At 42.8% G+C, this 72,089-nt stretch overlaps 2 protein-coding genes across 3 annotated transcripts; both read right to left on the reverse strand.

The window, feature by feature from the left end:
- Nucleotides 1-23,381: 23,381 nt before the first annotated feature.
- LOC107305361 lies at nucleotides 23,382-27,264 on the reverse strand. The gene is made up of 5 exons (XM_040521767.1): nucleotides 27,256-27,264; nucleotides 25,894-25,991; nucleotides 25,725-25,818; nucleotides 24,821-24,886; nucleotides 23,382-23,612 (listed from the first exon to the last, which is right to left on the reverse strand). Exons 1-5 carry the CDS (start codon nucleotides 27,262-27,264, stop codon nucleotides 23,454-23,456), a joined length of 426 nt encoding a protein of 141 aa, XP_040377701.1. The 3' UTR covers nucleotides 23,382-23,453.
- A 14,318-nt stretch (nucleotides 27,265-41,582) lies between these two features.
- LOC102713728 (LON peptidase N-terminal domain and RING finger protein 1) lies at nucleotides 41,583-51,884 on the reverse strand. Of its 2 annotated transcripts, none has more exons than XM_006651481.3 (18): nucleotides 51,720-51,883; nucleotides 51,510-51,614; nucleotides 49,872-49,954; nucleotides 49,631-49,715; nucleotides 49,438-49,524; nucleotides 47,697-47,758; nucleotides 47,398-47,588; nucleotides 47,257-47,317; nucleotides 46,997-47,174; nucleotides 46,361-46,399; nucleotides 46,216-46,277; nucleotides 46,101-46,137; nucleotides 45,632-45,681; nucleotides 45,449-45,518; nucleotides 44,697-44,772; nucleotides 42,044-42,114; nucleotides 41,902-41,970; nucleotides 41,583-41,826 (listed from the first exon to the last, which is right to left on the reverse strand). In XM_006651481.3, the coding sequence occupies exons 1-18, from the start codon at nucleotides 51,777-51,779 to the stop codon at nucleotides 41,767-41,769; spliced, it is 1,446 nt and encodes a 481-aa protein (XP_006651544.1). In that variant the 5' UTR covers nucleotides 51,780-51,883; the 3' UTR covers nucleotides 41,583-41,766. The 2 variants fall into 2 exon arrangements, 1 of the variants encoding a protein (XP_006651544.1); XR_001549951.1 differs by lacking the exon at nucleotides 41,583-41,826 and adding an exon at nucleotides 42,629-42,706 and having other exon boundaries at nucleotides 41,956-41,970; nucleotides 51,720-51,884.
- Nucleotides 51,885-72,089: the final 20,205 nt, after the last annotated feature.

The raw sequence follows: 72,089 nt of genomic DNA on the forward strand, positions 1-72,089 counted from the left end.
TGGTGGTTCTTTGGCACAACCAATCGCTTTCCAAAGCATAGAACACCATCCAAATCTTGAGTGAAACATTTGGCTTTGCCCTCAGTCATTTTAGCTCGAATTCGAGCCATGCCTTTGTCATTCTTTTGGGCTTCTTTGATCTGCTCATAGAGAGTTGATTTGACTTCTAGGGCAGCAAGAAAACCAGGTGGTACTATTTCTAAACTAAGTTTCTGAATTTCCCAACATAAGGTCTCCAATCGGGGTTTTACCGACAAGCAATTGCATTGCGGTTTTCGGCTCAATGCATCGGCAACAACATTGGCCTTCCCCGGGTGATAATGTAGACCCATGTCATAATCTTTGATGAGTTCTAACCACCTTCTTTGTCTTAGGTTCAGATCTGATTGGGAGAAGATATATTTCAAGCTTTTGTGGTCGGTGTAGATTTCACAACGGTTGCCGATAAGATAGTGTCGCCATATTTTTAGAGCATGGACAACAGCAGCTAATTCAAGGTCATGGGTTGGATAATTCAACTCATGAGGTCTCAGTTGACGAGATGCATAAGCCACAACTCGGCCCTCTTGCATAAGAACACAACCGAGTCCTTGACGGGATGCATCGCAATAGATATCGAAGCTTTTGTGGATATCGGGTAAAACAAGAACGGGTGCTGTGGTTAACTTTTCTTTCAAAGATTGAAAACTTGCTTCACACTCAGCTGACCACACAAACTTCTCATTCTTCTTTAGCAATTGGGTCATGGGTTTAGCAATTTTGGAGAAATTCTCGATAAACCAACGGTAGTAGCCGGCTAGACCAAGAAAACTCCGGATGTCGGACGGATTTTTGGGTTGTCCCCAATCTAACACCTTCTGAACATTAGTTGGATCTACAGAAACTCCACCTTCAGATAATACATGACCAAGAAATCCAACTTCTTTCAACCAAAACTCACATTTGCTAAACTTGGCATATAGACGGTGCTCACGTAATTTTTCCAATACAAGGCGGAGGTGCTTCTCATGTTCTTCTTTGAATTTTGAGTAGATTAGTATGTCATCAATAAAAATGACCACAAACTGATCAAGATACTCCATGAAAATCAAATTCATCAAGCTCATGAAGTATGCCGGTGCATTGGTTAAACCGAAGGACATGACGGTGTACTCATATAGACCGTAACGGGTGGAGAATGCTGTTTTTGGGATATCCTCCGATCTGATTTTTATTTGATGATAACCCAACCTTAAATCAATTTTGGAGAACACATGAGCTCCGGTTAATTGGTCAAAGAGATCATCAATTCGGGGCAGTGGATACTTGTTCTTGACGGTGACTTCATTCAATGGGCGATAATCAACACACATCCGCAAGCTGTGGTCCTTCTTCTTTACAAAGAGAGCCGGACATCCCCATGGTGAGGAGCTTGGCCTAATGAACCCCTTTGCTTGCAGCTCAGTGAGTTGCTTTTTCAACTCTTCTAATTCATTTGGAGGCATCCGATACGGTCTTTTCGATATCAGGGCCGTTCCGGGCAGCAAGTCGATGACGAACTCAACTTCCCGGTCCGGTGGCATGCCCGGTAGTTCCTCTGGGAAAACATCGGGGTACTCACACACCACTGGTACAGCAGCTATATCATTGGTTTTGGCACCCGAAAGAGCGTGGAGTTGTGGAGGATGATCATCAAGTGCAAGAAAGATCGGTTCGCCGGTATTATTTTTGAGTGTAATTAGACGAAGGCCACAATCGATAACCCCATGATTTTTTTGTAGCCAATCCATGCCTAGGATGACATCTAAACCCTTTGTGTGAAGGATGATAAGGTCGGTGGTGAATTCTACCCCTTGTGCAATGATTTTTGTGTCCCGGCTAATAAATTCAGCTCTCATTTCCGAACCAGGTGATGTAATAATTAAAGGTGTGTGCAACCTACTAATGGGGAGTTTATGGTCTGATGCAAAACCTTTGGTGACAAATGAATGTGTAGCTCCAGAATCAAACAACACACTAGCTGGATATGAATGGACAAGTAGCGTACCGACAAGAACATCCGGTGCATTGTTCGCCTCCTCGGCAGTGACGTGATTCACACGGCCCCTCTTCTGATTTTGCTGACCCTGAGGTGCTGCCCTCGGAGACGGATTGGGATGTGGTGCTGCTGCTCTTGGCCCCTGCTCTTGTGCACGACGAGGGTACGGGCATTGGTTGATGTAGTGGCCCGCTTGCCCACAATTGAAGCAGTTGTTGGAGCGAACAGGCGGGCGAACGGCTTGCTGATTTCCGCCAACAGGAAGTGTGACACGCTGCTGAGGTGGGCGTGGCACAAATCCCTGCCGACGAGGAGGTGGTGGAGCTTGATAGCGCGGAGGGGGTTGCTGCCAACCACGTGGTTTTTGCGAACCACCTGCGGCTGAAATCTGCGCAGCCCGCTTGCGCTTGCGCTCATTCTCAAGGTTGTTCATCTTGCTTTCCACGACCACAGACCTGTTGACAAGGTCCTGGAAGTCCAGAAAAGAGTGGGCAGCAAGCTCAAGTTGCATCTCTGCTGATAACCCATTCATAAACCGATTTTGCTTGCGGGCATCGGTATTGACATCGTCCGGAGCGTAGCGAGCCAAGTGGTTGAACTCGCGGAGGTACTCCATGACAGATTTGTTGCCTTGGGTGAGAGATAGGAACTCACGTTGCTTGAGGTCCATAATACCTTTCGGCACATGGGCAGCCCGAAAAGCATTGCGAAATTCCGGCCAAGTGATGGCATGGCCAGCAGGTTGCATGGCGAGAAAGTTCTCCCACCAATCACTAGCTGCGCCTTGGAGTTGCTCGGCTGCTAGGTTGGTCTTCTCAGCGTCGGGGCAGCGAATGAGAGTGAGCTTCCGCTCGATGGTGCGAAGCCAATCATCAGCATCAAGTGGATCATCGGAGCGAGTGAACACCGGAGGTTGAGTACGCTGAAATTCAGCGAGTCCCCCGGCGACTTGGTGTCCACCACCGCCCGCACTTCGGGCAATTTGGGCGGCAGCAGCAGCTGCACTTGCAGCGATTTGCTGAAGGACAGTATTCTGAGCCTCACGGTTGCGCTCCACAGCCATGAGAACTTCAGCCATGGTGGGAGGAGGAGGAGACCCCTCTTGGTTGCGACGAGAACCCTCCGGACTATCCTGATCATGGGAGCGAGTGCGGCGGCGAGACATCCTATGGATCAAGGATAAAAATGATGGTTAGTGATGGAAAAACTAAGGGATAACAATGGTCTAAAAGTTACCACAGATCGCACAAGGCAATCTAAGTCTAAAATTACAAACTTAATATGAATGCCCAATACAAATACACAATCCAATTATACACCAGTATGACATGTTATGTTAGCATGACATGACGCACCAAAGAAGAACCATGAACTACTAAACGAACATATCCTATACTAAAGCCCGAGAAAGGAGCAATAAACCATCATAGTTTTCCAAATGCAATCAAAATAGCGGGCCAAAAGCATAATAATCGCAAGGAACTGAAAATTCAATTAAACCAACAATCAAACATGGCCACTATAGCTATTTGCCTAAACTTTAGCAAGCGTATCTTGGCTGGGAGTACCTTTTACAATTTATTTGGTCAAATTTTGAGTTGGTATATTTTACTTCTTCCAAAACAAGGTTCTGAAATTTCTCAGGTTATCGAACAGCAGCGACTTACAAATTTTTAGAGAGAGCCACAGAAGTAATAAAATTCTGAGAATTTTTGTGTGAGTGCCCGAGCAGTTGCCCAACTCCAGAAAAATTATCAGAGTAAAACAGTGAGTAATTTTTCTTCTAGATTTTTTTTTTAACCACAGAGTGTTCCAAAATTTCCAGATTTTAACCGATCGAAAGTTTGGTTGTCTAAAACAAGTTTATAATTTTTCAAAATTTGTGGGGAGGCTAAGAATAACATAAGTAACAGTAATGCACTATTTTAGACTAAACATTGTACAATTTTTGTTCCATTTGCAAACTGAAAGTTAATTCAACTTACTGGTTACAATATCAGTCTAATATTTGAAAAAGAGGAGTCATAGATTTCTTTTGCAACCAAATTAGATAAGATGAGTGAAAATCTGAGAATGAGGTGAGAAAGATAGAATGAGACGAGTAGTAAAAAGGATTCACACATCCTAAGATTTTTGCAATCGACTCAAGTTGAATATTTTGCAAATCATTTTCAAATTGCCAACTTAGCTCTAGCCTACAGTCGGCATTGCTCTGATACCAATCGCTGTGGACACCCCAAGTATTATAACATCCAATGTCCAACGTGACCATCACATACTATTGGAGGAGTGAGATCCACACACGCATAAATAGCCACCCGTCCTCAATGTGTCCATGATCACGGTTGACAACCTTCTGTTATAATAATCGGAATGCCGAGTAGTGAGCGCAAGACATAACCGTAAGATAGTTTGCCAGTCTACTCCGTCATATGCCCATCAACCACTCGAAGGTAGCGACTAAAAGCATACCCCAGTGACTCGATCCAAACCGCTATCTCCGATTATCTCAAGCGATCAAAACCCGTTACTCATGCTTAGCTAGTCCCCAGGAATGCGACTAGCCTCACATTTTCATCGTAAGCAATTAATAGTCATAACAGTACCATATCATGGATAATAAGTGGCAAGGTACAAGATATAACATAGGGTCCAAGGTCCCAACATACACAGAAGGAGTAGCAGCGGAAGACTCAAATAAAGCTCATAAGCATAAAACGAAAGCCGGCGGTGCCACAACCCCACAAGGGCAAACCAACCGGGCAAGAGCCAAGCTGCAAGAGAAGGGATCACTCACTGCCCTCGCCACCCCCGGCAGAGCAGTGACCACACAAGAAGCACAACTCATACCCGGAATCCTCACCTGAAATTGCAGACACCGGATTATGTACAAGATTGTACTCGCAAGTCTTACCCAAAACTATATATAAAAGGAGAGAGGAGTATGCAAGGTTTACCTTAATCTAAGCCATCTAGGTTGCATAAAGCCAATTTTATTGAGCAAATAACAGTAAAAGTGGTTAAGTAATAGTAAATATAACATCATTTTAACTTATTGACAGCAAGTATACAATTCTGAAATGCATAAGCAAAAGAGTCCAAACGGCGCTCTCACCAACAACAAGGGACTACCCAAGTCCACACCATCATGGCACAGCATGCCAACACCACCATCAAACACAAACTCATCCATATTAATCCACACTTGATGCTAACATAACTGACTAACACATCAAGCAATGTCCATAACCGAGGACGCGGCTATTCGAATAGATTATACTCTGATCAGAGGTGTACAACTGTACCCACATGAAATGAACAAGGATCAAAAGCTACACACCCCGTCGAGTGCGGTACGCGAGTGATACAAGCTCATTACATGTCTTTCCTAATCCCACCCCAACCACCTATACCACGCCGGGGTTCCCGACGACTTAGTCACGTGCCTGTGTGGTGTGACCAAGGCGGGCGCACCACGCGGGAGGCACGCCCGGCCAACATAGGCACCCGAGGCCCTCCAAAGGGCTACCTGCCCTCACGTCTCTCCAACGTGGTATAAATAATCACAGTAGAGCTAGTAAAGAACAAGCCGGTCCCAAATAAGGCATGTGGTAAGTACGAAGGGTGCTTGAATAGATGTCAAAATGTTCGGTCCTTAACGACCCAGACGGGGCTACTTGCATCAGGGGAAACCAACCTTCCTTCATCGCCCTACCACCCGTCCAAGTCCAACATATTTCATCAACCATAATTTAGTGTAAGTGCTCAAGTTTTATGCCCACTAGTACAAGTTGTCTATACACCACAAATGATAGTACTGTCAATCCTTATACTTCTATTAGCATTAAGCATGGCTAAGCATGAATGAAGTAAACAAGCCTAACACTCCTATATGGTGGTGACAAGGGATAAGGTCAACAATATAACAGGGAATAAATGCATAATTAGGATCTACCAATTCACCCAAAACAGACGTTTTAACATCTAGGAAACACATGCATATATAGGTATAGTTTTGCAACCAAAGATATTTATAGAGAAAGCATAGGTTCTATATGCTTAGGTGCTTGCCTTCCTGCTGAGGGTAGTCACTATCCTCCTCTGGATATGGCTCGGTACTCTCCGGATTCTCCAAATCTACCGAAAAGAGGCAATATGCGAATAAGAGCCAAATAAACATGCACATGCGAAATGATCAATAAATCATGAAATAAATACAGTGAGTAGAGCACATGTTAACTTGAATTTAGGTGAAAGAATCACTAGATTATCACTTATTGTTTAGGAGATATGAAAATGACAAGCCTTCAGGTCAGATAATGACAGCTCCAAAAATAATTAAGTCTACTTTAGAGCATTACAAGTAACTTGCAACTCAAACCAAGTTTTTACATGTATAATTATTTTTAGTGGGCAGTACATCATTCACAGGTGCTAAGAAAAATTATTCCACAGCTTTATGTATTGTCATTATTTATTTATGGATCTTAGAAGTTAAAATCATGGGAATGCTAAATACACTCCTAAACATGATTTAAGGGGAGTATTATCAAGCTTATTTTCACAACAGCAAAGAGTAACAAAATATAAGCTCAACAAAATTGGTTTCACAATTTTAGCTTTTACCGATAATTTCTTACGAATCTATGAAGAGCTAGACCACTCAAGGGAGACATATAGCTATTTATATTCCTACAGAGAAAAACAGTAAAAAGTTGGTCATTTTTATTTTACAACAATGAAGAGATCTGTTTTATGAAGCAATAAGAATTTGTTTCACTGAAATCGGAGTTCATATGAATTAGTTATGGATTTTCAAAGTTCACTCATTTTTCAGCCAAAACAGCACGTGTGGATGGCTCGATCTAGTGCATGAATGCCAAGAGCATCACATGCAAGAAAACATACATTAAGGACTTGATTCTACTGCTAAGAAGACACTTTTCAGCTTGAGTTGAAGAAGCTGAAAACTCACCAAAACAGGGAAGCAAAGACACCGAGCTGTTGTCACCGAAGAAGAGAAAACAGCTTGCAGCCTGCTACTAGCCTTCAAATCTTGAACCGGTGACCTATGGAGGAGACTAGGAATGCTCAGCATGATGGGGAAACTAAGAGAGTAGCTATGGATGGGGAAGAAAGCTCACCAAGAGGAGGAAAACAACTGCTGCTGCTGCTGCTCTGCACCAAGCAGCAAGCTCCTGTTTTCTTCTCGATCTCCCTCAGCAACCGATGCATGTGCAGGCTATTTGGATGGATGGAAAGCTTACAACCTTCGGGATCTTGTGGTGTGACATGCAGGGCTGGATCCTTGCATTTTTGTGAAGATTTGGGGAGGAGGAAAATGAGGAGGGAGCTTAGCTCATGGAAGAACAGAACAGCAACAAGAACAGAATGGGAGGGAGATGAAAGGGTTTTCTCTGCCCCTCCCCCTTAAATCCTGAGGTGGGAGCACGCCCAAGAGGGTGTTGTAGGGGCTAAAGAGACACCCAAGGTCAATGACAAGTGGGCCCAAGTCATGGCTGTTTAGGAGGGTGAGAGAGGTGGGTGAAAAATTGAGTACAGATTCACTCTTGCAGTTTTCAGGATTTATTTTATTTCTCTCTCTTGGTAAATTCAATTTGATTAAGCTATAAGATTGTGAAAAATGTGTGTTTTGGTGTTGAGATAGATTGAGTCACCTAGTTTCCATTTTTGAAAGTTTCACACATAAATCCCAAGTATTTTAAATTTGGTGAAAAGATGAATTGGGTTAGGCTGAAACTTGGTTTGAATTTTTAGGAGACCTAAATAGAGAGTTAAAATTCAACAAAATTTATATTTAGTGATGATAAGTAAACTAATATTTGAATAAAATATTAAATATGTATACTTCTGTTCAGGTTATTGCTCAAATAGAAGTGGTTTCAATTTTACCGATTAGAGTTAATTTTGTTATTGCATATGATCAAATTGCAATATAGTAAATATGCAATCTAAAGGACAACAAATGAATTTATAAATACCTGGTTATGAACCTAGGGCTCTTACAGCTCTCCCCCCTTAAAACAATCTCGTCCTCGAGATTGCGATGTGTCGGTGAAGAAGGAAGGATAGCTATTACGGAGGTGACCCTCATGTTCCCATGTGGCTTCATCTTCGGTGTGATTACTCCACTGAACTTTGAGGAGTGGAATAGAGCGATTGCGAGTGACACGCTCCATTTGGTCGAGGATGCGAATTGGATACTCGCTATAAGAAAGGTCGGGTTGCAGGTCAAGATTTTCGACCTTAGTTTCTTCGGTCGGAATCCGGAGGCATTGCTTCAGTTGTGAGACATGGAAAACATCATGAAAAGCTGAGAGTGATGGTGGAAGGTCCAGCTTGTAAGCAACAGCCCCTCGCTTAGCAAGAATGCGAAAAGGACCGATATAACGAGGTGCCAATTTTCCTTTCACCCCAAATCGGTGTGTGGACTTGAATGGAGTGACTTTGAGGTACACATGGTCACCAATATTGAAGGCAAGCTCACGTCGACGACGGTCGGCATAGCTCTTTTGCCTAGATTGGGCGGTTTGCAAGCGCTCCCGAATTAACCGCACTTGCTCTTCGGCTTCCTTGACCAAGTCCGGACCAAAGAACGGTCTCTCTCCAGACTCGGACCAGTTGAGAGGTGTTCTACATCTCTTTCCATACAAGGCTTCAAAAGGAGACATTTGGAGGCTAGCTTGATAGCTATTGTTGTAGGAAAATTCGGCGTACGGGAGAAATTTTTCCCACTTTGCTCCAGAATCAAGGACACAAGCCCTTAACATATCCTCCAAGATTTGATTTACTCTTTCAGTTTGGCCTCCGGTTTGTGGGTGATACGTGGTGCTAAAGGAGAGTTTGGTTCCCATAGCCTTGTGCAGACACTTCCGAAAATGAGAGGTGAATTGAGGTCCACGGTCTGAAATAATTTTTGTGGGCACACCATGAAGACAAACAATGCGAGAAAGGTAGAGCTCAGCCAACTTGCTTACTTTTGATGTGGAATGGACGGGAAGAAAATGAGCTGATTTGGTGAGTCGATCAACAATTACCCATATGCAATCATGGCCATTTTGTGAGGTGGGTAGACCTGTGATAAAGTCCATCCCAATTTCTTCCCACTTCCATATGGGAATGGGGAGAGGTTGGAGAGTGCCCGCTGATCTTAGGTGTTCAGCTTTCACCCTTCGACAAGTGTCACACTCGGCAACATACCGTGCAACTTCCCGCTTCATACGGGTCCACCATAATTTTTGCTTAAGGTCTTGGTACATCTTGGTACTACCTGGGTGGATTGAAAAGGGAGTGTCATGAGCTTCACTAAGGATTAGTTGGCGCAATTGGTGGTTCTTTGGCACAACCAATCGCTTTCCAAAGCATAGAACACCATCCAAATCTTGAGTGAAACATTTGGCTTTGCCCTCAGTCATTTTAGCTCGAATTCGAGCCATGCCTTTGTCATTCTTTTGGGCTTCTTTGATCTGCTCATAGAGAGTTGATTTGACTTCTAGGGCAGCAAGAAAACCAGGTGGTACTATTTCTAAACTAAGTTTCTGAATTTCCCAACATAAGGTCTCCAATCGGGGTTTTACCGACAAGCAATTGCATTGCGGTTTTCGGCTCAATGCATCGGCAACAACATTGGCCTTCCCCGGGTGATAATGTAGACCCATGTCATAATCTTTGATGAGTTCTAACCACCTTCTTTGTCTTAGGTTCAGATCTGATTGGGAGAAGATATATTTCAAGCTTTTGTGGTCGGTGTAGATTTCACAACGGTTGCCGATAAGATAGTGTCGCCATATTTTTAGAGCATGGACAACAGCAGCTAATTCAAGGTCATGGGTTGGATAATTCAACTCATGAGGTCTCAGTTGACGAGATGCATAAGCCACAACTCGGCCCTCTTGCATAAGAACACAACCGAGTCCTTGACGGGATGCATCGCAATAGATATCGAAGCTTTTGTGGATATCGGGTAAAACAAGAACGGGTGCTGTGGTTAACTTTTCTTTCAAAGATTGAAAACTTGCTTCACACTCAGCTGACCACACAAACTTCTCATTCTTCTTTAGCAATTGGGTCATGGGTTTAGCAATTTTGGAGAAATTCTCGATAAACCAACGGTAGTAGCCGGCTAGACCAAGAAAACTCCGGATGTCGGACGGATTTTTGGGTTGTCCCCAATCTAACACCTTCTGAACATTAGTTGGATCTACAGAAACTCCACCTTCAGATAATACATGACCAAGAAATCCAACTTCTTTCAACCAAAACTCACATTTGCTAAACTTGGCATATAGACGGTGCTCACGTAATTTTTCCAATACAAGGCGGAGGTGCTTCTCATGTTCTTCTTTGAATTTTGAGTAGATTAGTATGTCATCAATAAAAATGACCACAAACTGATCAAGATACTCCATGAAAATCAAATTCATCAAGCTCATGAAGTATGCCGGTGCATTGGTTAAACCGAAGGACATGACGGTGTACTCATATAGACCGTAACGGGTGGAGAATGCTGTTTTTGGGATATCCTCCGATCTGATTTTTATTTGATGATAACCCAACCTTAAATCAATTTTGGAGAACACATGAGCTCCGGTTAATTGGTCAAAGAGATCATCAATTCGGGGCAGTGGATACTTGTTCTTGACGGTGACTTCATTCAATGGGCGATAATCAACACACATCCGCAAGCTGTGGTCCTTCTTCTTTACAAAGAGAGCCGGACATCCCCATGGTGAGGAGCTTGGCCTAATGAACCCCTTTGCTTGCAGCTCAGTGAGTTGCTTTTTCAACTCTTCTAATTCATTTGGAGGCATCCGATACGGTCTTTTCGATATCGGGGCCGTTCCGGGCAGCAAGTCGATGACGAACTCAACTTCCCGGTCCGGTGGCATGCCCGGTAGTTCCTCTGGGAAAACATCGGGGTACTCACACACCACTGGTACAGCAGCTATATCATTGGTTTTGGCACCCGAAAGAGCGTGGAGTTGTGGAGGATGATCATCAAGTGCAAGAAAGATCGGTTCGCCGGTATTATTTTTGAGTGTAATTAGACGAAGGCCACAATCGATAACCCCATGATTTTTTTGTAGCCAATCCATGCCTAGGATGACATCTAAACCCTTTGTGTGAAGGATGATAAGGTCGGTGGTGAATTCTACCCCTTGTGCAATGATTTTTGTGTCCCGGCTAATAAATTCAGCTCTCATTTCCGAACCAGGTGATGTAATAATTAAAGGTGTGTGCAACCTACTAATGGGGAGTTTATGGTCTGATGCAAAACCTTTGGTGACAAATGAATGTGTAGCTCCAGAATCAAACAACACACTAGCTGGATATGAATGGACAAGTAGCGTACCGACAAGAACATCCGGTGCATTGTTCGCCTCCTCGGCAGTGACGTGATTCACACGGCCCCTCTTCTGATTTTGCTGACCCTGAGGTGCTGCCCTCGGAGACGGATTGGGATGTGGTGCTGCTGCTCTTGGCCCCTGCTCTTGTGCACGACGAGGGTACGGGCATTGGTTGATGTAGTGGCCCGCTTGCCCACAATTGAAGCAGTTGTTGGAGCGAACAGGCGGGCGAACGGCTTGCTGATTTCCGCCAACAGGAAGTGTGACACGCTGCTGAGGTGGGCGTGGCACAAATCCCTGCCGACGAGGAGGTGGTGGAGCTTGATAGCGCGGAGGGGGTTGCTGCCAACCACGTGGTTTTTGCGAACCACCTGCGGCTGAAATCTGCGCAGCCCGCTTGCGCTTGCGCTCATTCTCAAGGTTGTTCATCTTGCTTTCCACGACCACAGACCTGTTGACAAGGTCCTGGAAGTCCAGAAAAGAGTGGGCAGCAAGCTCAAGTTGCATCTCTGCTGATAACCCATTCATAAACCGATTTTGCTTGCGGGCATCGGTATTGACATCGTCCGGAGCGTAGCGAGCCAAGTGGTTGAACTCGCGGAGGTACTCCATGACAGATTTGTTGCCTTGGGTGAGAGATAGGAACTCACGTTGCTTGAGGTCCATAATACCTTTCGGCACATGGGCAGCCCGAAAAGCATTGCGAAATTCCGGCCAAGTGATGGCATGGCCAGCAGGTTGCATGGCGAGAAAGTTCTCCCACCAATCACTAGCTGCGCCTTGGAGTTGCTCGGCTGCTAGGTTGGTCTTCTCAGCGTCGGGGCAGCGAATGAGAGTGAGCTTCCGCTCGATGGTGCGAAGCCAATCATCAGCATCAAGTGGATCATCGGAGCGAGTGAACACCGGAGGTTGAGTACGCTGAAATTCAGCGAGTCCCCCGGCGACTTGGTGTCCACCACCGCCCGCACTTCGGGCAATTTGGGCGGCAGCAGCAGCTGCACTTGCAGCGATTTGCTGAAGGACAGTATTCTGAGCCTCACGGTTGCGCTCCACAGCCATGAGAACTTCAGCCATGGTGGGAGGAGGAGGAGACCCCTCTTGGTTGCGACGAGAACCCTCCGGACTATCCTGATCATGGGAGCGAGTGCGGCGGCGAGACATCCTATGGATCAAGGATAAAAATGATGGTTAGTGATGGAAAAACTAAGGGATAACAATGGTCTAAAAGTTACCACAGATCGCACAAGGCAATCTAAGTCTAAAATTACAAACTTAATATGAATGCCCAATACAAATACACAATCCAATTATACACCAGTATGACATGTTATGTTAGCATGACATGACGCACCAAAGAAGAACCATGAACTACCAAACGAACATATCCTATACTAAAGCCCGAGAAAGGAGCAATAAACCATCATAGTTTTCCAAATGCAATCAAAATGGCGGGCCAAAAGCATAATAATCGCAAGGAACTGAAAATTCAATTAAACCAACAATCAAACATGGCCACTATAGCTATTTGCCTAAACTTTAGCAAGCGTATCTTGGCTGGGAGTACCTTTTACAATTTATTTGGTCAAATTTTGAGTTGGTATATTTTACTTCTTCCAAAACAAGGTTCTGAAATTTCTCAGGTTATCGAACAGCAGCGACTTACAAATTTTTAGAGAGAGCCACAGAAGTAATAAAATTCTGAGAATTTTTGTGTGAGTGCCCGAGCAGTTGCCCAACTCCAGAAAAATTATCAGAGTAAAACAGTGAGTAATTTTTCTTCTAGATTTTTTTTTTAACCACAGAGTGTTCCAAAATTTCCAGATTTTAACCGATCGAAAGTTTGGTTGTCTAAAACAAGTTTATAATTTTTCAAAATTTGTGGGGAGGCTAAGAATAACATAAGTAACAGTAATGCACTATTTTAGACTAAACATTGTACAATTTTTGTTCCATTTGCAAACTGAAAGTTAATTCAACTTACTGGTTACAATATCAGTCTAATATTTGAAAAAGAGGAGTCATAGATTTCTTTTGCAACCAAATTAGATAAGATGAGTGAAAATCTGAGAATGAGGTGAGAAAGATAGAATGAGACGAGTAGTAAAAAGGATTCACACATCCTAAGATTTTTGCAATCGACTCAAGTTGAATATTTTGCAAATCATTTTCAAATTGCCAACTTAGCTCTAGCCTACAGTCGGCATTGCTCTGATACCAATCGCTGTGGACACCCCAAGTATTATAACATCCAATGTCCAACGTGACCATCACATACTATTGGAGGAGTGAGATCCACACACGCATAAATAGCCACCCGTCCTCAATGTGTCCATGATCACGGTTGACAACCTTCTGTTATAATAATCGGAATGCCGAGTAGTGAGCGCAAGACATAACCGTAAGATAGTTTGCCAGTCTACTCCGTCATATGCCCATCAACCACTCGAAGGTAGCGACTAAAAGCATACCCCAGTGACTCGATCCAAACCGCTATCTCCGATTATCTCAAGCGATCAAAACCCGTTACTCATGCTTAGCTAGTCCCCAGGAATGCGACTAGCCTCACATTTTCATCGTAAGCAATTAATAGTCATAACAGTACCATATCATGGATAATAAGTGGCAAGGTACAAGATATAACATAGGGTCCAAGGTCCCAACATACACAGAAGGAGTAGCAGCGGAAGACTCAAATAAAGCTCATAAGCATAAAACGAAAGCCGGCGGTGCCACAACCCCACAAGGGCAAACCAACCGGGCAAGAGCCAAGCTGCAAGAGAAGGGATCACTCACTGCCCTCGCCACCCCCGGCAGAGCAGTGACCACACAAGAAGCACAACTCATACCCGGAATCCTCACCTGAAATTGCAGACACCGGATTATGTACAAGATTGTACTCGCAAGTCTTACCCAAAACTATATATAAAAGGAGAGAGGAGTATGCAAGGTTTACCTTAACCTAAGCCATCTAGGTTGCATAAAGCCAATTTTATTGAGCAAATAACAGTAAAAGTGGTTAAGTAATAGTAAATATAACATCATTTTAACTTATTGACAGCAAGTATACAATTCTGAAATGCATAAGCAAAAGAGTCCAAACGGCGCTCTCACCAACAACAAGGGACTACCCAAGTCCACACCATCATGGCACAGCATGCCAACACCACCATCAAACACAAACTCATCCATATTAATCCACACTTGATGCTAACATAACTGACTAACACATCAAGCAATGTCCATAACCGAGGACGCGGCTATTCGAATAGATTATACTCTGATCAGAGGTGTACAACTGTACCCACATGAAATGAACAAGGATCAAAAGCTACACACCCCGTCGAGTGCGGTACGCGAGTGATACAAGCTCATTACATGTCTTTCCTAATCCCACCCCAACCACCTATACCACGCCGGGGTTCCCGACGACTTAGTCACGTGCCTGTGTGGTGTGACCAAGGCGGGCGCACCACGCGGGAGGCACGCCCGGCCAACATAGGCACCCGAGGCCCTCCAAAGGGCTACCTGCCCTCACGTCTCTCCAACGTGGTATAAATAATCACAGTAGAGCTAGTAAAGAACAAGCCGGTCCCAAATAAGGCATGTGGTAAGTACGAAGGGTGCTTGAATAGATGTCAAAATGTTCGGTCCTTAACGACCCAGACGGGGCTACTTGCATCAGGGGAAACCAACCTTCCTTCATCGCCCTACCACCCGTCCAAGTCCAACATATTTCATCAACCATAATTTAGTGTAAGTGCTCAAGTTTTATGCCCACTAGTACAAGTTGTCTATACACCACAAATGATAGTACTGTCAATCCTTATACTTCTATTAGCATTAAGCATGGCTAAGCATGAATGAAGTAAACAAGCCTAACACTCCTATATGGTGGTGACAAGGGATAAGGTCAACAATATAACAGGGAATAAATGCATAATTAGGATCTACCAATTCACCCAAAACAGACGTTTTAACATCTAGGAAACACATGCATATATAGGTATAGTTTTGCAACCAAAGATATTTATAGAGAAAGCATAGGTTCTATATGCTTAGGTGCTTGCCTTCCTGCTGAGGGTAGTCACTATCCTCCTCTGGATATGGCTCGGTACTCTCCGGATTCTCCAAATCTACCGAAAAGAGGCAATATGCGAATAAGAGCCAAATAAACATGCACATGCGAAATGATCAATAAATCATGAAATAAATACAGTGAGTAGAGCACATGTTAACTTGAATTTAGGTGAAAGAATCACTAGATTATCACTTATTGTTTAGGAGATATGAAAATGACAAGCCTTCAGGTCAGATAATGACAGCTCCAAAAATAATTAAGTCTACTTTAGAGCATTACAAGTAACTTGCAACTCAAACCAAGTTTTTACATGTATAATTATTTTTAGTGGGCAGTACATCATTCACAGGTGCTAAGAAAAATTATTCCACAGCTTTATGTATTGTCATTATTTATTTATGGATCTTAGAAGTTAAAATCATGGGAATGCTAAATACACTCCTAAACATGATTTAAGGGGAGTATTATCAAGCTTATTTTCACAACAGCAAAGAGTAACAAAATATAAGCTCAACAAAATTGGTTTCACAATTTTAGCTTTTACCGATAATTTCTTACGAATCTATGAAGAGCTAGACCACTCAAGGGAGACATATAGCTATTTATATTCCTACAGAGAAAAACAGTAAAAAGTTGGTCATTTTTATTTTACAACAATGAAGAGATCTGTTTTATGAAGCAATAAGAATTTGTTTCACTGAAATCGGAGTTCATATGAATTAGTTATGGATTTTCAAAGTTCACTCATTTTTCAGCCAAAACAGCACGTGTGGATGGCTCGATCTAGTGCATGAATGCCAAGAGCATCACATGCAAGAAAACATACATTAAGGACTTGATTCTACTGCTAAGAAGACACTTTTCAGCTTGAGTTGAAGAAGCTGAAAACTCACCAAAACAGGGAAGCAAAGACACCGAGCTGTTGTCACCGAAGAAGAGAAAACAGCTTGCAGCCTGCTACTAGCCTTCAAATCTTGAACCGGTGACCTATGGAGGAGACTAGGAATGCTCAGCATGATGGGGAAACTAAGAGAGTAGCTATGGATGGGGAAGAAAGCTCACCAAGAGGAGGAAAACAACTGCTGCTGCTGCTGCTCTGCACCAAGCAGCAAGCTCCTGTTTTCTTCTCGATCTCCCTCAGCAACCGATGCATGTGCAGGCTATTTGGATGGATGGAAAGCTTACAACCTTCGGGATCTTGTGGTGTGACATGCAGGGCTGGATCCTTGCATTTTTGTGAAGATTTGGGGAGGAGGAAAATGAGGAGGGAGCTTAGCTCATGGAAGAACAGAACAGCAACAAGAACAGAATGGGAGGGAGATGAAAGGGTTTTCTCTGCCCCTCCCCCTTAAATCCTGAGGTGGGAGCACGCCCAAGAGGGTGTTGTAGGGGCTAAAGAGACACCCAAGGTCAATGACAAGTGGGCCCAAGTCATGGCTGTTTAGGAGGGTGAGAGAGGTGGGTGAAAAATTGAGTACAGATTCACTCTTGCAGTTTTCAGGATTTATTTTATTTCTCTCTCTTGGTAAATTCAATTTGATTAAGCTATAAGATTGTGAAAAATGTGTGTTTTGGTGTTGAGATAGATTGAGTCACCTAGTTTCCATTTTTGAAAGTTTCACACATAAATCCCAAGTATTTTAAATTTGGTGAAAAGATGAATTGGGTTAGGCTGAAACTTGGTTTGAATTTTTAGGAGACCTAAATAGAGAGTTAAAATTCAACAAAATTTATATTTAGTGATGATAAGTAAACTAATATTTGAATAAAATATTAAATATGTATACTTCTGTTCAGGTTATTGCTCAAATAGAAGTGGTTTCAATTTTACCGATTAGAGTTAATTTTGTTATTGCATATGATCAAATTGCAATATAGTAAATATGCAATCTAAAGGACAACAAATGAATTTATAAATACCTGGTTATGAACCTAGGGCTCTTACAGCTCTCCCCCCTTAAAACAATCTCGTCCTCGAGATTGCGATGTGTCGGTGAAGAAGGAAGGATAGCTATTACGGAGGTGACCCTCATGTTCCCATGTGGCTTCATCTTCGGTGTGATTACTCCACTGAACTTTGAGGAGTGGAATAGAGCGATTGCGAGTGACACGCTCCATTTGGTCGAGGATGCGAATTGGATACTCGCTATAAGAAAGGTCGGGTTGCAGGTCAAGATTTTCGACCTTAGTTTCTTCGGTCGGAATCCGGAGGCATTGCTTCAGTTGTGAGACATGGAAAACATCATGAAAAGCTGAGAGTGATGGTGGAAGGTCCAGCTTGTAAGCAACAGCCCCTCGCTTAGCAAGAATGCGAAAAGGACCGATATAACGAGGTGCCAATTTTCCTTTCACCCCAAATCGGTGTGTGGACTTGAATGGAGTGACTTTGAGGTACACATGGTCACCAATATTGAAGGCAAGCTCACGTCGACGACGGTCGGCATAGCTCTTTTGCCTAGATTGGGCGGTTTGCAAGCGCTCCCGAATTAACCGCACTTGCTCTTCGGCTTCCTTGACCAAGTCCGGACCAAAGAACGGTCTCTCTCCAGACTCGGACCAGTTGAGAGGTGTTCTACATCTCTTTCCATACAAGGCTTCAAAAGGAGACATTTGGAGGCTAGCTTGATAGCTATTGTTGTAGGAAAATTCGGCGTACGGGAGAAATTTTTCCCACTTTGCTCCAGAATCAAGGACACAAGCCCTTAACATATCCTCCAAGATTTGATTTACTCTTTCAGTTTGGCCTCCGGTTTGTGGGTGATACGTGGTGCTAAAGGAGAGTTTGGTTCCCATAGCCTTGTGCAGACACTTCCGAAAATGAGAGGTGAATTGAGGTCCACGGTCTGAAATAATTTTTGTGGGCACACCATGAAGACAAACAATGCGAGAAAGGTAGAGCTCAGCCAACTTGCTTACTTTTGATGTGGAATGGACGGGAAGAAAATGAGCTGATTTGGTGAGTCGATCAACAATTACCCATATGCAATCATGGCCATTTTGTGAGGTGGGTAGACCTGTGATAAAGTCCATCCCAATTTCTTCCCACTTCCATATGGGAATGGGGAGAGGTTGGAGAGTGCCCGCTGATCTTAGGTGTTCAGCTTTCACCCTTCGACAAGTGTCACACTCGGCAACATACCGTGCAACTTCCCGCTTCATACGGGTCCACCATAATTTTTGCTTAAGGTCTTGGTACATCTTGGTACTACCTGGGTGGATTGAAAAGGGAGTGTCATGAGCTTCACTAAGGATTAGTTGGCGCAATTGGTGGTTCTTTGGCACAACCAATCGCTTTCCAAAGCATAGAACACCATCCAAATCTTGAGTGAAACATTTGGCTTTGCCCTCAGTCATTTTAGCTCGAATTCGAGCCATGCCTTTGTCATTCTTTTGGGCTTCTTTGATCTGCTCATAGAGAGTTGATTTGACTTCTAGGGCAGCAAGAAAACCAGGTGGTACTATTTCTAAACTAAGTTTCTGAATTTCCCAACATAAGGTCTCCAATCGGGGTTTTACCGACAAGCAATTGCATTGCGGTTTTCGGCTCAATGCATCGGCAACAACATTGGCCTTCCCCGGGTGATAATGTAGACCCATGTCATAATCTTTGATGAGTTCTAACCACCTTCTTTGTCTTAGGTTCAGATCTGATTGGGAGAAGATATATTTCAAGCTTTTGTGGTCGGTGTAGATTTCACAACGGTTGCCGATAAGATAGTGTCGCCATATTTTTAGAGCATGGACAACAGCAGCTAATTCAAGGTCATGGGTTGGATAATTCAACTCATGAGGTCTCAGTTGACGAGATGCATAAGCCACAACTCGGCCCTCTTGCATAAGAACACAACCGAGTCCTTGACGGGATGCATCGCAATAGATATCGAAGCTTTTGTGGATATCGGGTAAAACAAGAACGGGTGCTGTGGTTAACTTTTCTTTCAAAGATTGAAAACTTGCTTCACACTCAGCTGACCACACAAACTTCTCATTCTTCTTTAGCAATTGGGTCATGGGTTTAGCAATTTTGGAGAAATTCTCGATAAACCAACGGTAGTAGCCGGCTAGACCAAGAAAACTCCGGATGTCGGACGGATTTTTGGGTTGTCCCCAATCTAACACCTTCTGAACATTAGTTGGATCTACAGAAACTCCACCTTCAGATAATACATGACCAAGAAATCCAACTTCTTTCAACCAAAACTCACATTTGCTAAACTTGGCATATAGACGGTGCTCACGTAATTTTTCCAATACAAGGCGGAGGTGCTTCTCATGTTCTTCTTTGAATTTTGAGTAGATTAGTATGTCATCAATAAAAATGACCACAAACTGATCAAGATACTCCATGAAAATCAAATTCATCAAGCTCATGAAGTATGCCGGTGCATTGGTTAAACCGAAGGACATGACGGTGTACTCATATAGACCGTAACGGGTGGAGAATGCTGTTTTTGGGATATCCTCCGATCTGATTTTTATTTGATGATAACCCAACCTTAAATCAATTTTGGAGAACACATGAGCTCCGGTTAATTGGTCAAAGAGATCATCAATTCGGGGCAGTGGATACTTGTTCTTGACGGTGACTTCATTCAATGGGCGATAATCAACACACATCCGCAAGCTGTGGTCCTTCTTCTTTACAAAGAGAGCCGGACATCCCCATGGTGAGGAGCTTGGCCTAATGAACCCCTTTGCTTGCAGCTCAGTGAGTTGCTTTTTCAACTCTTCTAATTCATTTGGAGGCATCCGATACGGTCTTTTCGATATCGGGGCCGTTCCGGGCAGCAAGTCGATGACGAACTCAACTTCCCGGTCCGGTGGCATGCCCGGTAGTTCCTCTGGGAAAACATCGGGGTACTCACACACCACTGGTACAGCAGCTATATCATTGGTTTTGGCACCCGAAAGAGCGTGGAGTTGTGGAGGATGATCATCAAGTGCAAGAAAGATCGGTTCGCCGGTATTATTTTTGAGTGTAATTAGACGAAGGCCACAATCGATAACCCCATGATTTTTTTGTAGCCAATCCATGCCTAGGATGACATCTAAACCCTTTGTGTGAAGGATGATAAGGTCGGTGGTGAATTCTACCCCTTGTGCAATGATTTTTGTGTCCCGGCTAATAAATTCAGCTCTCATTTCCGAACCAGGTGATGTAATAATTAAAGGTGTGTGCAACCTACTAATGGGGAGTTTATGGTCTGATGCAAAACCTTTGGTGACAAATGAATGTGTAGCTCCAGAATCAAACAACACACTAGCTGGATATGAATGGACAAGTAGCGTACCGACAAGAACATCCGGTGCATTGTTCGCCTCCTCGGCAGTGACGTGATTCACACGGCCCCTCTTCTGATTTTGCTGACCCTGAGGTGCTGCCCTCGGAGACGGATTGGGATGTGGTGCTGCTGCTCTTGGCCCCTGCTCTTGTGCACGACGAGGGTACGGGCATTGGTTGATGTAGTGGCCCGCTTGCCCACAATTGAAGCAGTTGTTGGAGCGAACAGGCGGGCGAACGGCTTGCTGATTTCCGCCAACAGGAAGTGTGACACGCTGCTGAGGTGGGCGTGGCACAAATCCCTGCCGACGAGGAGGTGGTGGAGCTTGATAGCGCGGAGGGGGTTGCTGCCAACCACGTGGTTTTTGCGAACCACCTGCGGCTGAAATCTGCGCAGCCCGCTTGCGCTTGCGCTCATTCTCAAGGTTGTTCATCTTGCTTTCCACGACCACAGACCTGTTGACAAGGTCCTGGAAGTCCAGAAAAGAGTGGGCAGCAAGCTCAAGTTGCATCTCTGCTGATAACCCATTCATAAACCGATTTTGCTTGCGGGCATCGGTATTGACATCGTCCGGAGCGTAGCGAGCCAAGTGGTTGAACTCGCGGAGGTACTCCATGACAGATTTGTTGCCTTGGGTGAGAGATAGGAACTCACGTTGCTTGAGGTCCATAATACCTTTCGGCACATGGGCAGCCCGAAAAGCATTGCGAAATTCCGGCCAAGTGATGGCATGGCCAGCAGGTTGCATGGCGAGAAAGTTCTCCCACCAATCACTAGCTGCGCCTTGGAGTTGCTCGGCTGCTAGGTTGGTCTTCTCAGCGTCGGGGCAGCGAATGAGAGTGAGCTTCCGCTCGATGGTGCGAAGCCAATCATCAGCATCAAGTGGATCATCGGAGCGAGTGAACACCGGAGGTTGAGTACGCTGAAATTCAGCGAGTCCCCCGGCGACTTGGTGTCCACCACCGCCCGCACTTCGGGCAATTTGGGCGGCAGCAGCAGCTGCACTTGCAGCGATTTGCTGAAGGACAGTATTCTGAGCCTCACGGTTGCGCTCCACAGCCATGAGAACTTCAGCCATGGTGGGAGGAGGAGGAGACCCCTCTTGGTTGCGACGAGAACCCTCCGGACTATCCTGATCATGGGAGCGAGTGCGGCGGCGAGACATCCTATGGATCAAGGATAAAAATGATGGTTAGTGATGGAAAAACTAAGGGATAACAATGGTCTAAAAGTTACCACAGATCGCACAAGGCAATCTAAGTCTAAAATTACAAACTTAATATGAATGCCCAATACAAATACACAATCCAATTATACACCAGTATGACATGTTATGTTAGCATGACATGACGCACCAAAGAAGAACCATGAACTACCAAACGAACATATCCTATACTAAAGCCCGAGAAAGGAGCAATAAACCATCATAGTTTTCCAAATGCAATCAAAATGGCGGGCCAAAAGCATAATAATCGCAAGGAACTGAAAATTCAATTAAACCAACAATCAAACATGGCCACTATAGCTATTTGCCTAAACTTTAGCAAGCGTATCTTGGCTGGGAGTACCTTTTACAATTTATTTGGTCAAATTTTGAGTTGGTATATTTTACTTCTTCCAAAACAAGGTTCTGAAATTTCTCAGGTTATCGAACAGCAGCGACTTACAAATTTTTAGAGAGAGCCACAGAAGTAATAAAATTCTGAGAATTTTTGTGTGAGTGCCCGAGCAGTTGCCCAACTCCAGAAAAATTATCAGAGTAAAACAGTGAGTAATTTTTCTTCTAGATTTTTTTTTTAACCACAGAGTGTTCCAAAATTTCCAGATTTTAACCGATCGAAAGTTTGGTTGTCTAAAACAAGTTTATAATTTTTCAAAATTTGTGGGGAGGCTAAGAATAACATAAGTAACAGTAATGCACTATTTTAGACTAAACATTGTACAATTTTTGTTCCATTTGCAAACTGAAAGTTAATTCAACTTACTGGTTACAATATCAGTCTAATATTTGAAAAAGAGGAGTCATAGATTTCTTTTGCAACCAAATTAGATAAGATGAGTGAAAATCTGAGAATGAGGTGAGAAAGAATTGTAGAATGAGACGAGTAGTAAAAAGGATTCACACATCCTAAGATTTTTGCAATCGACTCAAGTTGAATATTTTGCAAATCATTTTCAAATTGCCAACTTAGCTCTAGCCTACAGTCGGCATTGCTCTGATACCAATCGCTGTGGACACCCCAAGTATTATAACATCCAATGTCCAACGTGACCATCACATACTATTGGAGGAGTGAGATCCACACACGCATAAATAGCCACCCGTCCTCAATGTGTCCATGATCACGGTTGACAACCTTCTGTTATAATAATCGGAATGCCGAGTAGTGAGCGCAAGACATAACCGTAAGATAGTTTGCCAGTCTACTCCGTCATATGCCCATCAACCACTCGAAGGTAGCGACTAAAAGCATACCCCAGTGACTCGATCCAAACCGCTATCTCCGACTATCTCAAGCGATCAAAACCCGTTACTCATGCTTAGCTAGTCCCCAGGAATGCGACTAGCCTCACATTTTCATCGTAAGCAATTAATAGTCATAACAGTACCATATCATGGATAATAAGTGGCAAGGTACAAGATATAACATAGGGTCCAAGGTCCCAACATACACAGAAGGAGTAGCAGCGGAAGACTCAAATAAAGCTCATAAGCATAAAACGAAAGCCGGCGGTGCCACAACCCCACAAGGGCAAACCAACCGGGCAAGAGCCAAGCTGCAAGAGAAGGGATCACTCACTGCCCTCGCCACCCCCGGCAGAGCAGTGACCACACAAGAAGCACAACTCATACCCGGAATCCTCACCTGAAATTGCAGACACCGGATTATGTACAAGATTGTACTCGCAAGTCTTACCCAAAACTATATATAAAAGGAGAGAGGAGTATGCAAGGTTTACCTTAACCTAAGCCATCTAGGTTGCATAAAGCCAATTTTATTGAGCAAATAACAGTAAAAGTGGTTAAGTAATAGTAAATATAACATCATTTTAACTTATTGACAGCAAGTATACAATTCTGAAATGCATAAGCAAAAGAGTCCAAACGGCGCTCTCACCAACAACAAGGGACTACCCAAGTCCACACCATCATGGCACAGCATGCCAACACCACCATCAAACACAAACTCATCCATATTAATCCACACTTGATGCTAACATAACTGACTAACACATCAAGCAATGTCCATAACCGAGGACGCGGCTATTCGAATAGATTATATTCTGATCAGAGGTGTACAACTGTACCCACATGAAATGAACAAGGATCAAAAGCTACACACCCCGTCGAGTGCGGTACGCGAGTGATACAAGCTCATTACATGTCTTTCCTAATCCCACCCCAACCACCTATACCACGCCGGGGTTCCCGACGACTTAGTCACGTGCCTGTGTGGTGTGACCAAGGCGGGCGCACCACGCGGGAGGCACGCCCGGCCAACATAGGCACCCGAGGCCCTCCAAAGGGCTACCTGCCCTCACGTCTCTCCAACGTGGTATAAATAATCACAGTAGAGCTAGTAAAGAACAAGCCGGTCCCAAATAAGGCATGTGGTAAGTACGAAGGGTGCTTGAATAGATGTCAAAATGTTCGGTCCTTAACGACCCAGACGGGGCTACTTGCATCAGGGGAAACCAACCTTCCTTCATCGCCCTACCACCCGTCCAAGTCCAACATATTTCATCAACCATAATTTAGTGTAAGTGCTCAAGTTTTATGCCCACTAGTACAAGTTATCTATACACCACAAATGATAGTACTGTCAATCCTTATACTTCTATTAGCATTAAGCATGGCTAAGCATGAATGAAGTAAACAAGCCTAACACTCCTATATGGTGGTGACAAGGGATAAGGTCAACAATATAACAGGGAATAAATGCATAATTAGGATCTACCAATTCACCCAAAACAGACGTTTTAACATCTAGGAAACACATGCATATATAGGTATAGTTTTGCAACCAAAGATATTTATAGAGAAAGCATAGGTTCTATATGCTTAGGTGCTTGCCTTCCTGCTGAGGGTAGTCACTATCCTCCTCTGGATATGGCTCGGTACTCTCCGGATTCTCCAAATCTACCGAAAAGAAGCAATATGCGAATAAGAGCCAAATAAACATGCACATGCGAAATGATCAATAAATCATGAAATAAATACAGTGAGTAGAGCACATGTTAACTTGAATTTAGGTGAAAGAATCACTAGATTATCACTTATTGTTTAGGAGATATGAAAATGACAAGCCTTCAGGTCAGATAATGACAGCTCCAAAAATAATTAAGTCTACTTTAGAGCATTACAAGTAACTTGCAACTCAAACCAAGTTTTTACATGTATAATTATTTTTAGTGGGCAGTACATCATTCACAGGTGCTAAGAAAAATTATTCCACAGCTTTATGTATTGTCATTATTTATTTATGGATCTTAGAAGTTAAAATCATGGGAATGCTAAATACACTCCTAAACATGATTTAAGGGGAGTATTATCAAGCTTATTTTCACAACAGCAAAGAGTAACAAAATATAAGCTCAACAAAATTGGTTTCACAATTTTAGCTTTTACCGATAATTTCTTACGAATCTATGAAGAGCTAGACCACTCAAGGGAGACATATAGCTATTTATATTCCTACAGAGAAAAACAGTAAAAAGTTGGTCATTTTTATTTTACAACAATGAAGAGATCTGTTTTATGAAGCAATAAGAATTTGTTTCACTGAAATCGGAGTTCATATGAATTAGTTATGGATTTTCAAAGTTCACTCATTTTTCAGCCAAAACAGCACGTGTGGATGGCTCGATCTAGTGCATGAATGCCAAGAGCATCACATGCAAGAAAACATACATTAAGGACTTGATTCTACTGCTAAGAAGACACTTTTCAGCTTGAGTTGAAGAAGCTGAAAACTCACCAAAACAGGGAAGCAAAGACACCGAGCTGTTGTCACCGAAGAAGAGAAAACAGCTTGCAGCCTGCTACTAGCCTTCAAATCTTGAACCGGTGACCTATGGAGGAGACTAGGAATGCTCAGCATGATGGGGAAACTAAGAGAGTAGCTATGGATGGGGAAGAAAGCTCACCAAGAGGAGGAAAACAACTGCTGCTGCTGCTGCTCTGCACCAAGCAGCAAGCTCCTGTTTTCTTCTCGATCTCCCTCAGCAACCGATGCATGTGCAGGCTATTTGGATGGATGGAAAGCTTACAACCTTCGGGATCTTGTGGTGTGACATGCAGGGCTGGATCCTTGCATTTTTGTGAAGATTTGGGGAGGAGGAAAATGAGGAGGGAGCTTAGCTCATGGAAGAACAGAACAGCAACAAGAACAGAATGGGAGGGAGATGAAGGGGTTTTCTCTGCCCCTCCCCCTTAAATCCTGAGGTGGGAGCACGCCCAAGAGGGTGTTGTGGGGGCTAAAGAGACACCCAAGGTCAATGACAAGTGGGCCCAAGTCATGGCTGTTTAGGAGGGTGAGAGAGGTGGGTGAAAAATTGAGTACAGATTCACTCTTGCAGTTTTCAGGATTTATTTTATTTCTCTCTCTTGGTAAATTCAATTTGATTAAGCTATAAGAGTGTGAAAAATGTGTGTTTAGGTGTTGAGATAGATTGAGTCACCTAGTTTCCATTTTTGAAAGTTTCACACATAAATCCCAAGTATTTTAAATTTGGTGAAAAGATGAATTGGGTTAGGCTGAAACTTGGTTTGAATTTTTAGGAGACCTAAATAGAGAGTTAAAATTCAACAAAATTTATATTTAGTGATGATAAGTAAACTAATATTTGAATAAAATATTAAATATGTATACTTCTGTTCAGGTTATTGCTCAAATAGAAGTGGTTTCAATTTTACCGATTAGAGTTAATTTTGTTATTGCATATGATCAAATTGCAATATAGTAAATATGCAATCTAAAGGACAACAAATGAATTTATAAATACCTGGTTATGAACCTAGGGCTCTTACAGTTGCCGTGGCGAGTGTTCACCATCTGCAGGAGCAAGAGGGAACAGAAAGAGAAAGAAGAAAAAGAAACGGCTAAGCAAACATGGCTTTATTTAATTAATGAACTGTAATTGTCTTGCTTAAGAAACACACTTAAAAACCACACAACTCCTGACGGTACAACCATAACCCCACTACTGCTATGGTTCACCACTTGCCCCAAGCGAAGCAAACCTAACACACCAAAACTAGCACACAATGACTAAGAACGAAGCAAAAGGTGACGTCTAGGGCACGGAAGGAGAGCAACGATCGACGACAGGGGACGGATCTTCTTCCTCGTCTTCGGAACGGCTCCTAGAGTTGCTGGGGAGACCATCTTCATCTTCACCAGAAGCGGACTCACTGCTGCTAGAGACTGTGACGGTGCCGTTGCGGTTTCTTGCAGCGTTGAAAGGGGAGACACCCTCCTCGGGCACTAGGGTCGAAGAGGTTGGTACCATCCGCATCAGTGGTCTTGGTTCATCCGGGGCACCGGGGTAAGATTGAACTCTTGGCGGCCCACGGGTTCGCTTCCTTGCCATGGTGCGAAGCCTTGCACCACCGGGCTCTGGGAGTCCTTTAAGCCTGGCGTTCTCCTTCTTCAAACGATCGATCTCATCCTGCAGCCGGACGATCTGAGAGAGCTTGGCATCGTTCAAGGCCTTGGACGCTTCATGGAGGTCGTGATGCATTTGGTCGAGGCCCTGCAGCACCGTGCACATCCTACCGAAGGTAGGGTCTTGCTCACTTCGGGCAGACCGAAACCTACTGACCATGGAATTGGGTCGACGACCAGGGTGATACCGGTATGCCGAATGCCGAAATGTCAGGTCGTGCCTAGCCCTGAGCGTTGTCATCAAACTGTAAGCAGCCTCCTGGCAGGCATGCTCATGCGAGCCTCCGGCTCCTTCTGCTTCCATGTTAGGGAGGAAACCGGGGATTCCATGTAGCTCCAATCTGACATGGTGGGGAAACTCGCCTTCAAGAGGGTGGATCATGGTGTACTCTGGCTCATAGGGGTATCCTGCCGTGAACGAGACTCTTGCCAACTCTACCACGAATCCAGCCATTCCGTTTCCACGGTGATACAAGGGGTGGTCAGCCATCTAAAGAACACAAGGATTTGGAATCAATAGATGCAAAATTTTATTTCAAGATAAATAAATCATAAAAGAAACAAAGTAAATAAAGTTTTACCCGTAAATCGATTTACTCACGCTTTTCAACCAAAGGGGTTTTGTCTTTTTAAATGACTCACGCTTTTGAAAAGCACTAACTCATTTTCAAAACAACTCTAACTTTCGCAAACTATGCACAAACATGAAAAGCAAAGGGCTCTTAGGGTTTCCATTGGGCTGATCCTACGGTGAAAGGAGGCTCTGATACCAACTTGTCACGCCCAGAAATTCCTCACACGAATTTCTGAACTTAATTGTGTATTAAAATCCCTGTCCAGGACCTGCTAGGGTACACAAAAGGACAATGTTGATTACATAACCATCGTTCTTAGAAACAACTGAAAATAACACTTATTCTAGCGGAAATGCAGCGGAAAGAAAAAGGTAGACTAGCTCCAGCGCGTACGGTTCCAGTCCACAGGCAAAGCTTCGACGGTAGATCAACTCACTCCTGAGAGACACCTCCATCTGACTCAACTTCTAGCTCCGAAGGGGGAAAAAGTTGGGCAAGGCTGAGTACAAACCACCGTAATCAACAAGTGACACGGACAAGAGGGTAATAAATGATGCATAAGGATTATCAAGGGCAGGCTAGGGTTAGTTGCAACAAAGTGGCAGTTAAACAAATAACAGAGATTAAAAAGAATAAAGGTAATTGAATACAGTAAAGGATAAGTAAATAACAGTTGTAAAATACCACAACACTGTCCAACGTTACACCAAGTTGCAACAGACCCAACCACTACTCAACGTTACACCACATTGCGGTAGTCCCGAGTGAAAACCAGTTTACTCAAGGTATTAAAGGTTCACTAATCACAGTGAAGCTGGGAGCTCACCCGTAACCGTGGGCACGGCTATTCGAATAGATTATACTCTGATCAGAGGTGTACTACTTTACTGTCACACCCGGAGTTTTGTCCTAAGCCTAAAATTGTAAAAGAAATCCGTAAATAACAATTGGCTTAATTAACTCTGGAGAAACCCCTCTAAAAGAAAATTTAATTAAATCGAGGCTCGCAAATCGACTAACTGGATTTAAATTCAAATTGCAGAAGTATAAAATTTGGCCAAACAAATTAATTTAAAACTCGGCAAAAGTAGGGCTGTGCCGTCGCCCAAACAAATTACCCCTGGTCCATCATGAATAAAGTTGGATAATCAACGGCATAATAACAAGGCTTACTCGAAAAATAACATACAGTAAATACTTTAATTAAAACAATGCATATTTGAATAAAGAAAGCAGGCAATTTGCAATAATGGGTTCAAAATGATCAAAGATGAGTGCCACTTGCTTTCCTCTGGCCCCTGGGGAGCTTCGGCAACGATCTCGAAGTAAACCGGCTCTTCGGCGGGGTCCGAATCTAAGCGACAAAGATCAAAAATAAATAAAACAGGCACAAACTCTACTGAAACAGCAAAAGAAAGTATTTTTAATGGATTCTTGGCAATTTTATGAATTTAATGAAATTTGAATGGACCTAAACGGAGACTAGATGTATTACTTATGAATTTTAGAGTTTTCTGGGTTTTTAACTAAACAGAAAAGTCCTAAATCAATTATTGCGCAATTACTGGGGCTGCTGATGTCAGCGAGAAGAGAGGAAGCGCTGACAGCTGACAGGTGGGGACCACCTATCGGTGAGGGATAGGGGGAAGGAGGGACTGACACGCTGGCCGGGGGAGGAGAGAGAGGAAGGGCGCGACGGCGGCTGACAGGTGGGGCCCGTCGGTCGGCGAGGGAAAAACAGAGAGGGGAGCGGGGAGAGCGGCTCGGCCGACGGCGGCAGCTGGCGGTGGCGGCAGCGGCGACGCACGGCGACGGCGCGCGGCACGGCGGCGACGGCACGACGGTGGCAACCGTCGTCCGGCGACGGCGCGCGGCGCACGACCGAGGCGGTGGCGCACGCGGCGCAGCCAGGCAAAGCGGCGGCGACGAACTGGCGCGGCGACGACGACCGGGCGACGAGCGCGGGCGTGGACTGGCGCGGGGTGCGGCGGCTTGACAACGGTGTCACGAAGGCGACAACGACAGCAGCGGGCGGCGGCGACGACGAGCGCCGCACACGTCCGGCGATGGCGTGCGGCTCGGTGGCGGTCGGCCGAGAAGGAAAAGAGAGAGGGGAGGAGGAAGGAGACGCTCACCTACGGCGGCGATCGTGCGGGTGAGTCGGCGAGATCGAGGCAGAGGTGGTGACGCAGGTAGGCGCGGTCGATCGGCGATGGCGGCGGAGATCGATCGGCGGCGGTGAGGAGGTCGGGCGCGACGGCGACCGGGTGGCGAGAGGATGCTCGGGTGCTGGAGATGCCCGCCGGCGATGGCCGGGGCGACAGCAAGTCGGCGACGGTGAGGCGGAGGTGATGGCGCGTGGCTGGACGGCGGCGAAGGGTGTCCGGCAGCGAGATCAAACGGCGGCAGCAAGGAGCGGCGGCTGCGGGAGCTTCGGGCGGAGAGGGAAAAGTGGGCGACGGCGGTGGGGATTTATAGCGCGGGGAGGCCGGCTAGGGTGGGGCGGAGGTTGGAGACCGAGTCGGGCGCGGCGAGGACTCGGCGGCGGCCGTTGCGGCGGCGGTGGTTGCGGCGCGGCGGCGGACTCGGACTCAGCCGACGCGGCACGGCGCGGGCTGGCGAGGGCGCGGTCACTGATAGGTGGGCCCCACCTGTCAGTGGCGCAAAGGCGGAGGGAGGCGGCACGGAGTTTATGGGCGAGCGCGGGCGAGCGAGCTGGGCCGAGGCGGCCCGGCCGGGAGGAGACGCGCGCGCGCGGGAGAGGAGCGGGAGGCCGGCTCGGTTGTGCCGGCCAAGCGGGGAGAGGTGGGCCGGCTCGGCTGGGCCGGCCCGGGAAGGAGGAGAGGAAAAAGAAAAAAAAAGAAAAGGAAGGGAGGAAAATTGGACTTCGGCCCAATTTGAGAAGGAAGGGAAAAAAAAGAACGGAAAAAGAAAAACCCCACTTTTGCCGAGTTTTAAATTAATTTGTTTGGCCAAATTTTATACTTCTGCAATTTGAGTTTAAATCCAGTTAGTCGATTTGCGAACCACGATTTAATTAAATTAAGTTCTTTTAGAGGGATTTTTCCTCAGTTAATTAAGCCAATTGTTATTTACGGATTTTCTTTTACGATTTTAGACTTAGGACAAAACTCCGGGTGTGACAGGAGCTCACACTCCGACACTAACAAATGCAGCAGAAAAAGAAACAAAACTACGACTCGCTAAGCTTTAACTCACAATGACGACTTCACTCAATATACATCCTGGACAGTCGGACGAACCTTACTCCTAAGGACTGCCACCATCTGACTCAAATTCTGGCTTTGAAGGGAAATTAGGCAAGGCTAAGTACAAATCACTGTACTCAACAAGTAACACTCAAGAGAGAGAGAATAGATGAATGCGGATAGGCTTAAAGTTACTTTTGCATAAAATAGCAGTTATTTAGGACAACAATAATTTTAAATAGACTGAATAAAAATAAAGTAAACCTTTAAATCATCCACTGTCCAATGTTACACCACGTTGCAAACAGGCCCAAAAACCACCAACTGAACTACACCAGTTCCGCATTAATCAAGTTATTAATCATGAGACTAATCGAGGTGAATCTTGCAATTCGCCCCATAACTACGGGTATGGCTATTCGAATAGTTTTACTTTGATCAGAGATGTACAACTTTACCTCAAAGACATGGTCCCATAATACGTTACCGTGTGCCGACGTATCACCTTGATACATCAGAAAGGAAACCATGATAGAATCATTCACATAATCATCCCTATCCAATCGTACCACACTTTAAGTTTTGCCCCCACCTTTACACCAAGGCAGGCAGTTCACTCTTGTGACTAGGTAAATCCACAAGCAGCATAGGTCATCACGGGACCAATCCATACTCCATCACACTCACCCTTGCCTAGGCACATCGGACAGAGAAAAACTACGTTACAAGTTCCACAGTTGTCCACTCTGGCTTGTGGTTAGTATGGATATTACTTCTAGAATTCCTTGAGAGCTGGTCCTTAATTGTAATGGGCACGACTCTCAAAACCATGCACCCACAACCCACCATTAAGCAACATTTTAGTTCCAATTAACCTACATGAAAATTTAATCATAATCATCAACTATTATTGTCTAGCATTAATTAACACATAACCCATGAACTAGTTGAACTAAGCTTGGCTAAGCAATTCTAAGCCTAATTCTACTAAAATTACCCATGGTATACAGGAATAGTAATTGGGATACAACAACTAAACAATAGGTAATTGCCCAATAAATAATTTAAAGTAAAACAATGCATGTTTGAATATAAAACAGGGCTTTTAAAAACATAGGTTCAATATGATCAATGTTAGAGTGTCACTTGCCTTGCTCTGGACCTTGTGGAACCTCTGCGACAACTTCAAGATAAAGCAACGCGTTGGCGGAATCGAAATCTACATGACAAACAGGGCAAACAAATACAAAAGGCTATAAGACTACTAAAACAAAATAAGAAACTATTTTTAATGAAATATTGACAAAATTATTGATGCACTACAATTTGAATGGGCTTATATGGACTTCAGATTAATTAGTTATAATTTTTAGAAGCTAAGTTGTTTTGTTGCTTAACCTACAGAAAAACGGGTTAATGACATTTAACGGCAACGTGGACAGAACTGGCAAATGGCCGGGAAAAATTGGACTCATTGGACCGAGGACAGATTAACGACTCACGCACGAACCGAAGATTCATACAACGAACTCGTTAACGGGAAAGCTGGAAAACACTAGAAGAAACACAAATTCGCACAATAGGACAGAAACGTGCAAGAATCAGGGATTCGCACGACAAATCAGTACCAAAGTGCGAGTCGTGAATGTACGGATGAAACAACAACAGAGTTAGTGATAGGATTAATGACGGGAATAACAATAGGATTTAATGATCCGTTAAACTGAAACTTAACAACTTGCTAAACTGGAGACTTAACGACTTTAACGTAAAATCAATCTACACGTATGGAACGGAACTCCATACTATAGATTGAACTCCCATTAACTAAACTAGCTAGGGAACCTAAACAATTAAACGGTCTAGAAATTGAGATTGATTCGGAGGGAGAAAAATAATGCGAACCTTGGGGATCGACAGCGGGGTGGTTGATGGATGGGTGGCCAGCATGGGCTGGTGGTGGCTGTGGGCTGGAGGCAGCTGCGACAGGGAGGTGCACGAGGCGGCGACTCGGCCAGCGCACAGCAGGAGGAGGCACGGCGGCTCGGGTGGCGGCTGACAGGAGGCGCAGGGGCAGAAGGCACAGGATGCGGGCGGCAGAAAATAAAAGAAAGGAAAGCTGGGGGCTGGGGCTCTGTTTATAGGGCTGAGTTAAATCCTAGTAGCAATTCATCCCCTATAAAAAAAAAAGGAAGGGATAAAATTTCAAATAGATAAAAGATAGTGTCCTAATGTAGTAGGAATTGTATGGGAGTTGGAGAGGTCAAGGTGGGGGCAATTGTGTTCGGCCGAGATGGGAGAGGGAGAAGGGCGCACTGCAGTGGGAGTGGAGAGGGGGCGGCCGCAAGGGAGTGGGGGGCAAGGTGGGCCTACGGACCTTTGGTCCGATCTTAAGCAAAACTCAAATTCGGCCCACAAACGAAGTCGTACGGCTCAACAGAAAAACAGACGGACGAAGGGGTTGACGATTAAACTTTGAATAATTTTTATTCGATGAACTTTTAATCCAATTCTTCTAAAATTCAATTGTACATCCAGTTATTGGAATTCGACCTGACAAAATATGAAAGCACTCATCCGCGGCCTTTAGGATGAATTAATTAAATAATTTATTTTGGTTTATTAGCTCCTCGATAAACCCTTGTGATTTAATTTCGGGAAACAATTTTTAGGCTTATGGCAAAACTCAGGGTGCGACAGAGGCGCGCGATAGCAGAAAAACCCGCACGAACACGAGGTTCCCACGACGGCAGGAGCAGCAGCGACACAGCTAACAGCAGATCAGCTAGGGTGGCGGTGCATGGTCTCTAGATTTCGCACGCCACGTGCTAGGGGCTGGCCGTTAAAAAGTGAAGGTTTTGGGCTGGGAGTCTCATCTATTTATAGAGGATTAGAGATACAAGTAGATTAGGAGTCATTTCCCTAAAAGGAAAAAGAATAGAGACCAAAGGAGGAAAAAACTAGAGTCCGTACGAATCTACGATTTGTATGGGAGTTGGATAGGGAGAGAGGGGGTTCAGCTGGCTAGGATTAGGACTAAGGGATGTATAGCTTGGGAGGAGGCAGGGGGCGGCCTCGACCTGGGCCTAGGGCCGGCTCAACCTAGGTTGGGCCTGGGACTAGGAGGGGAGTTGGGGCTGGCTAGCTAGGCTTTGGGCCAAGTTTGCATGCGAACTCGACTTTCGGCCCACGAAAGGAAAACCTACAGCTAAAAGAAAGAAAAAACGACTCGAACAATTGTTGATTTAACCAAAACTTTGAACGACTTTTATTTGGTAAAATTTTAACTATACATCCAGTTAGTTGCATTTGACATAGCAAAATACGAAAACACGTATTTGCGGCCTTTGGATGAATAAATTAAACAATTTCTTTTGATTAATTTACTTCTGACTAAACCAACATGATTTCTTGTAATTCAATTTAGGAAAACGATTTATTCGATTAGGACAAAACTCAGGATGTTACAAAAAGATTGAAGTGAGAAAGAGAAAATATTAAAGGGGAGGGAAATTTGCAAATTGGTGTTTTGAATGCTAAAGAGTAAAGGAGAAAGGAGGATAGAAAGTTTTTATAACATTTTAAGAAGCTTGATGCTTTCTATATCTTGTGACACATATGCCCCACGAATGCAACAGGAAAGGGGAGATTTAAAGTCTAAGTGTATTGCGTCCAAATGGATGTGGACTTAGTCAAACATGTTAACTCTAGAACGAAATCGGTTATCTCTAACGGGCTTAAAGTGCCATCTCCATCGGGCATGGCTCCCGTCACTAAACTAAGGTCAATGATTTGAGAAAATATCTCAATCGAGCATCCCACCGTCTCAATCAGGCATAGATTATGCCTGTCACTGATGACTCTCGTCTCTGACGGGCCAAAATTATGGCCCGTCACAGATGACTCTCATCTCTGATGGGCCTAGATTCTAGCCCCCTCACAGATGAGTATAATCAAAAAATAAATAAATTTTGTCATATGTATGCCTCTTTGGTTAGCCGTGTGTCATCTCTGACGGGCTTTGTCATATACGTGCCTATATGGTCATCTCTAACGGGTATTTGGTTAGCCGTGTGTCTTCCCAGCAGGTCACCCATCAAGAAATTGCTCTAGGCCAAGCACGCTTAACCTCATAGTTCCTTTGAATATTGCTTCCAAGAAAGAAATTGTAATTTGTTAGTATGAGTATTCTATTAATTTTTTAACACCAGAATTTGGATAATTGCCACTAGAGATTAAACTGTGATTAAAGACCGAATCGAATAAGAAACAGGGCAATCGGATAGAAGGCCAGATAGAATACGACTCGGATTCAGCCGATAGAGTCCGGATTGGATAAGAGATAGAGTCCGATTAGGCCTAGAATGTTACAGATAGATTCGGGAATAATCAGAGTCCGTGTAATTTAGTTTTATCTGTTAATTAGAGTTAGTTTAGATTTTTCCTTTATCTCTAAGCGAGTTAGAGTCCAATCGTGACTTACGTGTTAGAGATAGAATCTATCTAGGAGTTTGTTTTTTTCTTTTTATCTCTTAGGAGTTGTATGTTCTGTCCAACACGGCCTAGCCTCCACCCGAGGGTATAAATATGTATGTCCCGGATCATTGTTTATCACCTACATCAATCAATAGATCAATTACTCTTGGCGCATCGCCACCCTCTTAACCGAGGTTTCAACTCCGGCGGAACTTGGCACCTGACGTGGGGTTACATTGTCTCGATCTCCGACAAAGGGGTAAGTCCTATGTTCCACCGGGCCACGGTAATCGTTCGGCTAGATTAGAACTGTCTCGGTTCAGTCTGATCTTCTAATCTAGTTGTGCGATTGCTAGTTATCCTATCAATTTCAACCTAGATCACTTTCGTGTTTTCAATTGATCTGGTCGACCACTTTAGGCGATCTACGTTGGTTTGATATTCACTGTTTGACATATTCAATCTAGTACTGTCTCGGTTAGGTCCGATCTACTAGATTGCATCTGTCAGATAGTTTATATCACATCGATGTATTTTGTTTATTGTTTTATAGGAGTATCAGCCGATAAGTTACCAGTCATCGGCCCATTGGCTTGATACCAGTCTAGATCTGTTTAGTATCTATCCTGACATTGTTAGGTTTAATCTTAAACTGTCTCGGTTGGGTCCGATCTTCTATGATTATTCTTACCAATCCAGGCTAGGTATTTTATAGATCCTGGTTGTTTGTCCACCGTTAATAGCCGATGATTTTTACCGATCCACATGTTTATCATATTTACATCAGTAGAGTAGCCGATTGCTTTACTGCATTACTTCTATACTAATCGGCTTGATTTAGATTAGATCGGCGGTTATTTATGTTGCATCGGCTTACGAGAATTACATGTAAATTGGATTTAGCCGATCGCAGCACATGATTCATTGTTTATTCCAAGTAATTCATCGATTTATTTATTAGCCTTATCGATCTTCATCTTTCTTATAATCATATCATGCTCGACTGCATACTATCTTGGTTAAGTCCAATCTCTGTATGTCTGGTTCGATCTGGTTATAGGGGCTCATCCGATCGGTTGAGATTAATAAGTAACTTGGCGGGTTATGTTGGTCTAATATTTAATTCAAATCTATTCCTGTCAAGTTTCTAGTCGATCCAAGCTTTTTACAGCCGATCATTCGTCCTATCGACTAAACGCTGATGCGTGAAATATCCGATCGGCTGGATATTTGGTTACCTATCGGCTTGATAGTTGATCGGCCTATTTCACTGTTTATCTTGTCAGTTGTAGGATCAAACTGACTGGTACGCCCGCGCATCAATTCTAAGAATTTAGGTCCTGCACTGGAGCTGTCTAAGATTGATTCCTAGGCCTTCGTGTGTGACGCGTCAATATTCACATTTTGACGTCAACATAATCATATTAACCCCTGGGCCAGGATGTCACATCCTCGCCAATTTATATATATTCATTCACAAACACAATCATCAATATATTTAACACAACCACATTTATACAAATTTTACTTTAGTATTTTTGCTAGATAGCATTTTTGAACAATTTGAATTTGAATTTAAAAATATAAGAACTTCAAACAATATTTTCAAATACTAATTGATTTCAACTGAAAAAGTCATCACCAATAAATTTGTATAACTCATCATTATCTATAACTTTTATTTTGTTCATTTTGCTATACAATATTTTTTTGAACAGTTTGAATTTGAATTTGAAAATATAACAACTTCAAACAATATTTTGAAATGTTAAATTATTTCAACTAAAAAAGTCATCAATAACAAAGACGTATAACTCATCAAGATATATGACTTTTACTTTGGTATTTTTGCTATATAACATTTTTTGAACAATTTGAATTTGAATTTAAAAATATGACTTTAAACAATATTTTTCAAATACTAAATGATTTCAACTTAAAAAGTCATCAACAATAAAGTTGTATAACTCATTATTATCTATAACTTTTATTTTGTTCATTTTTCTATACAACATTTTTTTGAACAGTTTGAATTTGAATTTAAAAATATGACAACTTCAAACAATATTTTGAAATACTAAATTATTTCAACTAAAAAAGTCATCAACAATAAATATGTATACTCATCAAGCTATATAACTTTTACTTTGGTATTTTTGCTATATAACATTTTTTGAACAATTTGAATTTGAATTTAAAAATATGACAACTTTAAACAATATTTTGAAATACTAAATTATTTTAACTAAAAAAGTCATCAACAGCAAACACGTATAACTCATCAAGAAATATAACTTTTACTTTGGTATTTTGCTATATAACATTTTTTGAACAATTTGAATTTGAATTTAAAAATATGACAACTTTAAACAATATTTTTCAAATACCAAATGATTTCAACTGAAAAAGTCATCAACAATAAAGTTGCATAACTCATCATTATCTATAACTTTTATTTTGTTCATTTTTCTATACACACATGTTTTTAAACAGGTTGAATTTAAATTTGAAAATATGACAACTTCAAACAACATTTTGACATACTAAATGATTTCAATTGAAAAAGTCATTATGTATAACTCATCAAGATCTATAACTTTTATTTTGGTTATTTCTTCATCCGAGAAAGTGATAGTAATATTGTTCATAAAATTCATATATCTCTGATCTGATTTATAAACTATAACACAGATATGTCATTTTTTAAGCAATGTTACTAACACTTTATCATAAATAAAGAAATGACTAAAATAAAAGTTATAGATATTGATGAGTTATGCATCCTTGATGTTGATGACTTTTTTAGTTGAATTTATTTAGTATTTGAAGATGTTGTTTGAAGTTGTCGTATTTTCAAATTAAAATTCAAACTGCTTTAAAAAAAGTTATATAGAAAATGACCAAAATAAAAGTTATAGATCTCGATGAGTTATAAAACTTTGTTGTTGATAACTTTTTTAGTTGAAATCATTTAGTATTTGAAAATGTTGTTTTAAGTTGTCATATTTTTAAATTCAAATTCAAATTGTTCAAAAAACATTATATAGAAAAATGACCAAAATAAAAGTTGTAAATCTTTAAAAGTTATACAACTTTGTTGTTAATATTTTTTCTATTTAAAATCATTTAGTGTTTGAAAATATCATTTGAAGTTGTTATATTAAAAAATAGTTATCTCTGACGGGCCATAATTTAGGCCCGTCAGAGATTATGGTCATAAGTGACGGGTCATAATCTAGGCCCGATTGAGATGAGTGTCATCTCTGACGGGCTTAATAGTTTGGCCCGATTGAGATAATTGAGACAATCTCAATCGGACATACATTTGTGTCCGTCACAGATGAGTATCATCTCTGACGGGTCCTAAGCATATGCATTTAGATTCGGCTGTGCGACTACATCTATGGTGGGCTCATTTTAGGTCCGATTGAGATGATTTTATTCTGACGGCCCAATAGCCCAGACATATGATGGGCCGTCACAAATGAGAGGATCTGTAGCAGTACTAACTCTCAACTGGTTAGACAGTATGATAGCTAAACAGTCCGCCAAGTGCAAATTGCTGCGTAGGACAATATGATTATCCAAGTAAATCTCATATATGCTATACACTTTGGAGCTAGACGATACAGTCTACACTGCACAATCACCTAATGAGTCAACAGAGTCGCTAGAACCAAAAGAACAAGACCGGCCAGCAGAGCTGATTTCAAGATTAATGCATTCCACGAAATCACACAACTAATTTATGAGAAAATTAGCAAAGAATATAACTATTGTACTTATATGATAACAGATAACTACCTTTTAGGCAAAGCAACAAATATCCTCACTTATGTAGAGGCAAAGCAACAAATATGCTCGCTTATGTAGAGGAGACCTGACCGTTTTTCGACCTAAAACGACAAAGATAAGCCAAACTCTATGGGCACTACGGTTTAGCCATACGAACAGAACATAAAAACAAACGAACCACAAATTTTATATTAAATTAAAGTAAAAGTAATTGAATTGATATGATTCATGGGATGTTTACGGGGTTTCAATCCCATGGACCATCCTATGTATATAGCTAGGGGCCGTAGGTGCATTTGAAACAGAGGCGGAGTTTTTCCTTTTCAAAACTGACTAGATGGAATATCTTTGTCTTGGTTCTTGCTAACGTTGCAGCCACAGATCCACATGTAAGCTGATTCATGATCCTAGCAAATGTAATGCTCTGGCGTTTCGAAACGGGCTAGTAATTGTGGCCACCGTAGCATCAATTGGGTCATCTTTAGAACATTGCTCCACATTGGTGCAAGTACTCGCCGGATCAATTTTTACTATGTTTCAAGCATATGGAGTCGAGCATAAGCCTACATCGTGTAATAAGGTAGTACATATTGGAGAAAGGCTGTAATGATATGTAATGATATCAGACAAGCAAGTTCATGTTTTTAGCCACAATTTGTATACAGTAATGCTACTATTCATTCCTGTTACGCAGAATCACTGCTGCCTCTTGAACGTAAATCGATAGGGTTGTGTGGGTGTACGTGGAATGACAACATGTGAATCCATTGGTCTTCTGTCAGCCCAAGCAAAAAATACTTAATATCAGTTAGTACCTCCATCCCATAATTTTTCAGTTTTTAAATATAATGTTTTGACTCTTCGTCTTATTTAAAATTTTTTTAGGATTAATATTTTATTGTTACTAGATGGTAAAACATTAATATTACATTACGTGTGACTAATTTTTTAAGTTTTTGTATAATTTTTTAAATAAGACGAATAGTCAAACTTTAGACACTGAAATCGAAAAATAAAACTATTATGTAACGAAGGTAATAAATTGCAAGCCAATCAAACATATGCTAGGCTATCGATGTCCAATGTACAAGTATATACAATCTGTAAATGGTGAATCTGTCACCATCACCATTACTATCGTGTATAGCATTATACTACGTGGTTGTTTGGATACAGGGATTTTTTTAAGTCCTTTGTCACATTGGATGTTTGGATGTTAATTAAAAGTATTAAATATAAACTGATAACAAAACTAATTGCAGAAATAAAGACTATTTCATTAGACGAATTTTTTAATCCTAATTAATCAATGATTAGCAAATATTTACTATAGCATCACATTCGCTAATCATGGACTAATTAGACTCAATAGGTTCGTCTCACGAAATAATCCAAGAGTATAGGATGAGTTTTATTAATAGTCTATATTTAATACTTCTAATTAGCATCCAATCATTCGATGTGACAAAGACTTAGAAAAAGTCCGGAGTATCCAAACATGCCCTATATCAGCACAATACACGTATGAATACTACTATTTATACTTGCTATCTCTACAACTTAATTTCTAGGCACGGTGTTTTTTTGTTTTGTTTTTTCAGATGAAAGATTTCCTTTCTATATTTTTCAAACACGGTATAACAGCCAAACTATCTTGTTTTTAAAATATGTTTTTAACAAGATTTAATCTTGCTAATTCAATAACAAATTGTAACGCACGTGGATTTAACTAGCAAGGGCAACCACAATGTTGCAAAAAGGTAGCATTAAGATCCTTAAGGTGCATCATAAGCAGTGTGGCATTGACCATAAGCTAGACAATAACAAAAAAACAGCCATAGACTTAAGGTGCACCACAAGAGAATAAAAGAATCAAAAAGAATATTCTCTCTTCTCTATTCTCAAATGGCTGGTTTGGCTAGTGTTAATGGGCCCACATTTATTCTTCATGCAAACTTAAGGATTGTGGCAAGCTTAAGTATTGTGGCAATAGAAATAGTTATAGCCAACTTGTATAGGGCCCACTTAAAGGTTAGATTGTGCTATGTTGCCCTAATGCAAAAATACATAGGAGTACAATAATGATCCCATTAGGCTCCACGGGAACAGAACAGTTGCGAGAGTAACACAATAGATTTTCATTTAAATTACCAAATGAGTTTGTACAAAATCATTGTTTTCAATAAATCATAAATGACGATGATAACTCTACAGTATTATTCAACGTACATAAGAGCATGTATGTGATGAATAGATCACTTGTGACATATAGTTACGTATGTGCAGCAAATATATCTTTTACTGTACACGACAAATTTGTTCTGCATCACCCAACAATCTGAGAGTACGAGAAATTCTCTGCAGAGGCAAGATTAGCGCATAGTTATAACATGATCCCTTACATGGAAAGAGAACTTTAGGCTTAGAACTTACCTCTCGAGTATCACGAAGGCGCAATAGATCTAACCTGTCTGATGGCCTCAAATTTATTAAGTTCACAAGCTGCCAAAACGGGAGTATAGTGATGAGGTAACAATGTGATGCACCACACTTCAAGCAATTGAATGATGCTTACCCAAAAACTAAAATTTTCGGGATCCTGTGGTCCAGGCATGCTCTCAAGATCTAACTGTCTTGTTCGCCTCGCTGCATTCAACAGAACATATTGAAGTACAATGCAATGCATATCTAGTCAGCACCAAATAACATTGCATCCCCCTTCAAATCATTTGAACCAACGGAGATACAAGGAGAGTGAAATATTTAAATAATGCACTACGCAATTGAAATCTCGTTTTAAAAAAAAACAATATATATACAGAGCAGGGCAATATGTACTACTTTTAAATTATGCAAATTAACAGTGGTGGATGCAACTTTTGGCATGTTTGGATTGATATTAATTTTTCAGAGTCTATGCGTGTGTAAAGTTAGGGTGGGGGGATGTGGCATTTATTGGTCAGGCTTCAAAAAAGATGGTCCCCCCAAAATATAATGGAATTTACAGAAGGCCCATTTGCAAATATGGATTCTTTAAAGAAAGTAAACCATAGCAAAACTAATACATGCACCCTTAAAATAAGCTATTCTATGCCCCCTCCCCTCATAAGGTCCAAACCCTCTCCCACCCCCTTCCAAAAGCCCAAAACCCCTCTTTTACCTAATCAAAGCTTTTTCCGCCGGTCAAACCCGTCCTTTGACCTTCCTCCATACCCCACCTTTGTCAACTCTCATCTATCTGAAAAGTGCAGTAACGTAAAGATAAAAATACAGTAACACGCCTTATAAAATGCAATGACAATGTCAAAACATAGTCATGACGAATCTAGTTTTTTAAATCACATTTTTTAACTAATGTGGTGAAAACGGTTTTAAAAAATAATATAAAACACATGATACATTCCTCTCTAAAGATTAGAAATACAATATTTTAGCTCTCACATGCACTGTAGCAATGATATACATTCATGATGTTATTGTACTTCTATCGTGATGTTACTGTATTTATATCACGACATTACTGCAATTATGCAACAGACATGTTATGCGTCACGATGTTACTGCACTTCTATCACGACGTTACTGCAATTGTGTATTAACAATACACATATTTTATAGCAACATGGCGTTATTACTAAACAGAAGACGCATCGTTACTGCACTTATAGATATTTCTTAAGATTTCGAACTTTAAATAACTTTATCTCTCACCTCATATATTATTTTTTAAAGAACTTTTATACCATATTGTTTGATAAAAAAATGTTTTAAAAAAGTAGATCTCTTATGGGTATATTTCGACGTTGTTACTGTAAATTAGTCGTCGCGTGACTGTACTTTTGTCATCGTGTTACCGCATAATTCCTGTAAGATGAGATGAGCTTAGATAAACATGACGAGAAGCCTATAAAGGAGTTGACCCACGGGGTTAACCCTTTGACCAGCCTTTAAATGAGGTGGGGTGGTTTTTGGGCCTTGGGAGAACGGTGGGAGGTGGGACGGGCCTTGGGAGGAAGGGGGTGTAGAATAGCTTATACTAAAGGGTGGATGTATTAGTGCTACTCTCTTTCTCTCTATATATATATATATCAAAGGGTTAACCCCGTGGGTTAGGGTTTCCCCTCATATCTATCTAAGCTTACCTCTCGCCTCACAGGAATTGTACAGTAACACAACGATAAAAATACAGTAACACGATGACTAATTTGTAGTAACGGCGAAACATACCCATGAGGGATCTACTTTTTTAAAACATTTTTTCAAACAATATGGTAGAAGCTCTTAAAAAGTAATATATGAGGTGAAAGATAAAGTTTAAAGTTCAAAATTTTAAAAAATATCTATAAGTCTAGTAACGATGTGCCTTCTATGTATTCTATGTAATAATAACACTATGTTGCTGTAAAATATATGTATTGTTACTGCACAATGGCATTAACATCGTGATATAAGTACAATAACATCGTGATATACGTGCAGTAACATGTGTGTTGCATAATTGCAGTAACGTCGTGATAAAAATACAATAATATCATGATAGAAGTAATAACATGAGGACTGTATACTATTGCTACAGTACAACTAATGCATGTGAGAGAGCTAAAATATTGTATTCACAATCTTTAGAGAGCAATATCTCATGTATTTTATATTATTTTTCAAAACCGTTTTCATCACATTCGCTAAAAATATGATTTATAAAACTGATCCGTCATGACTATTTTGACGTTGTTACTGCATTTTATAAGACATGTTACTGTATTTTGCCTTCGTGTTATTACACTTTTTAGATAGACAGGAGTTGACAAAGGTGAAGTGTGAAGGAACACTTTTTAGATAGACAGGAGTTGATAAAGGTGAAGTGTGAAGGGAGGTCAAAGGACAGGTTTGACCGATGGGAGAGAGGAGGGATTTTGGGCCTTTGAAAAGGGGTGGAAGAGGGTTTGAGCCTTATAAGAAGAAAGGGCATAGAATAGCTTATTTTAAGGGGTGCACATATTAGTTTATATATATATATATATATATATATATATGCGCGCGCATGTGTATGTATGTCTTCGTATATTAGGCCCCACAAGTGCATACGGGGTCTTATGGAGTTATAGTTTCTCTATGATGCCTGACATGTACAATCTTCCAACTCTTAAGCTGCCTATTCCTAACTTGGACTCCACACAATCACTTAAACTTCATTGAGCAGTATGACAATGTGTTGAAAACATCCATACCAGGCCTTGCGAGTTCTCTAGCACGCCTTACATATGTCTTGGCCAATTCTGAAGCTGCATTGGCCCTTTCCATCAGCTGTAAAGAGCCAAATAGTTAAATCGATATCACTTGGAACATCACTAAGCCAAACATACAAGACTCAAATAAAGAGCAAAGATCAAGTTAAGAGTAAAACATATATTAACTTCATCAAAATGGAAAATAACCACATGCAAAACAAATGAACAAGAACTAAGAATTTGAGTGTGAACATAGGCACAAAGCCTATTTTACTGGAAATAAATATTATGCCCTTTTGCAACAGTTGGGAAAATGATACAGAAAATGGATCTGTAGTTTAAAAAAATAACATGTATTGTAAAACATGTATTATTAGGACAAAAAAAACTGCTGTCCTATTGAAACAACAACTCCTTTCGAGGTAAAGCATCCTATAGTACTATTGGTAACTAGTTAAATTGTTCTTTCACACTGCAGATCATCAAGTAAGAAACTACTGCCCAATGAATCGCACAGCATGTAGCCCTATCAGCCTCAAAACTTAGATGGTTTTCAAGTTTCTATATCTTAGTGACGGTATGAGCAAATATTTTCTTAATTCGTACTGCAAGTTTTACTTCAACAACATCATGTGGTGCTTACCCTGTTTTTTGTCTATCACATTATTATTGTAATGTAGATTATGCTACTTATACAATACTTCACATGACAACTAAAAGAAATATAGTCCTAAAAGGTAACAAGTTTTTACGTCTTTTCTCTCTTGTGATCCTTCTGGTAAAGAAATATCTTGGAGCCACTCAATTTCAGCAACCCGATACCTGAAAAGAGAAACCAAAGAAGTTAAAAGAACATACAAAAGGCTTGATCCAACATATTACATTTCCAAATTGATTCCCCATTATAACTCTAAAATACAGCATGGTAGACTCACCCATCTTGGTCCCATGATCGCAAGATACGAAACCGCCGTGAACCTTCCACCTATAAATAAAATCATTATTTTTCCATCTGTTAACGGATTCAAAATTCAATTGTCTTTTATGGCATCATTAATGGATGTATAGAAAACCTTTTTTGCAGGGAAAGGGTTTTCTCATTAATCACCAGGGTTACCGCAGTTTCTTTAAGCACCAAATGTTCAATACTCAACACATCGGTCAATTGTATTGGGTGAAATGTTCGTTTTACAAATATGGATGAAAAACCATTATCTGTAAAATATTCTTACAGTGAACAAGAGTTTACTATGAGTTTACATCCTGGAGGTGAATGCATGAAATATATTTATAAAGGCGTAACTCTTGAGACTATAAGGTAATGTCATGTATGTAATCATATGCACTCAAAATAAGGAGTCACAAAATCACGTATAAATTCTTGCAAAAAGATTGTGGTTTTACCTCTAGATAAAAACGACCATCTGGAAGTGGCTCACACCTACATATATATGTGGAGATGAGACTGAAATTATGATCATATAAGTTCGGGAAATAAACAAGCAACAACTAAACTTACTCCATAATTTCCACCTCACATCCACAGTCAGCTACAGTACCTGTTGCAGAATCAATAGCAACCTGCAATTTTCAAGCCAAAAAAATAAAGAAATTAATGAATGGATGCTTCAAAACAAAGAGATTATTTTAGATTAGTTACTAACCATTCCCATGCGACGATTCCCTTCCATTATCCTCCTTACCTGTTTTAAATTGGAAAACACAATGTTGAAAGTTATCACACAAACATATCCTACCAATGTTTAGAAGTTATAGCAAATAGGCTAAAAGTTGCATAGAATACATGAGAGATACAGGTGGGGAAATCACCCGAATGCAAATATGCTTACTGGCAGGCTGTAAAATGAGAGACTTGAGGCAACAAAATGACAGATACAGTTATCTTATCATGTCCACCTTATTTTGCACTAAAGCTATTTTTAAATTATAATAAAAATAAAATATTTACATAAGAGTTACCAAAAAAAAAAAAGAAAAACCAATAAGCTATAAGTTATATCGTTTGTAACCAATCAAGAATTAAGTTTTTTAGGGACTCTTTCATCCAACAGGTATGGGCGAACATCTTATTTGAAGGTTCCAATATCATAACCCTAGAATTTTCTCAAAGCTTCCTAGGACTACTATGAGTCCTGCTTAGTTGTACACTCATACTTATACCTCCGATTGGATATCAACATGTAACATGTATTAGACTTTTCTTTATAGGGGGAAAAAGCATCATTGTTCACCACAAACAGATATAATAGAAAGATCAACTGAATTTAGGGTGATTGTACCATCAGCCTGTAGCGAGGTTCAAATATGTTCAGTGCCATTTTTTGACAGGGCAGTACAACATCCATAACAAAGAGAGGCATCAAATCGACGCCTGCATATGTCATAGTCTCATATTCTGATTTCCTCTCAGCATATTCTTCCGGAAAATTTTTCTGAATTATGTTGCTCAACGTTACACTGAAGGATTTAATCATATTATCATTAGATATGTCAACAGCAAATATTGGAGCAAAGAAGAATCAAAATTTCAAAGAACTACCTTATAGGATATGTTTTTGGACCAATAAAAAGAACTGTTCGACACATGGGACATTTATTGCCTACAGGAAATAGCACATAATGTGAAAGTTCCGATATTTAAAAAAAGCTAATCAAGTAAGTGAATATTCCCTAAGCTCACCATGATCCATTGATTGATGTAAACAAGAGCGACAGAATGAGTGCCCACATGGAGTGGTGACTGGTTCAAACAATAGCTTGAAACATAACATGCACTCAAAATCATCTGTCCTAACCAACCTTGTGTGTCTTGCTCCAGCTGCAATATTTGTATTTCTCTGCAGATCACTGAGACAGCTTTGCAGGACATGGCTACATGCAGCAAAAAGATGTTATGCGCTATATGTTAAATTTGCATTTAACAGATACCTGCAAGATATGTGTTGAAACATTAGTAGTGTAATGCATCAGCACTGGTACCTGAGGGGATCAACTTCAAGCCCAGCAAGAATGGCCTCCCGTGCCTCGTGATACTGCTCCAACTGTGCGTCAAGGTGTTAGTTGCTATTTTAGATTACCCACCCCATCGTTCCGCTTACACTTATTATAAATGAAACAGCTGATCAGCAATAAAAAAATAATTTCTGGGAAAAGCTATAATGAGTCATTAAGTGATTTAAAAGAAAATGCTGAAAAATAAACTACGATGAAAACCTCCAAAGTCAACTCCAAAATTAAGTTTTAAATTCCAAATTGTTTGCTTATGCTTATCAGCTGAAGGGCAAATGACGTGGTGCTGCATGACCATGTATGCAATGAAAAAGGGATTCCTTGAGTGCACAATATGCATTCTAGATGCCACATATAATCTAAAGTGATTCTATGAAATCCTATAGATCTAACAGAAGAGGTGCCATGACTCGTGCATAATTAAGGGTAAATAAACATAGAACAGTACTCGAACTCACATTAAAAAATAGAACTTAAACATTTAATGTTTGAAATTATGCAATTTTTCCTCTCCCTGCACCTTCCATCATGAATCTCTGTAGTAAAAATCATTTTCCTAGAAGCACATAACAACTTGGTATCAGAGCCACCCTCCATGTCCTCTACTGCTGACCTATCTGACATCAACGCTATGATAAACAAGATGATGCAAGGGAAAGCATAAATGTGACATGAGCAAGCAGTCATCAATGCTCGCTTGATCTGGTGAGGTCATTGCTGTAGTCAAGAGACACGCACTGCAAGGTGGAAGTGCTGAAGGTACTGCCACCAATACTCACTCTTGTCCAAGGCTAGGTAGAGGCCAGAGTCATTAGGCATGTACCGGTACTAGGTGGTGCTCAGGTAATGAGAGATGGTGGTGGGCCTCACACCTTTGGAGGAAGTTGATGCTGCCACCAAGCTGGCAGGAGAAGTGCCATGTAATATGGTGTTGACAACGAGACCAGTGTCCTACCTAGTACCTATGTAGTATTTCATCCATGAGTTGCTGTATAATCATGGGTGTCCACTAGCATGTTGCTTTATCCGTATAAACAGTAATGGCTTTTGAGAACCTGCTTCAACTGAGGACAGTTACTGGCACTAAACAGCAGTGCAGTACCACAAGCTTCTCTATCCAGCTAGTATCCACCTATGATGGAAGGCAGGTTCCTTTCGGTAGGCAGAATGATTATCTACATTGCTCTGAAGATCTGAGCAGCTTTAAGAGGAGGCAATAACAAACAAACAGTCAAACATTACTTTAGCCTTAAGCCAATCAACTTTGATCTCAATCTATGTGTTAAGATCAACTACACAAAGAACAACCCAGAAATACTCCCTCACATTTTCCTCAGTCCATCTCTCCCACCCCCTGCATTTTACTTTCACTCTGTTGGTATGCTTGTTAGTCCCAAGATTTTTTCATCAATCTCAACAGACACATTCAAGCATGTAACAGTAGTACTTTAAAATGTGTGCTAGCAGCTGAGGCTAACTGGTGAAAGTGCTACACAGAGTGGAGCTTTTGCAAACTGATATGATTAATACTCAGTTAAACATTGTTCAGACAATTGAATTCACCTATTCAGGAATAAACACAAAAGTCTTTGGCCCTATAAAATGATTTTGAAGCAAGGATATATCTACAATCTATGGCCTGACAAATAATACTGAAAGCAAGGATCTATTTAAATTCCAGATTTTACAAGTGAATTTATGAAAGTTTTACCAGGATAAGTGCATATGCCTTGAGAAGATATGGTCTTGGAGAATTACTGTTGATGGCTAATACCTTCTCTGCATCTTTCAGCGCTAACTGCAGTGAATGCAAATTATATACAACATTGTACTGAAAACATAAGAACTAATGCACTGTATTCTCATATTTCACATCAGACGCTAAATGTTTATATAACTTAAACCTCTGCATGCGTTGTAGGATCAAGACCATTCAATGGTTGGTACTCCGAGTCAGCTGCTGATCTCTCCCTCAACACTTGACTTATCCTGTCATAGAAGTAGGCAGTTAGACCCAACATGCGCATGAATACAGATCAAACATATCCATATAGAATTGGGCAACTACACTAACAATATGCAATATGTACATCATATTGCATATGAATGGTATTGATAGGGTGCTAAAAAGACTAGGGAACTCACATACAGAAAGCAGAACTTCGGTTGCTGAGGATAGTGGGATCTCCCGATCTCAAAGTTTGTGCTTTAGAGTAAAAGGAAATTGCCTGAAATAGAACCATACCAAGTATCACAAACAAAAAAACCGGAAAATGAAAGGAATCAAGCTTGTACAAGTGAAGAAATCAAAAGACATAAGTAGTAATGCATATTATAGTAACAGGCTATGTTGCAACATATATGAAGAATAGATGTTATCACTGCATATAAAGATTGCAGGGGCATGAACCAATATAAAAATTACTCATAAAGCCAGTAACAAATTCATGACTTGGACATTCTTTGTTAGACTAATAGGGTCATGAGATGCATTTGGATAAATTATTCTTTATTAACTTAAAAAATAAGGACTTCATCTTTGAAACATATTCAATAGGAAAATAACATGAACTCTCTGCCAAACTACTAAGCACACAACAGTTTACACACCAATCAATGGTTGTCGGTGTGAAAACATAGATACCAGTAAATTGAGAATAACATAAAGTACCTGTTGGGTTGAGCAGTTCAATGTAATATAGCGTGTGTGTGTGTGTACCAGGAAAGGAAAAGATAGAGTTGAGAAGCTTCCAGCAGTATGAAAAATTTTGAATCAGCACATTAGTTACTTAGTGAACAAACATCACAAAAGAAATAATAAAAACTAAGAGGAAAAATAATTATTAAAAATAAAAATATGGATGGCAAAGTTCAACATTGAACAAATTAAAATTTAAACAAAGTTATTTGGATTGAAAAAATACGCATCAGAAACTCAAACAGAAATCCTAAAAACTGATAAATCCTAAAAAACATGAATAGGATCACGGAGCAAAAATGTTCAGGCGTGTTGAGAGGAATAGATGTGTTGGGGGCATTTGGGAGGTGTGCGTGTGTGTGTGTAGGGGGGGTGATTAACTCTACAAAACTGAAAAATGGCATGCAACATGATTTATGAACATCAAGAAGCATTAACATTTGAGAAAAGCAAGAGATCGCTTAATATTACATAACAATGTTTTTAAGCTTACCAATTTACACTACGGCTAATAATAAACAAACTGAGAAAAGAGGGCCCAGATGAGACGGACATAAAAGTTGAGCTATTCGGTAAAATCATTCAAATATTGTTGCAGTGGGGGCACCAATAATGAAACATTCCTATCATACATTTATGTGCACTTTTAGTAGTCCCTAGTTTAGGGAGAAAACAGAGGATAGCTACTACTATCAAATAAGGCCCTGAAGTGGAATGGTACCAATTTACCAAACCGTATGACTAGAAGAATGCCCCAATTGCAGTACAAATGTACAATATGATGTTCAAACCAAAACAACAAATTTTCTTAAGAGACAACTCATTACTTCCTATTAAACCATCATCTATGTAATATCCGACATGATCAAAGGACACCAAATATCGAAGTAAAATCCTAATAGCTTAGCTGGAAAATGCATTTTGTACAGTACAGACACAGTATTTCATTCCTTCCGTGCTAGTTCAGAAAAATAATCAGGGGCACTTCTATCAGTAACTGCCAGGATCGAACTAGTGGGTAACACTGGTAGCACGAACGAAATTCGGGGATAAAGAGGAGGACGGACGCTCGGCTAACTGTTTACCTCATCGAAGCGGCCGTTGCGGAAAGCATGGGCGCCACGCTGCGCGAGTTCGAACACCTCGCGGTACTTGTCCGGGGCCATCCCCATCTCCTCCTCCCTCTCCACCTGTGCAGTCACCACCAACACCAAAACAAGCAGGTCAAAACCCAACTCAGCACATCGCGCGCGGCGTACAATTACATGTAGGTAAAAGGAGCCAAATGGACGCACCAGCGGGAAGTCCTCGGCGACGAGCGCGGCGGCGAAGGAGGAGGCGCCCGGCGACGCCATTAGAGGGACGGCGAGTGCGGTTGCGCGAGGATGGGGGCAGCAGCCAGCGGGCGATTGGATTTTGGAGGAAGGGGGAGGTGGTGGTCGGGAAGCATGCGGCGTTTGTGCGGCGGTGCCCAGAAGTTTTTGCGCGGCTGCGGCTGCAAAGACGTGTCGCCGTACGGACTCGATCACGCCACCCGGCCCGATCCCTCGAAGATGGGGAGTTTCATTATTTGCCATCCACCCCTCAAATGCTAATTTTATGGTTATTTCTAACCTTTCCTTTTTCTCATTATAGCGACGTGAATGCCTCTTCTATCCTTCTCCATGTTTACATGGTCGCCTATCTTAAGTGCGTTAACAGTGAACATAGTATTTTTATGCTTAGATATAATAATAATAATAATAGTACGCATAGTAAATAAAACATCTAGGAGTAATTGCTATTTTGACTCTTATTTTAAAGCTAACTACCCATCTGACCTATTATTTTCAGTTTGCTTATTGACCTTGTTTTTCAATATTGGAGACGTCGACGAAGCCTCTTCGTGAAGTGAAGTTAACAGCATGGACATGGGGACAAATTAACCACTTTGCCCTTCTCTCTTTCTTCCCTCTTTCCATCTCTCCCATCCCCTTCTCTCCTCCCTCGACCGTGCCAAGGTTGGGCAGTGCCTGCGCCCGCGCACGCCTCCGTCACCATCGGCCGTCACGCCTACATCGTGCACTCGCTCCCACGCCATGCACCCATCGTCGTTGTGTGCCCGTCGCTGCCATATTGCCCACACCGCTTCACACCCGTGTCGTGATCCCGCATCGTTGTGTTTCACGCCCTGCACCGTTATGCGCCCCTCGCCATCACCACATCTCTCGCCCGCCACCGCTGTCTTTCCCGGCCCAAGCGTGCGGCAGCTGCTTCCGCCTCTCTCCCGCGGCCTCTCACGAGCGGTAGCCGCCACCTCTCCCACCCCTTGCGCCCTCACGTGTGGCTAGCTAGCGTGCGCTCCCCCGGCTCTCCCCATGCCATGTGCCGCCCTTCTCTGGGTCGTGCATGGTCTGCTGCACGGGGGTTAGGTTGAGGATGTACAGGATCAGTTTTGTCATATCATAATTATATTATTATTTTTTTTCTTTTTCTAAAATGAAACCCTAACGGTATACGCAAAATAGGTTTAGACGGCGGCTTCATTTTTAGAAAACGGGGTCAAATAATCAAACCGAATGAATAGGATTGTTTCAGTAGGTAGCCTTCATATAAGGGTCAAATAAGCAATTGTCTCAAACATCTATGGATACAATTAATCCTAACAATGCTCCGTGTTTAACTCATGCTCGGGGCTATGGGTATCGAGAAATTAAAGTCATATTCATTTTTTTAGTACGTCATATTGAATATATGATTTGTCAACAATTGTAACACTAAATGGAACATTTAAATACTTCATTCCAAAACTTTGGAAATGCAGAAATTTTCTATAAATATGGTTTGTGTAAAATATTAATTCATCATGATGAGAGTTGTGATGTCATTCAGCCATTCAGTTTAGATGTAAACATATTTCAGAATTCTATCGTCTCATTAGAAACAATGAGAGTAGACCATACCGATGAACGTATCAGAAGAAAAAGGAAATATGAAAGAGATGAAAGGGGTATAATGGACTTTACCTGCCTATATTCTAGCAAAAAAATTAAAAACAACAGTAAGAGTGGCATCTGAGGAGTGGCACTTGCTCTGGTGGCGGAAAAATTAAACAGGGTCGAGTATAAATCACGATACTCAACAAGTAACACCTAGGAAAGGGAGAATAATGAATGCAATTGGTATCAAGGATAGAGTAAGGTTAGTTTACACAAAGCGGTAGTATTTAGCAAAACAGTAAATAAATATATTGAATAAAACAAATTGAATATTTAAAATAATCATTCACTGTTTAACGTTACACCACGTTGCAACAAGCCCAAACCGCTGTCCAACGTTACACCATGTAACATCCTGATTTTTGCGAGTCCAAAAATTCCGTTAATCAAAAATCCCAATCTCAGAATTCCTGATTATCGTACCAAACCCCCGAGCTTAATTGTTCCAGAGGAATAATAAATCATCTATTCTTTTTCTCGGCGTCCCTGACTCTCCAAAAATCCGTGCGACTAAAATTCTTTTCAGAGAATTTAATCGCGCAAATAAAACTTCCTATCATCAGAGATTTATTTATTTAAGTCCTTGATCGCCCGACGAATTTTATTCGTCTTATCTAATATCGTTCACAATATTTTATTCCGAACTTCTACCATCAAATTAAATATCTTTTCCAGTCTTCTATCCGTCCCAATATTCCTTTTTATTCGAGACTCGATCGTCCGAATAAATATTAATCGTCTCATCCTTTCTCTATTTCTTTTTATTTTCAATTTCAGTCGACCGACTGAATATTATTCGCCTCGTTGATTGTCTATTTCTTTTTATTCCAATTTCCGGTCATCCGATTAAACATTAATCGCCGTGACTATTATCCGTCCCATTTATCCCTGACTCTGTTATTCCGGTGAAAATCAATTGTTCGTCCTAGCTAAATATTTTCCGATAGCCAAATAAATTCCATTCATTTCTTTTCCATCAATTCAGTACACCATTAATATTTTCCGCGGGCGCCGTATACAATTACATACACCGCGATAAGCGACAAGGCAATAGACCGTCCTCTCTAACATCAAATGCTGCACTGTTTCACATATACATTCAAACAGGCAAATGCTAGGAGCATGCACTGCAAGCATGCAAAACAGCAAAGCATTGCATGCAGCCATGCTGCCACCCCAACCCCCACGCGTTGCGCCGCACGCCTCCCGTCGCTGCCACGCCGCAACGCGCCGCGTGCGCGGCACGCCATCGCCGCGCAGCCCGCCTACAAAAAAATGAGAGGTGAAGCCTCCTTGCTGCCTCCCCCTCTGCCGCCGCGCCCCTCTTCCTGTCGCCAGCATTCCCAGCTCTCTGGTTGCCTCGCGCCGTGACGAGGATACAACTAGCTCCGATATTATCCTGCCATCAGTTTTCTGAACACTCCAATGCTTGCCTATCCACTCCCATACTACATTATATATTAATCAACCAAAGGTGCATATGTTCTATATTAGATTTACTTGTTATATATTTGAACAAACGTTGCTACACATTAAGTATCGTGTGTTTTTATTCACGGAAGTACTTGCTTGGGCGAAAGAAAAGAGACGGAGCATAAGGAATGCATGGATGATTGAAGAAGTTGATTGGGGACCAAACCAAGACCTTCTCTAAGTCCACTTCCATCTCACCACGTCACTTTTGGTTCATAGAAGATAAGAGATAAATTCTAGATGTTTTGGATTCGGATTCGGCTATCCTGACAGCACCAACTTCAAACGGACCTAGCCACGGATCTAGAAGGACTTTTCGGGTCCATGAGTACTTGTTGGAAAGCTTATGGAGTCTACTTTCAGATAATTTTGGTCCCACGTCAAAATTCCTACCGAGCTACCGGGAATCTGCAAAACAAGCCACGTATCTCATTCAGTCCGAATCTGTTTTCGGTTTTGGGCCTTATAATTGTGTCGTGGGCTTAGCCCAAGGGGTGTGCGCCCTAGGGATACCCTAGGACGTCCCTAATCCTATTTATTCAGTAGCGTCGTTGTTTAGAGTCAGGTTTTACTTAGATTAATCTGTCAAGAATAGTTTCGCCGCTAGTTCGGTTTGTAAGACCCCAACTCGTGAGTTTAATCATTCATCTGCAATTTTGGTTGCTTTCTTTCTTGTTCTTGTTTGTGTCCTTTGATTCGCAAATAGGGATTAGCCTTCTCGGTGAGGCCATCTGTGTTTCGGCACGGTGGTAACCAGAGGAGATGTGGTGCTATGATTGCGGGGCTCAAGAAGCCGAATCGACGTGTGTCACGCCCCCGTCCAAATCGATTGTTTATCAGAACCTTTCGGAAGATCGGGAACCCTAGTCCACATCAGTTGGTATCAGAGCTCTAGGTTCACCGTCAGGTTCGCTCAGTATCTTTACCCTAGTTTCAGTTTTTGTTTTCGCCTTTGTCCTAGAGTCTAAAAAAAAGCCACAAAAAAGCCAAAAAAGATAATCGATAGTCTTCCTTAACCTAGACCGTGTTTTAGCCTTTTCATAATTTGATTTCAGAGTCCGTAGTGTTGAGTTTGTGTCTTAGTCGAGTTTGTGGTCACTGGTTTAGTTTCACGTTTTTTGGTTGTAGATCTATCTGTCGTGTTGCGCGAGAGCCTGCCTTGAGACATCGAGTTCTACTCGGTTTCGAATTGCTAACCGCCTTGTGTTAATAATCCGCTTTTGCATGCCTGATTAGATAGGTCGCAAGCCACCTTGTGTTAATCGCCCTGCTTCCGCTAGCCCCCTTGTTAGCCGCTTGCTAAACCTAATTGCAAACCGTCAGTGATTCCAAGTTACCAAGCCGCGAAATCCTAATTCGCGCCCCATTCGGTATAACAGCTCTAATTTTCTCATACGGACTCCGATTTGGACGTTCTTGTACTTTTCGGACATCTACAGAAAATTTCGCATTTATTTCTCCCTGACTTTGTCAGGTTTGACAAACTTTTCGTTGCGAAATTCAGCTTGGAAGCTTGAGTTTTCGCCCTTGGAAGTTTGTACCACAACTTTGCACCTACTTGAGAATTTTCCATAGGCCATATGTTACATCGGTGTAGGAAATAACTTTAGAAGTTTGTTATTTGTGTACTCCTGGTTGAGAAAAAATATAGAAAAAAGAAAAAAATTAAAAAAAGTGGTGAGAAAGAAAAATTGAAAAAGAAAGAGAGATCGAGAAGCTGTTTACTCTTGTGGTGTGTTGAGTACAACTTTTAGAGGTGTTTCATTGTTGAGAAACTTTTGAGAGAGAGCCTATTTCCTTGTTTTTACTCTCGCTTGATAGGCTAGTTCTAGGAACATGTCTTTTCCAGTGACTTTTATTTGTACTTAGGCCATTTATTCAGCATTACTATTTGTTATTGTTATTGGATTATGTACCACTCACATATATTTGGCCTTCCTAGCTCTACATAACGACATAGGTTCTTGATCCTTGCAATCGCTGCCTATATTCTTCTTGGTATCCTTTGTTTGCTGGTAAGAACCTTATAAGAGCATGGTAAGGAGCACCATATTGGCTGAGGTTTTGAGAGACACCACTACACCACGCAGTAGATTATTAGGGATAACCTTTATTGTTGGTTGATGTTTTTATGACAGGTATGTGTGGTGCTCAAAACATGCAATACCAACAAGATAACAATAATCGTGTGCCCGATGATCCTCAAAACATGCAATACCAACAAGATAACAATAATCGTGTGCCCGATGATCCTCATGCTAAGGTTAAGTTTCAAATACCATCTTTTTTGGGTTATTGTGATGGTAAGAAATACCTTGATTGGGAGATGATACTAGAACAGAAGTTCAGTGCCCACCTTGTGCCTAAACAACATAGAGTTCGACATGCTAGTAGTGGGTTTAAAGATGCTGCTACCATTTGGTGGACTGGATTAGCTGCAGAGGGTACTTTACCTACTACTTGAGAAGAACTTAAGATTGCTATGCGTGATAGATTTGTTCCACCATCTTATCATAGAGACTTGCGTAAGAATTTGATGCGATTAGACCAAGGTGATAAATATGTGCAAGATTACTATGGTGAGCATCAAAAGGGTTTAATGCAATGTGGCATAGTAGAGGAGACCGAGGATGCTATTTGTCGTTTTTACTCGGGGTTGAGACGTGATATCCAGGACATAATGGATTATAAGGAATTTAACACTGTCAACCAGTTGTATCAGTTTGCTATGCTTGCAGAGAAGGAATTGCAGGGGCGTGATCAACAGGACAAGAACAACGTGAGCACGTACTCGTCACGGGCGAAGCCATCTTTGGGGCTGCCAAAGCCCATCTCTTTCTGGGCAACCCCACCAACGAGCAAGCGACCAGTTGCATCTCAAGTTTCTACAACGTCAAAACCACCTTCCCCACGACCTGCAGAATCAGGTAAAGGTTCTTCGGAGGCTCCATGCATCCTTGAGGAATGTTTAATTGACCAAGCGCTGATAATTTCTGAAGATGAGAAAAAAGGTAATGATAATGGTGCTAAAAATACTCAAGGTATGCATATTTATGATGTGCCAACTATGTCCACTACTTGTGCTACATTAGAGCAAACCATAGTGGAAACAATTATTGAAATACCTTTATCACAAAACGATTTGCTTAATGTTTTTTGTGATAAAGAAGAGTTGTGTGATGCTTCACTTATATCTATGCCACAACTAGTGAATGAACATGTTAGTTCTATAGTAGAGCCACAATGTGTTGAGTTTAAACATGTTATTCACATTGGTAGCGAGAATGAAGAGCTTAAATTGTTAACTTCTTTAAATACTTGGGGTTATATTCAATTTGATGATCTTTGTCCACTCAATTGTTTAGAGAAGAAACTATTTGCTAGATTTGAATTGCCATGCCCTTCTGATATGATTTTTCATATTATTGGAAATTATGATAGTAAAGGAGAATATAATGTGCATCGAGTATATATTTGTTCAAATTTGGCTATACCTTATTTTCATGATGAAATATATTGTCTAGAGGACCCCATGCATATAAGTCATTCTTTATCTAGTTCCTCTAGTTGTTTAAATGAGTTACATGTTTGTTTGCAAGAAGGGGAGTGTTGTGGTTTTTTGACTACAAATATTTCAGGATCCAACCATATGGCCAGCAAGATATGTTCCTCACCGGATGTTGTGATAGATAAAGATAAGTTAAATACGCTCCATCACAAAGTGAAATCGAGGACAGTTTCCAATCAAGAAGGGGAGGATGATGAGGACACAACTAGCTCGGATATAACCACGACTACATTATGTATTAATCAACCAAAGATGCATATGTTCTATATTAGATTTACTTGTTATATATTTGAACAAACGTTACTGCACATTGAGTTTCGTGTGTTTTTATTCGGAGAAGTACTTGCTTGGGCGAAAGAAAAGATACAGAGCGTAAGGAATGGATGGATGATTGAAGATGTTGATTGGGGACCAAACCAAGACCTTCTCTAAGTCCACTTCCATCTCATCACGTCACTTTTGGTCCATAGAAGATAAGAGATAAAGTTCTAGACGTTTTGGATTCGGATTCGGCCATCCTGACACACCAGCTTCAACGGACCTAGCCGCTGATCTAGAAGGACTTTTCGGGCCCATGAGTACTTGTTGGAAAGCTTATGGAGTCTACTTTCAGATAGTTTTGGTCCCACATCAAAATTCCTACTGAGCTGCTGGGAATCTGCAAAACAAGCCATGTATCTCATCCAGTCTGAATTTGTTTTCGGTTTTGGGCCTTGTAATTGTGTCGTGGGCTTAGCCTAAGGGGTGTGCGCCCTAGGGAAACCCTAGGACGTCCCTAATCCTATTTATTAAGTAGCCGTCATTGTTTAGAGTCGGGTTTTACTTAGATTAATCTGTCAAGAACAGTTTCGCCGCTAATTCGGTTTGTAAGACCCCAACTCATGAGTTTAATCATTCATCTGCAATTTTTGTTGCTTAATATATAATGTAGTCATGGTTATATCTAAGCTAGTTGTGTTCTCATCACATCGCCCCCTGCTCCCCCATCTGGGCCGTCGGCACACTCTCCTCCCGCCGGCGCCGCCTCGCCTGGCCAAGGCTGCCGCCGCCTCTCCCTGCCACTTTCCCCCTTTCCAGCCACCGCCGCCCCTTACTCCTCCGCTCTGGCCGCTGCCTTCTCCCTCCACTCCGGCCGCCATCGCCCCTCCTCCGTGCTGTATGTGTGTTGTGAGAGAGAAAACAGAAGAGGAGAAGAGAGGATACGGGAGCAGGAGGAAGGAAAGAGAAGAAGAGAAGGAAGGGAGGTGGGAAGTAAATGATGAGGGCCCCACTGGACCCCACCCTCCTTTTATTTGCTGCCCCCCTGCGCCACACAGAAAAGAAGAAGAGAAGAGGAGAGGCTACGCGAGAAGGGAAGGAGAGAAAGAAGGGGAGAGGAGAAAAAAAAGGAAAGAAAGACAGAAGAAGAAAAGAAGAAAAAAATAAAAAGGAGGGCTAGGCCCATTAGTCTACTCCGTCATCTTTGGAGTCCAAAACTTATTTCATTCTATTCGGAATCTAATCCACTCAGGTATAATATTTTCCGATGATTCCATATTAATGCCGTCCTAATCCATCGAGCAATCAAAAGTAATCTGGGCTATATTTGTTCTAGTTATTTCTAGAAATATTTGTTTACCTTTATTATTTAGTTAATACTAAAATAATTATTTCGAACTAAGTATTTATTCAAACTATTATTAAATACTAGTTTACTCCCTCCTTTATCCGAAAATCTATTTATAAGTTTAATTATCTATACTCGAAATAAAGTGTTTATTTATTCAAAACTAATTAATTATAGTAAAATACTTGTTTACCCCCTTTATTTGAAAACCTTTTAGCTATTAAAAATATATATCTATTTTCCAAATAAAATAAGTGTAGCTATTTATTCAAAACCCATATTTTGTCTATAAATATTGCTAATAGCAAAGACCCTGTTTTATTACGAACCCTTTCTAGCCACCGTCCTCTATTTTAATTAGTTTATTATTTTCTTTTTAAAAGAGATTTATTTTATTTCAAAAACCTTTAGTTGCTTCCAAAACATTTATTTGATTTCAACCCCTTTTAAATTGTTATTTGTTTCTAAAATAAAAGAGTGTTTCCAAAATATTTATAAAAAGTTTCCCGATCGTTTGTAGAAGTCACGACGAGTCCTTTTTATTGTCAGCAACCTCATGTTTGTGTCAACCGTTCGATTTATTAGTTCGGAAGTAGCAACGAGTCGTGCGAGGACCTAGGTATAGTAAGCGAGTCATGCGAGAAACTAGCTTCGCGAGGCTTCGAACCAGGCAAGTCACCACACCTGTGGACCATGTTGAACCTATGTTTTTAAAATGCATTCTTTTACTTTAAATTACATGCAGAACAATTAGAGACCCACTGTAGCTAGTTATACATGTCATATGTTTGATTACCCTGAAGCCCTTGTAACCTCATTACTCAAATATAACTTAGTCAAACTATGACATTGCTTAGTTTTGCTATTAGCTGCATTTTATTCAATATTACACTTTTGAAATAATTATGTTGATGTTGAGGCATTACTCAGAGGGAGTAATTGCCTGATGGCGGGTAGAGACATGAGCACCACCCGGCCATGTTGAGAATGAATTGTTGAGATAAAAATTGTTTTCGATCGGGACAGAATGATGAAAATCTGGGTGGTTCTAGGGAAAGGTTAGCCGCCCTGATCAGTTAAGGACCGAGCCATGCAACTATACATGAAACGACCACCGTACAACCATGTTTCTCGAATAGGTATAGACCTGGCTTAGTAAATAGCCGAGCGGAGGCGGTGCCCAAGCCGTGGTGGTTCTTATGAGTGTGCAAGTACACACGAAGCCTATTGCACAGGGGATGACCGGGTAGGTCAGTCCCATAGAGTTGTGATGCGTTGTGTTTGTGTTCATTGGTTTACTCCTCCCTTGGGAACGCCAGAACTCCCCTCACAGCTAGTAAAGGGCGTCTAGAGTGCAATGGGGACTAAAGTTCATGGAGCGGGCACTGCCAAAGTAAGGTTATCGAAAAGCTTTGCCACGACCGTCTCATGTGTTGGGACGAAGCTCATGCATTGGTTAGTCGTGGAGCACGGGAAAGTGTACAACCACTGCAGTGTGTTTAAATCTATTCGAATAGCCGCGCTCTCGGAAATGAGCACCGGGACATGGCATACACTTGGCTAGACTCATAAAACCCAACAGATGAGTATGGGATGAGAATGAAAATGTTATATGTGTGTCTAGATGATTCACTCCTTGAGATGCAATGTCACGCCCAGAAATTTACACCAAATTTCTGAACAATAGCATGTATTAAATCTCGGTCCAGGCATCAGCCTGAGTACACACTATGACAAATTAATACACAGTTCCACGACTTAAAAACAAATAAAAACAATTATCTATTGAAATGCAGCGGAAAAGGAAAACAAGACTAGACTATCTAATCTTCAGCTTCAGCTGGCGAAGACGGCTCCACACCACAGGCACTCTCGACGGCGGACTGAACCTCACTTCAACCTTCGGAACAACCTTCTTTTGCCACAGGCTCTGGCACTAGCTCTGGTGGGGGAAAAAATTAAGCAAGGCTGAGTACAAACCACCGTACTCAACAAGTAACACCCAAGAGAGGGAGAATAATGAATGCAATAGGGTACAAGGAATAGGCTAAGGTTAAATTGCACAAAGCTGTAGTAATTTAGCAAAACAGTAGATAAAATAAACAGAAATAAAAGTAAAGTAACAATTAAAATGAACATCCACTGTCCAACGTTACACCACGTTGCAACAGGCCCAAACCGCTGTCGAACGTTACACCACGTAGCGACAGGGTCAACCCTCTGCCCAACGTTAAACCACGTTGCGACAGACCCAAACCACTGCCAACGTTACACCACATTGCACAGGGTCAAACCAATTCCAAGATTAATAAAATTATTAAAGAGGTTCATCTAATCCTAGTGAGTCTGTCAGTTCGCCCAATAACCGCGGGCACGGCTATTCGAATAGTTTTACTCTGCAGAGGTGTACAACTTTACCCACAAGACATGGCTGCCAAGCATGTCACCATGCCCCAACGTATCACCACGATACCTTAGTACGGAAACCATGATAAGATCTTTCACCTAACCCTCCCTAGACAATCGTACCACACTTCAGGTTTCACCCCCTCCTTTACACCAAGTCGGGCAGTCCCCTCTTGTGCCTTGGTAGATCCGAAAGCAGGAGAAGCTTTCGTTACACCACGATTACCCGTCCATACTCCATCACGCCTACCCTTGCCTGGGTACGTCGAATAGGGACAAGCTAGATTACGAGTCTCACCGTTGCCCATTCTGGCTTGTGGTTAGTACGTGTAAGACCTTCAGGGTTTCCTGAGAACCGGTCCTTAATTGCCATGGGTGCGACTCTCAAAACCATGCACCCACAGCCCACCATAAGCAATATTTTAGTTGTATTAATCCTCAACGGGATATTAATAATGATTACAACCATTAAAGGTCTATCAAAGTTTAATCAATAATTAAATAAGAATTGGTGAGCTAGTTGAACTAAGCATGGCTAAGCATTGACTAACCCTAATTCTAGTCAAATTAACCTTGGGATGTCAATAATAAATGGGGATCAACGGGTATAAAGGTAAATGCCCAATAGATAAGTAAAGTAAATACATTTGAATAAAACAATGCATGTTTGAATGTAAAAGCGGGGGATTTTATAATCATAGGTTCAATATGATCAAAGAAGGGTGCCACTTGCCTTGCTTAGACCCACGAGGAACTTCGGCGACGACTTCGAGAACGGACGGCGCTGCGACGGGGGAAAAACCTACGACAAACAAGGCAAAACAAGAAAAACAGGCTAAAAAACTACTGAAACAGAGAAAGAAACTATTTTTAATGGATTCTTGGCATTTTTCTGGATTTAATGAAACTTGACTGGACCTAAACGGAGACTAGATGAATTACTTATGAATTTTAGAAGTTTTCTGGGTTTTTTAACTAAACAGAAAAGTCCTAAATCAATTATTGCGCAATTAATGGGGCTGCTGACGTCAGCGAGGAGAGAGGAAGCTGACGGCTGACAGGTGGGGACCACCTGTCGGTGAAAGAGAGAGGGAGGGAGAGACTGACACGCGGGCCCGGGGAGGAGAGGGAGAGGAGGCGGGCGCGGGGACGACTGACGGGTGGAACCCACTCGTCAGCGTGAGGGGAACAGAGAGGAGGGGAGCAGAGCGCGCGGGCTCGGGCGGATGGCGGCGACCGACGGGAGCGGCGGGCGACGCGGTGGCGGCGGCGCACGGCGACGGCGACGACCGGCGAGCGGCGACGGCGACGACGGCCGAGGCGGCGACACACGGCTGCAACCCGGCAGAATAGCGGCGACGGCGACTGGCGAGCGGCGACGGCGCGGCACGCGCGGTGCAAGTGACGGCGGCCAGACGTCGGCGACGCGGAGGCGACGACGACCACGGCGGCCGGCGGGAGGGGCGAGCTTCACACTCGTCCGGCGACAGCGCGCGACTCGGCGGCGGTCGGCCGGAAAGGGGGAGACAGAGGGGAGGAGGGTGCGGGTGCTCACCGGCGGCGGCGAGAGCGCGGGCGGGTCGGCGAGACCGAGGCGGAGGTGGCGACGCGGGTGGGAGCGGGAGATCGGCGGTGGCGGCGGAGATCGATTGGCGGCGGTGAGGCGACCGGGCGCGATGGCGACGGCACGACGGAGGAATGCGCAGTGCGGGGACGCTCACCGGCGACGACGAGGGTGGCAGCCGGTCGGGACAGTGGGACGGAGGTGGTGACGCAACAAAGCGGCGGCGACCGGTGGCTGACGACGAGATTGCGTGGCGGCGGCGACCGGCAGCAGCGCGGCGGCGACTCCGGCGACGGCGGAAAGTGAGCGACGGCGCGCGGCGGCTCGGGATTTATAGGGTGGCGGCACCGGCTAGGGCGGGCGGAGGTTGGAGACCGAGTCGGGCTCGACGCGGTCTCGGCGGCGGCGGTTGCGGCGGCGGCGCGGAGTCCGGCTCGGACGCGGGGACGGCGCGGCGCGGGCGAGCAGGCGCGGTCGCTGACAGGTGGGCCCCACCTGTCAGTGGCGCGAGGGATGAGGGAGGCGGCGCAGACTCGCGGGCGCGGGCGCGGCGCGGGAGCTGGGCCGAACGGCGGCCCAGGCGGGGCGCGCGCTGGCGGGCGGAGGGAGGCCGGCTCAGCTGGGCCGGCCGAGGAGGAGGCTGCGGGCTGGCTCGGCTGGGCCGGCCCGGGAAGGAAAAGAAAAAGAAAAAGAAAAAGAAAAAGAGAGAGCGAGGCAAATTGGACTTCGGCCCAATTTGAGAAGGAAGGGGAAAAAAAGGAAAAAGGAGGGAAAAAGGAAAACCCCACTTTTGCCGAGTTTTAAATTAATTTGTTTGGCCAAATTTTATACTTCTGCAATTTGAATTTAAATCCAGTTAATTGATTTGGAACCATGATTTAATTGAATTAATTTCTCTTAGAGGGATTTTTCCTGAGTTAATTAAACCAATTGTTATTTACGAATTTCTTTTTACGATTTAGGCTTGGGATAAAACTCCGGGCGTGACATGCAAGGGGTTGAATATTTTAGAAGATGGCATGGATGCCAGGAAGGGAAACCATCAGTGGATAGCTGACAGAACCTTCATGGCTATTTAATTACACTCATGGTATAGAAATTGCTGCTAGAAAATAGGTCTTGTGAAAACTATTTACGAATGCTGCTTTTATGCAAAAGAACCCTATAGCTTCCTTATGATAACCTTACATGTGCATATTTCCGTGGTGACTTGTTGAGTATCTTCGTACTCACCCTTGCTTAATACAAACCTCCAGTGCTCAAGAAGATCTAGCTCCAAATCCGGTGTAGAGCTACGGAGTTATCCCAGTTGAAGCGGTCGTCTAGCGGTCTTTGTCCTCCCAGTCGCCACCTATGTCGTGTGAGATGCGCCCTCCTGTTTCCTTTCACTTCCGCTGTTGCTATTATAAAGGTTTTGATTTAACCAAAGGTTCATAATTAAACCCTTTCTACTTTATCTTTTGTCGTGATATGTGATGATCCAACTACGTATGTGTGTACCAAGTACTGGGCTAGGGATTGGTACTGATAAACACAGAAGGTTACCGATTAGCGAAATCGGGGGCCGACACACCATGTTGCGACAGGGTCAACCCTCTGCCCAACATTAAACCACGTTTCGACAAATTCGAACCACTGCCAACGTTACAGCAAATTACACAGGGGTAAACCAGTTTCACATTCATCAGGTTATTAAAGATTTGACTAATGCGAATCTGTTAATTCGTCCCATAACCGCATGCACGACTATTCAAATAGTTTTACTCTGATCAGAGGTGTACAACTTTACCCACAAGACATAGTCCCGCTACACATTAACGTGCGCTGGTGTATCACCACGATACCACGGAAAGAAAACTGTGATAGGACCCATCGCATAACCCTCGCTATTTAATCGTACCACACTTCAAGTTTCGCCCTCTCCTTTACACCAAGTCGGGCAACCCCCTCTTGTGCCTAGGCGAATTCAGAAACAACATAGACCATCGCAGGGTCCATCCATTCTCCATCATGCTCACCCTAGCCTAGGTAGGTCGAATAATTCGAACCTACACTTCAAATCCCACTGTTGCCTACGCTGACTTTTGGTTAGTACGTGTAAGACTTCCAAGATTTCTTGAAAACTGGTCCTTAATTGCCATGGACGCAACTTTCAAAACCATGCACCCACAGCCCACCATAAGCAATATTTTAGTTATCATTAACCCTCACAGGGTAATTTATCATGATCACAACCATTAAAGGTCTATCAAAGTCTAACAATAATTAAATAATAACATGTGAGCTAGTTGAATTAAGCCAGGCTAAGCATTTCGTAAGCCTATTTCTAGTCAAATTAACCCTAGGATGACAATAACAATCAATGGTAATCAACGGATCTATAAAGGTAATTGCCCAATACATAAAGTAAATTTGCTTAAAATAATGCATGTTTGAATGTAAAACTGAGAATTTATAAATATCGGGTCAATATGATTAAAGATGGATGCCACATGCCTTGCTCTGACCCACAACGAACTTTGGTGACGACTTCGAGGAGAAACGACACTTCGACGAAACCGACTTCTACACAACAATCAAAGCAAAACAAGAACAAACAGTCTATAAGACTACTAAAACATGAAACAAAACTATTTTTGATGGATTCTTGGCAAAATTTGAAGGGACTATTGCATAACTGACCCCATTTTGAGAGCCAACTACACATTTGACCCTCTTTTTTCCACTTTGTAGATTTGATCCTGTTTTCAAAAATTAAGGCGCCGACTGACTCTAGTCCATTAAGTAAGCTTAACGGTGCTAAATGAGCTTAACGGTGTTAAATGTACCCTTGCATATTTGACCCTGCTTGTAAATGATTGTTGCATATATGGCCCAAGTTTGTACATATATGCTTTATAACAATTAATGTACTTGTAATATTTGATTCATTTATCTTTACTATTTGAGACAAATTTGTTTCATATTTTTGTGAAGTTTGATTAAATTGAGAATTGCACTAAAATTTGAACTAATTTCAGTTCAAATCTAAATTAATTTAAACAAAATTTTGACAAGGTTTTAACTACTTTTTAACAAAATTTTGACAGCATATTAACTAAAATTGCCAAACTGCACACAGTGAGGTAATTTTTGCACTGCAAATACTGCTCAGTTGCTTGGTGTTCATCCATGTCGCGCTCATGCTTCCAAGGAGATCGACCTGCCATGCTCCTCGCAGATGCCGTTCACCATTCCGGCGACCTCTCTCATGGTCGGCGGCGGCGAGGAGGCATCGATGCACCTCATGACGATCTGCAGAAGTGTGGCACCCCGATCTCGAGTATCAGGATTACCTCGTGCTTAATTATACCATTCCCTGGATCGAGTAGATGGTACATATGATATTGAGTCGTAGCATTAATAGTTCATACAACAGTGCCTCATAGGGCTTATTACAACCAGGCACCTGGCCAGATAAAGAGTGAACTTTAAGGGACAGTACTAAATAAGGATAGTAAAGATAGCAGTGTCTAGGTGATGGTACACACACAAGCAACAACTAGAGGGCAAGGCTCCACTAAGCATCTTCTTCTGCAGGAAAGTCCTCGAAACACTCGTAGGGATCTGCAACTGGCTCGTCCTCGTACAATGATGTTGGTTGAAGCAAGGGTAAGTACAGAGGTACTCAACAAGTCACCACGAAAATATGCACATGCAAGGTTATAACAAGGAAGCCATAGGGTTCTTTTGCATAAAAGCAGCATTCGCAAATAGTTTTCACAAGACCTATTTTTTAGCAGCAATTTCTATACGATGAGTGTAATTAAATAGCCATGAATGTTCTATCAGCCATCCACTGATGGTTTTCCTTCCTGACATCCATGTCATCTTCTAGATAATTCATCCCCTTGTCTCTCAAGGAGTGAATCATCTAGACACACATGCAACACTCTCATTCTCATCATATACTCAGTGGTTGGGTTTTATGAGTCTAGCCAAGTGTATGCCATGTCCCGGTGCTCATATCCGAGAGCGCGGCTATTCGAATAGATTTAACACACTGCAGTGGTTGTACACTTTCCCTGTGCTCCACGACTACCAAACACATGAGCTTCGTCCCAACACATGAGACGGTCGTGGCAAAGCCTTTCGATAAACTTACTTTGGCAGTGCCCGCTCCATGAACTTTAGTCCCTATTGCACTCTAGACGCCCTTTACTAGCAGTGAGGGGAGTTCTGGCGTTTCCAATGGAGGAGTAAACCAACAAACACATACACAACACTTCACACCTCACTGGGACTGACCTACCCGGTCATCCCCTATGCAATAGGCTTCCTGCCTACTTGCATACTCATAAGAACAACCACGGCTTGGGCACCGCCTCCGCTCGGCTATTTACTAAGCTAGGTCTATACCCATGCGAGAAACACGGTTGTACGGTGGTCGTTTCATGTATAGTTGCATGGCTTGGTCCTTAACTAATCAGGGCGGCTAACCATTCCCTGGAACCACCACATTATCACCATTCCGCCCCGATCGAAAACAGTTTTTATCATAACAACTCATTCTCAACATGGCCGGGTGGAGCTCATGTCTCCATCCGCCGTCAGGCATTTACTCCCACTGAGTAATGCTTCAACACCATCATAATCAACTCAAAAGTATAGTATTGAATAAAATGCAACTAATAGCAGGGCTAAGCAATGTCATAAGTTGACTAGATTATAGTTGAGTACTGAGGTTACAAGGTTTCAGGATAATCAAGCATATGACAGGTATATCTAACTATAGTGGGTCTCTAATTATTCTGCATGCAATTTAAAGTAAAAGAATGCATTTTCAAACATAGGCTCAACATGGTCAAAAGGTGTGGTGACTTGCCTTTCTCGAAATCTTGCGAACTGGGCTCCTCGCCCGACTCATTCGCGACTCCAAAATCTGATAAAACGGAAAGGTCGATAAGTCACGGGATAAAAACCGGTCTCGGGGTGGTCAAGAAAGTAACAGCAAGGTGCCGACTAGCGGAAGTATTTCGCAAGTACGGAATTAATGTGGCCGAGGAACAATATAGAAACTGGCTTGGGTTCGGGAGGCGAAAGATTTTAAAACTGATTTTGAGTTCTAATATAAAATATTGGTTGGTAAAAAAATAAATAAAAGAGAAAAAGAAGGAAACAAAAACAAAATAGGAGTATATATACTTTTAGATATAGTATTTAAAGGTGGAAAAGAATTAATTTAAAAAAAAACAGCTACTGAAATCTGTAAGGAGGGAGGTAAACTACACTTGAGCTAAAAAGGAAATAAATAGGAAAAATGGTAGAAGGGGTGGGGCGGCCCACTTAGGCCCAACCGGCCAGCCCCTTTAGAGAGTAGGAGGGAGAGAGAGGCGAGCCGGGGAAACAGAGCAGGAGAGGGAGGGGCTTCGACCGGCGGCGATGGCGGCTCACGGTGCGGCCGGCCCAGTGGCGGTCGGCGGCGGCATGGCGGAGCGAGGCGGGAGGAGGGGCAGAGGTGGGACGAGGGCATGACATCGGGAGGCTGATGTTCTCCCCCGCTTTTTAGGCGCGCGCGCGGCTCGACGCCGGTTGGCCCCGCGACGCGACAGCGACCGGACGACGGCTGCGGTGGCGTGGTTGCAGGGTGGTGGAGTGTGGGATGGTGGCGACATGCGTGTGTGAGGCACTGATGTGGCTCAGCGCGTGGCAGCGAGTGGCAAGACGCGTGGCGGCGAGCGGCGCGATGCGTGGAGGAGCGCCGAGGGAAGCTGGTGGTGGCGTGTGGGTGGTGCGGCGACGAGACGCGACGGTGCCGGTGGGGCTAGCCCGACAGTCAGCGGCAGTGGCGGTGGCGTGCGGCGGTTGTGTGGCGTGCGGGGACGGGCGGCGTCGACAGGACGTGGCGAGCGGCGGCCCAGCCGTGTGATAGGATGTGACGGCCGGGGCGTGTCACGCCCGGAGTTTTGTCCTAAGCCTAAAATCGTAAAAAGAAATCCATAAATAACAATTGGCTTAATTAACTCAGGAAAAATCTCTCTAAAAGAAATTAATTCAATTAAATCGAGGCTTGCAAATCGACTAACTGGATTTAAATTCAAATTGCAGAAGTATAAAATTTGGCCAAACAAATTAATTTAAAACTCGGCAAAAGTGGGGTTTTCCTTTTTCCCTCCTTTTTCCTTTTTTTCCCTTCCTTCTCAAATTGGGCCGAAGTCCAATTTGCCTCCCTCTCTCTTTTTCTTTTTCTTTTTCTTTTTCTTTTCCTTCCCGGGCCGGCCCAGCCGAGCCAGCCCGCAGCCTCCTCCTCGGCCGGCCCAGCTGAGCCGCCCCTCCCTCCACCCGCCAGCGCACGCCCCGCCTGGGCCACCGTTCGGCCTAGCTCCCGCGCCGCGCCCGCGCCCGCGAGTCTGCGCCGCCTCCCTCATCCCTCGCGCCACTGACAGGTGGGGCCCACCTGTCAGCGACCGCGCCTGCTCGCCCGCGCCGCGCCGTCCCCGCGTCCGAGCCGGACTCCGCGCCGCCGCCGCAACCACCGCCGCCGCAACCGCCGCCGCCGAGACTGCGTCGAGCCCGACTCGGTCTCCAACCTCCGCCCGCCGTAGCCGGTGCCGCCACCCTATAAATCCCGAGCCACCGCGTGCCGTCGCTCACTTTCCGCCGTCGCCCGAGTCGCCGCTGCGCTGCTGCCGGTCGCCGCCGCCACGCAATCTCGTCGCCAGCCGCCGGTCGCCGCCGCTTTGTTGCGTCACCACCTCCATCCCGCTGTCGCCGACCGGCTGCCACCCTCGTCGTCGCCGGTGAGCGTCCCTGCGCTGCGCATTCCTCCGTCGTGCCGTCACCGTCGCGCCCGGTCGCCTCACCGCCGCCAATCGATCTCCGCCGCCACCGCCGATCTCCCGCTCCCACCCGCGTCGCCACCTCCGCCTCGGTCTCGCCGACCCGCCCGTGCTCTCGCCGCCGCCGGTGAGCACCCGCACCCTCCTCCCCTCTCTCTCCCCCTTTTCGGCCGACCGCCGCCGAGTCGCGCGCCGTCGCCGGACGATTGTGAAGCTCGCCCCTCCCGCCGGCCGCCGTGGTAGTCGTCGCCTCCGCGTCGCCGACGTCTGGCCGCCGTCACTTGCACCGCGCGTGCCGCGCCGTCGCCGCTCGCCAGTCGCCGTCGCCGCTGTTATGCCGGGTTGCAGCCGTGTGTCGCCGCCTCGGCCGTCGCCGCTCGCCGGTCGTCGCCGTCGCGCCGCCGCCGCGTCGCCCGCCGCTCCCGTCGGTCGCCGCCGTCCGCCCGAGCCCGCGCGCTCTGCTCCCCTCCTCTCTGTTCCCCTCACGCTGACGAGTGGGTCCCACCCGTCAGTCGTCCCCGCGCCCGCCTCCTCTCCCTCTCCTCCCCGGGCCCGCGTGTCAGTCTCTCCCTCCCTCTCTCTCTCACCGACAGGTGGTCCCCACCTGTCAGCCGTCAGCTTCCTCTCTCCTCGCTGACGTCAGCAGCCCCATTAATTGCGCAATAATTGATTTAGGACTTTTCTGTTTAGCTAAAAAACCCAGAAAACTTCTAAAATTCATAAGTAATTCATCTAGTCTCCGTTTAGGTCCATTCAAATTTCATTAAATTCATAAAATTGTCAAGAATCCATTAAAAATAGTTTCTTTTGCTGTTTCAGTAGAGTTTGTGCCTGTTTTATTTATTTTTGTGCTTTGTCGCTTAGATTCGGACCCCGCCGAAGAGCCGGTTTACTTCGAGTTCGTCGCCGAAGTTCCCCAAGGGTCAGAGCAAGGCAAGTGACACTCATCCTTCAACATATTGAACCCATTACTGCAAATTCCCCGCTTTATTATTTCAAATATGCATTGTTTTAATTAAAGTATTTACTTTATGTTATTTTCGGGTAAAACCTTATTATTATGCCGTTGTTTATTCAACTTTATTCATTGCTGGACCAGGGGTAACTTGATTAGAGTTAGGCCTAGGTTAATGCTTAGCCATGCTCAGAACAAATAGCTCATGGGATCACATTTAATCATGCTTAGTTCTGAATAGCTGAGATAATGACTCATTACCCGGTTCGGGTTAATGTCAACTAAAATATTGATAAT

Source organism: Oryza brachyantha, chromosome 3 (genome assembly GCF_000231095.2).
Source record: "Oryza brachyantha chromosome 3, ObraRS2, whole genome shotgun sequence".
NCBI classification, from domain to species: Eukaryota; Viridiplantae; Streptophyta; class Magnoliopsida; order Poales; family Poaceae; genus Oryza; species Oryza brachyantha.

Excerpts from the sequence above, each read along its gene's own strand:
- LOC107305361 (XM_040521767.1), bottom strand. Across the intron at positions 25,819-25,893 it reads CAGTTGTTTTCCTCCTCTTG|GTCACCGGTTCAAGATTTGA; the intron begins GTGAGCTTTCTT and ends TCTCCTCCATAG. Across the intron at positions 23,613-24,820 it reads TGACTACCCTCAGCAGGAAG|GTGAGGATTCCGGGTATGAG; the intron begins GCAAGCACCTAA and ends CTGCAATTTCAG.
- LOC102713728 (XM_006651481.3), bottom strand. The coding sequence starts at position 51,779 with ATGGCGTCGCCGGGCGCCTCCTCCTTCGCCGCCGCGCTCGTCGCCGAG. Across the intron at positions 49,955-51,509 it reads GCAACGGCCGCTTCGATGAG|GCAATTTCCTTTTACTCTAA; the intron begins GTAAACAGTTAG and ends GTTCTATTTCAG. Across the intron at positions 47,759-49,437 it reads AGGCATATGCACTTATCCTG|TTGGAGCAGTATCACGAGGC; the intron begins GTAAAACTTTCA and ends CTTGACGCACAG.